Source organism: Tauraco erythrolophus, chromosome 5, assembly GCF_009769465.1.
Source record: "Tauraco erythrolophus isolate bTauEry1 chromosome 5, bTauEry1.pri, whole genome shotgun sequence".
Classification (NCBI taxonomy): Eukaryota; Metazoa; Chordata; class Aves; order Musophagiformes; family Musophagidae; genus Tauraco; species Tauraco erythrolophus.
In genome coordinates, this window is record NC_141469.1 from 53,874,188 (window position 1) to 53,946,276 (window position 72,089).

The window sequence follows — 72,089 nt, forward strand, 5'->3', positions numbered from 1 at the left end:
CTGTCAGGCGGTGACAGGGTGTAGGTTTAAGAAAGTTCATTTTCTAAGCTGAAAACCCATCTGTCACTGCAGTGAGGAAAGTAAAGCTCAGGAATGTCTGGATTTGAAGACGTGCTCTTACACCATATTAAGGTATCAGAGAGTAACTCTCAACTCTTACTCAATTGCAGCTGAAAGGCTGAGTTTAAACAGTTCCTAACTTCATAAATCCTTAACTTGATTTATTTCTAGCCTCTGGTCACACCTGAATTGTTTTAAAAAGTCAAATGCATACTGACATGAAAACTAAAAGGTAGAATTCAGGTTTTATTGTTGATAGATGAAAACAGTTTTTTGTGTTACTCAGTTTGTCCAAGAAGTGCTGTGTCACGGTTCCCAGGAAACTAACCTTGGAGAAAGATCCAAAGCACTATCTCTGTATCTGTTTTATTAATTTTCACCTACTTTATACATTCATTTATAAGCATCTTGTAAACACTTGTAAACAAGTGTTTAACTGTATTGCATACATGCTTTGTTTTTGTGAAAATTGAGCAGATACGTTGCCTCGTTAATGTAGTTAAATTTTTACTGTATGTAAATTTGAAATTCTAGCAAATGGCTGAGCATAATGGACAGAAGTACTGTTCTTTTATTTTATTTTATAACTGTGAAAACAAGTTACTTATCTGTATTTTACAGAGACCCTTCTACATATTAACTTGCCTTTGAGGCACTCGGTTACATTAGTCAGATTCACAGGCCTATATTTTTCCTTCTTCAGTTCCTCAAAATAAAGTACCTAGTATGACCAAAAGATTGAATGTCTCTAGCCTCAAAATCTGATGAGCTGACTTAGGCAGAAATGAAGAGCTTAAAAAGCAGTCCTCATTAATGTAATCTTTCTATCACATTCCTAATGGCCCCATAATTGTAATAGTGAAAATAATCACATATTTTGATGTTAATAAAAGGTGTGTTAATAAGCTTTTCAGTGGCAATCCTATTAAACTATCCCAATTTTACACGGTCGCACACTTTATATTCATCTACATGTACTGAATAAATTGCAGTCTCGACTGAATATGCTATAATCACTAGATCAGACATCTTTCGTTTAATACTGATCATTTATGCAGGATTATGAAAATAAATAAATAAAAAAACCTGAAATCCTACCAAATCATCCAGCTTTATTGGCTTGGTAGAAGATTCAGAAGGTTCCTTTCACTGGTGGTTTTTGCAAAAACTGCTGTTTATAAAAAATAGAACTATATGTCTGCTAAGTATCTACATCTGTAGTATTTGTTAATGAAAGGGCTTGGAAATAGAAGCTGATATCTGTGAGACTGAAGCATAGAAAAGGAGGCAGAACATGAGTTAAAAATCTACTTGATAAATACACGGAAAAAATCAATTGAAAAGATAAATACAAAGACCTTTGCTCAGGAAACCCAACATCCACAAATTGTTGGAATCTGGGGAAGTATCACTGCATATTGCTCCTGTTTTTTTGTGTTTTTTTTTTTTTCTCCATACATGCAGTGTTGGGCTATGCAGCAATTTGGAAACTAAAGGTATGAGAAAGAACACTTACAAGAGTAAAATACTGATGACAGAATGAAGACTGCTTAAGACTATGTATTATACTGCACATCGCTTATTAAAATTCCTCTTAAAAATTAAAGCAAGCAATCAAGCAAGGAACCTATTGTACTAAAAGAGCAAAGTAAAAGAAGCTCTTAGAAATAAAATGAATTTTCACAAAAATTAAAGCCATATCCTAGAAGAAGAAAAATATGAAATAACGTAAAAACTTTAATCCATTAATATATATTTATTTTGCTAAACATAAAAACCTAATGAAAAAGAGTAAAAGAGATTTCAAGGAACAAGTCGCTAATTGCACAGAAGTTACTGAGGAAAAACACTTTTTTCCAAATGCATCAGAAGCAGGAGTCCAACCAGAAATAAAGTTTAATATACAACTGCAATATACTGACTGATCTTGAGAGAGACAAGGCCATAGTATAAAAGTTAAATGAATTCTATTCACCAATATACAAAGAATGAGGAGGAGGAGGGGGGAGCAACTGTCTCACATTGAAGTGTTAGATGTCAGAATAATTCAACAGAATATGTTGTAGCAAAGCATCAGTATCATGCATTTGTTAACTAGAAGGACTACGGAAATTCAAATATTAAATTGCTGAAATATTGACTATGGTAAGTAATTTGTCAGTTAATTTAACCTCACTGAAGGGCGGCAAGAGGTATCCAGATATTTCTAGTCAAAATAGGTGCATGACTTCAAAAGTGAGACCATCAATAAATGCTATGAGAAAGTTAGGCTTATTAGATAGAGAAGTAACTACACTACACTGGAAAAGGTCAATGGGCTTTATGCAAAGGGAATGTGATTTGCAACATAGTTTTTGCTTAACAGATCTGCTGAAGTCCATTGACAGAGCCAGTGGTGTGAGTAAAAGATATGTTTAGAATAGTATGCTAAAATCTACAGCTGGCTGTGAAGACCTGAAGGAATATCTTGTGATATTAACTCTGTAAATGGGAATGAAATGGCAGATTAAATTCAATGTCAATGCATGCAAAATAATGCATTTGGTGGGAAAAACACAATAACCCTACTATAGATGCACAGTAATGAGATCTGAAAGATCTTGTAGTCATTATGAGTAGATTTCTGAAAGCATCAGCTGGATGTTCAGAGGCATTTAAAGTGGTAAATAGAACTTAGGAAATATTAGGAAAGTAATAAACAACAGAAATTGTCATTATGACACTATATAATGTCCAGTGAGTCTATGTCTTGACTAGTGGGTGTAATTCCGATCATCTCAGTTAAAAAGATGCAGCAGAACTAGGGCAAGTTCAGAGGTGGAAGATCAGTCAGATCAGAAATATGGAGATTAAAAATACTCTTTACTTTGGAAGAAAGATGACTGATAGGAGGAGTGTGTGATAGGATTATGTAAAATCTTGAACAGCACAGATAATACAACCAAGGAAAGTTTACCCTTTGTATCTCACAGCAAAATTGTTGGGGAACAGGCTTAAAACAAGTTAAAGAGAAGGTCTTATTCACCATAAATAAATACAATATAATCACAATTGCCAGGTAACGATAGAGCTCAAATGTATGTCTAAAAAAAGAACCAAGAAATTCATGTATGACAGGTTTATCAAGATTCAATAAAAGCCAAGGTCCAGAGGCAATCTCAAGATCAAGAAGTCCTTAAACTGCTGGTTACCAACAACTGAGTGACTGTACCAGGAGAGGTGCAACTTTTTATATTTACACTGTTTTTCTCTTTTCTTTTGAACCATCCACTACACATCACTTCTGAGACCTGGTGAGAGGTTTGCTTGGTTTGATACAAGAGGTCTTCTTATTGGCATTCATATTCTCTTTTTCTGACCTCTGTCCGAAACCATTGTTTTTTCTTGAGTCCCCTCCTAGACAAATGCTACCTGTCATATTAAAGATGTATCAATAGACAGGAATTTTCAAAAAGGATATAGTAGTTGAATCTTAAATTTTAAATCATGGGGAACCTTTGTAGTAATTAACCACAAAGGTTCTCCCTAACTTAAAATTTAAGAATCATCAGTGTCCTTTCTATAACCAGTCACAAGACTCTAAGATGCGAGTTTTCCTACTGTACAAAGTATCCAGTTTGGACTGCATTTCTTTAAAAATAAACATTTAAGGCAGAAAGCTTTGTAATTCATTTAAATAGGGCTTTTGTGAAGAATCTGAAAGAGAATTTGTTTTGACAGATAATTTACTGATCACATTATCTAAAGCCTATCCTATTCCTCACTGAGCTTTGTTTCAGATATGGTGGGAAATGAGCCACTGAAAAAGCACATTCTTCATTTGTCCTATAGAACTTATTAAATAAACAAGAATATATTGGCATAATATTGATTTTATTAACCTGGAAAGATTCCATCCACTAACAAAAACTTTTATTAGTGGTTATAAATCGGCATTGTATGTTAATGAGAGGAAGAATTTTTTGTACATTATGTTTTTCCCCAGACCTTTTGTATTGTGTTAGATCGAGTTACTAAATGGATGTCACACTCTGCCTCAGAGATAGGTTTATTTTAGTGATGAGTAGGGAACTTTGGAGTTGGATCACACCTTCCAAAGCACACATGTATGACTGCACAGTGGAAGAACAAGAGATTCTCATCAAATCTGTTCTTGCATCTCCATGTTTAGATTATCAGTAATTTCAAATAAACATATAAATATGACTAATGCACCTTAAAGGTCTAGTGCAAAAATTAGGGAACAATAAATTTAATTGGTGATGACAAGAAATTGCGAAAAGCAACTCGATCATTTGTTAAACTGGGTATGAGCAAAAAAAATGTATTTTAATCCCACCAAGCGTGTGATTGCATACTAAGGACAGAGGCGCAAAATAATTCTTAGCAGAGCAGTGACTGTATCCTAGGAATCAGTGAAAGAAAAGATTTTGGGATATAACAAGAAGGAAGGGGGGATCAGGTTACTTACACATGAACTAACCATTCACGCTCCCACTCCCCGAAAGGGTCAATGTGATCTTTGAATGTAGAAATAGAAGAGTTCCAAAACTAGAGATATTTTTATGCTAGTACAGCAATTCTTGGAACCATTCCATGGTGTATTAGTAACATCTTTAATGTTAAACAAAGGTCCACATTGGAGAGAATTACAGAGACTGCATGGTGCAGGATTGTGCTGTCTCAGTCAGAAACAAATTATGGACAGGAATAACTGTCTCTTTTGTTGAAATCATACTTTACATATATATAAACTGTCCTCTTATGGAGATCATATGTGTAGAACTTATCTAAACAGGTTAGGTTGAAATGGATGTTTATACAGAATTTAAAAAATACATTGTCTCTTCTTGCTTTTATAATATATATTTCCTGTATAGATTGCTTCTATCATGTTATGAAGTAGTAAAATACTACTGAAATATAAAAATAGATATTTCTGGGAATATGAATATTTTAAAAGTAAATTCAAGCTATTAAAAGGAAGTGTCAGGAATCCTTTATGAATTGAATAACATATGAAAACAATTTTTCCTAATTTTCACCGTTCTGCCATTACACTGCCTCATATGTCTACACATTTTATCTTCTCCACATCAGTCATCACTAAAAGTTACTGGTAGTAATGAAGTGAGTACACCACTGCAAATTTTGCTCTGGTGGAGTCCCATCAGCAACAGCTATTTATTCAGAAGTGTATGCTGTGACTACATCAGCTGTATCACATAGCTGTGTTTCCCTTATATTGCTTTCTGCTTGAACTCAACTACTTTTGAAACCAGCTTTCTTAGCATACCTGAAAACATTTCAATTTTATCTGGAACAAAACTAGCAATTCAACCAATTTGACTGCAGTCTTCTAAACCAGCCTCATCTCCCCTTTGCCTTCCAATAATGAAAGTTTCCACATGTAAAAACTCCAATTGTTGTGAGAAAAAATGAACTCTTTAAGTTATTGGTATCACTGTAGACTCTTGAGTCTACAAAATGACAATATAATGTACAGTGTCTGAATTTAGCAAGTGAATATCATAAATCATCGCTACTTAAAGTGTACCTGATCAGTGTGTTTGAGACGTTATTTGCTGAAGCTCTGAAGAGAGCTGAATCTGCAGAGCTAGATATTATACACAATAGAGAGATTCACAGTGTAATCGTCTGTAGTGCAGGAAAATATCTGTTCATTACTGGCTTTACGTATATGTTCACAGTCACAAGCTCAACTGCTATTATATGAAATATATTCTTAGTTTGATCAAAATGAAGAGACAAAAAAATTATAAAAGCACTTCAGCTCCTGTTTGTATTATCACGTTATTTACCAAAATAAAATAATGATCATTTTTGCTTGCTGCTCCCCACTAAGGCAGCAATTCTGAGTCAGCATCAATGAAGTCTTTATTTTCACCAGATCTTTCTCTGGAGCCACATAGAATTCTGAGTTTTACTCATGTTAGTGTTCTTTAGGTCTTTAGAAAAGCTGATCTATATCTACCCAACAAATATTTTGTTCTCATTTGTTCCCTTGTACTCATCATTGGATGCTCCATCCCTGGAGACATTCAAGGCCCGGTTGGATGAGGCCCTGAGCAACCTGATCTAGTTGGAGATACCCCTGTTCTTTGCAGGGGGGTTGGACTAGATGACCTTTGAAGGTCCTTTCCAGCCCTAACGATTCTATGATTCTATGATTCTATGATTTCATGGCTTCTACTAATTAAAATGAAATTCCTGAATAAATAACATATCCATAGCCTACAGGATTTTCTATGAATATAAATTTATCTTATTTTACTCAGTATGTTGAATATGTTTCCTTAAAATGTTTTTAAGTTCTAAGAACAAGCTAAGATCTCATTCTGAGACGTTCAGTGTTTACTAATTTATATTTGTACTTTAAAACTACAAGCATAGGAAAGTAGTTAAAGACAGACCCTTTGTGTCATGAAATTTTCAGGGCTGATTTTGAGGCTTTCCCTGATTAATTGAAAAAATGAAGCTAATGGCTTTGGGGTTCTTTTTGAATCTTCACAACAGATTAAATTCACTCAATATCAGAATAAATATATAAACATTAATGTAAACATTAATAATAATAATGACTATTGGATCATCACTCCCTTTACAACTCCATTGGCTGTTAAAGATAAGAAACCATAAAAAAACACTTTTAATTATAATTACAATGTCAGTAAGTAGTCAAAAAGCAAGAAGGTCGCTGAAGCTATAATGCTTCAATATAGATGTAGTAAGAAAATATTTGCTTTGTGTATGTTGATACAGCATTGTATATTTCTCCCATGTTAAATATGAAAGATTAGATTTCTGGGTTGCCTGGATAGACCATGATTTTACTCAGTGATGATGCAACATGTTCCAGAGTAGTATGAAAAAAAAATCAGGAAAGTATATGTTCCATTTTTGAAATATTGGTCACACAAGCATACCCCTACTTGCCTTCATTAGTTTCAGGCTTAAAGCCAACACAAGATTTACTTCCCTTTCAATGCTATTTTTATTTATTACTTTTTTCCAGCTTGTCTCTTTTTATTTACAGTCAGTAAAGCTTAGCCTCAAATGCTCTAAAAGTTCCCCGTACCTACACATCTAAATGGAGGTTTTGATTAAGCTATATGACAGATTCAACGCACGTTCCTGATGCAGTTTAAGTGACCTAATTCCAACCCACATTGCAACAGTTCAAGAAAATTATATTTTCAGAAAAAAGCAAATTGCCTTTCCAGTTCATTTTTGCTTGTGGATGTGCCATATAAATAGCTGTGTATCCACAAGTTAGGAGGTGGCTCAGCACCTGCCCTCTGCTTGGCATGATGATTTGCTAAAGGCCACAGGAAGAACCTGCCCACCAACTGGAAGACCTCCAAAACCAATTTCACAGGAAATTTGCCGGGCCTAATTCTCAGGATCCAATCACAAAACATATGCCTAAGTCTCGTGAATAGCCAGATTTGGCAGGTACTCTCAAGCACAAGCATAACAGGCACCAAATAGCACACAAAGTGGTGGTACAGTAGACTTCATTAAGGTGCACAGTAGGTTTTCTTTTTAGAAAATGGCAGCCAGATGGAGCACCACTGATACTACCACTGTGATAGCTAATTATATCACTCACTCAAGCCAGGGAGGCCACAATTCATTCCCTTCACCTGTCAGGAGGGATTAAAATTCACACCTAATACCTCTTCTGCAGGTGCTTCTTCATTAGTGTTTCATTTTGGATTGGTAGTGTGCTTTTGAAGAGCCTTTCCTCATGTCTCCATTTAGCACCTCGTGGTTAGCATTGTCTCCATTGAAAGTCCTGAAGTGTGTTTTCCCATGCCCTTTTCGGGTGGTGATAAATTAGAAAATATACTCCAGGAGCACCTTTGTACCCTCCAATTACTGATGGGCATCCAGTCCTGAGGGTCAGGCTAGAGCTACCCTGAAATAAAATTCTGAAAAGCCTGTGCTGTACATGTTAGTCCTCAGCACTCTGTGCTCTGTTTGCATCTACTGCTATTGGGCTGTTCTGCTTAGTGCAACCATAGCCTGAGAGGTCATCAGGCACCTCCTTGGGCATGGCCTGGAATTTTTTAATGTCACAGTGAAGAATTCAGAATTCATTTTACTGGAGACACACAAGTGTGTGCACACAAGAATATAAAGTAATGGTTAGTTTACTTCAAATAAAGCTATGATCTGAGTACCCATTCCTTTCTATGAGAACTGTCTCTCTCTTTTTATAACATCAATCTAATTGCAAAGAGTGCTGGTTTAACTTCTGAATACTTTCTGTTCCAGTAGAAACCGCCTTGCTGATGGACTTTCATGTAGACTGTCTGGGCTCCTTTTGTATCAGACAAACAGCATCTGCAGAATTAGTACTTCCAATTATGCCTCTTTAAGTCAGATGTAACCATTACCTGAGACAAAGAACAAAACAGTAATAAGGCTATTGCGACGGTCTGAGGAGTGATCATAAGAAGCGTTTACAGACTATTTTCAGGAGTGTGTAGAGGTAATACTTCACTTCCAATGCAGCAGGATAGTTTGTATTTCCTTGAAATCCTGAGTTTCGCTTTCGAAATGTAAAAAATAATTAGGAAAGCCAAAACATAAAATATGAATAAGATCATTCTTCGTATTGAGCTTTTAAGGAGGTGATAACTTCTCAGACCACTACCTACATCATTGGATTTATCTGCCCTGACCTATTTCAGTGAAAGATGCTCAAATAAAATACACAGTAAAAAGTAATTTAACAAAGGTTATAGATAATCATAAAGAGCAAATTGGAAAAAAAACAATGTGATGGATAAGAAGCAGGACAGACACGCACATTGTCAATCTGCTAAACTTATTTGCTGTTGTGTAAGCTCCCAGTGTCCAAGAAATATACCTACTCAGTGCTGGAAAAAGGAAAAACTTGACTTGCAACATCTTTCTACATTAAGAAAATACTACTACCCAGCATAGCTTTTTGATCAGTGAAAAATAGACTGAAAAATCACAGGCATAGGTATAAAAGCTCCTTTGCTATGTTTACTCTCTGCAGTACAAAGTTATTGCCTAGGATTAACTGATGATTAATTGATGAATCAATGTTTCATCTAGACTGTTCTTGCATCTTTATAGTGATAGGAATAATGAAGTTCTGATACAGCAATTGGAACATCTAATCACTGTGTATTCCATTGCATTGGGTCAAATATTACTTGCATAGTCATACAAATATGGTAAGTGGGATAGAGTAATGAGTATTAATAATTAAAATGTCATTTTAAGCCATTCTACTGACATTCCTGCAAGAGGAGGAGAAGGATCAGCTGAGCTTGATTTGAAAAAATCTAACCCAGTTGAAGTAGGAATGGCGGGAGCTCTGGAAACACTCTTCCTATTTGATGCCTTCCTTTCTGAAAGTAAATCGACATCGACTGATGTGATCTAAATCCCACTTGTACTTAGTCTTCATGGTTGACCAATCCAGCATACTGTAAACTTCCGTGCTACAGTCTGCTTGACAGAATAAAAGAGTCGCTTCTGGGATTGCTGTCTGACATGTGCAGAATCATTCTCAATACTGCAGTCTCTCAGGAAAAAGCTTTTATCCCGTCAGAGACTTCAGTCCCAGCCTTAAAAATAGATATCTATACATATGTATCTACATCTGCTTATCAGTAGAACAAGAACTCTTGTCTGCAGAATTTGCAAATAATCAAATTAAATACATTATGAAAACAAAATATTAAATTAGCTGAGTTTAATTTCTTAGTTATGTATATTAAATTATTAAATATTTAATCTTCTTCATAAAAGTCAGTGAGTGGCATAATGTCAATTTCTCCAGTGAAGTAAACAATTGAAAATATAAGACTTTCAGTTGAATTTAGGATTTCCAAAGAAAAGCTGGCTTTTAGATCATGGTGAAAAACCAGTGATTTATCAAACCATTCCATCTGAAATTGTACAGTTCAATGAAAATGTATATGTACTGTAGATTATAAATAATAAATTTTCTTGTTGCTGAACCCTCCCTTCCCACTGCGCCCCCAAACATCCACTAAGTTAAATACCAGTTTAAAAATGATGTAAAAAGGCAGTAACATTTTCATTGGCTATTTTATTATTATGTTAATTGGAGCATGTAAAGGAGAGAAGTCAGAAGACATTATCATTTTGTCTGTGCAACACCGGGGAACTCCAAGTGATGGAGACTTTCAAGACGTAGTTAATTATTGTATAATATCTTACATCCAGAAAAATCCTCCATTAACAGAGTATTAATGGAGTAAAGTGTAATATCTAATAATTAGAAAATAGAAGAACTAAGGTCAACTTATACATCTTAGTTGTACTATTTTTCTGCATATGCAACAATTGGATAATTACTCCATGTTCTTGAGGTGAGAGTGAATTTGAAACACAATGAGTGTTTAAAAAAAATTCAGATACCTCCCTCTTAATAAGCTGCAGTGCTTGACTTAGGTCTGTGGAGCTACTTAGAATGTAAGAGACGTTGGACTACATATAACTGATGAAAACCAATGGGGAGCCAAATTCAGACCATACAAACAGAAGTACACCCTCTAGACTACAAAGAGTGATCCAGACTACAAGCACTCAGAGGATGAGAACATACCTGATTGCGCATACCTAGTTGCAGTGCGAGATGCATTCCTCATGGTCTTCCTGAAAGCCATACTACCAACCAAACCAATGAATTTCAAACCCGATGAATTTCAGGCTGCCCAGGGAGGTGGTTGAGTCCCCATGCCTGGATGTGTTTAAGAATAGGGTGGGTGATCTACTTAGGGATATGGTTTAATGGGGATTAGGGACGGTTGGACTCGATGATCTCTAAGGTCTTTTCCAACCTAGAAATCTATGAATCTGTGAATGCGGACTCTTTCAGGTGATATGGGTCTGGTTTAAACTGCAGCTAAACTAAATGATTGTAACAGTCATTTCTGGTCCAGAAATCTGTAAATCTTTTGTCATGTCACACTTGAAAAGTGTAGGAATCTGTTCGTTTAGATTTCCTAGTTTGTCTAAAAAAATGATTTCTGAACACCTTCTAATGTTCTGAAATATGTTTTAAACCTCATAGCTGACAACGATATCTGTGTAATATTTTATGTTCTTTACCTCTCAGTGAGGGTACTTTCAAGGAACAGTGGGGTATTCTTTACCTTCCCCCCATTTCTTCCGTTTCTTTCCTTTTCCTTTTGTCTCTTTTCTCTCCTCTTCCTTTTTCTCACCTTCATTTGGAGAGGTGAAAGAAGGAGAGCTAAGCCAAGGAAGTGAGTTTTCACTTTGCTCTGAAGCCAGGGAGATTTGTGGTCATCCTAATCTCTACCGGTAATGAGTTCCCAAGCCCGGGTGCTGCTGCTGAGCAAGCCGTCTTCTGCTCTTATGGGCTTCGCTCTCGTGATTGACAGCTTCATCGCTCCTAAGGAACACAGCTGTCAGGGCATGGCTGTGTTGCAAAAAAAAAAAAAACCCACAACAACCCCAAAACCAACCAGAGGAATAAAAATGTGCTCTCCAGGATGTCTGGAGGTAATACTTTGGACAGCTCTAGGTTAACTTATATTCAAGTAGAACAAAAACCAGTGTGTATTCTTTTAGCACATTTGTCCTAAAATGCATATGATAGAAATAAATGGGAAGCTTTTTGTGTGACTGTTATTTTTTTTTAATCAGTGAAATACGCTGTTATGAGCTGGAAGAGATACATGCTTATATGGGCCAAATCCTTGACTAAGATTATTCTATTTTTACATCCTCATTTCCTGAGTGCAGCTGCACCTCCAAGCCAAAAGCGGGAAGCCTGTAAAAATAAGTCTAGAGCTCAGTTCTTAAATCCACGTTTAAGAATCTAATAAAGAGCCATTGAGGGGTTTGTTTTAAACTTTGAGTTGGTGGAAGTGTTATAATTTTGTGACTCAGAATATTTTTTCAGGCACCTAACCTTGGGCCTAATACCAAACACTGTGCATCCTTCCTCAAAACTTTTGTTTGTTTGTTTGTTTTAATATTTTTAGATGTTTTTTGGGGTCTTATAACTGTATCATAGAATTTGCTTCAATTTATCACTGAAAGGCTAGGTAAGATTTAATATTTTTTATATGTCTTTTGTTTATTGGCATGTTACAGCCAAACGAATTAGGGATTGGACTGAGCAACCCCCTGTTCCAAACTTTACTCCTGCAAATGGCTAAAGACAAAGCTTGATGTGCTTCATTTCTCCTATCTTCTATTATTTCAAACAAATCACCACTTAGTGTTTTCAAGGCCATTTGTCTTCGATTAAACATTTTTTGCTGTGTTTCGTAACAGAAATTTTTGATGCTCGATTCCCAGTGCTGCGTCCCTCACCATTTCAAACCATTATTTCAAGCCTTCGCATGGCAGCCGCGGGCCCCAGCTGCTTGGCTGTGGAAAACCTTTTCCCCAGCAGCAGCAGCAGCAGCAGCAGCAGCTGCTGGCTGCTTGGCAGGCTCGGCAGCCAGCTGCGGGGCCAGGGCTGCCAGCGCCGCCCAGGCCGCGATGCGGCTGCCATGCTGATGCGGGTTGCCGCCGCGCCGACGGGCTCGGGCACCTCTCTAACTCTTCAGCAGAAGGCTCTGTGTGCTTTTCCTCCGTTTCGGTTCGAGAGGCTTCAAAAAGCTGTATAGAAGATTTTTTTTTTAATTGATGCAACAAAAATGGGGTCACTGTCAGGTCGTGGTAATTTCCTTCCAGAGTCCCAGCCTTAAAGACTCGCCCTCCTTGAATGTTAAACTTTCTTCGCTCGGTAGGCAGGCAAGCAGGCTGTCTGCCAAGCCAGAAAACCTGTTGTTTTTGCTCGCCGTCACACATGACCCATATATTTGTGACTGGGTTTTCAATGATGCCCCGAGGAGCCGCGGTGCCTGCGATTCACGGCCACCTGGAGGAGTTCAGGTTAAGTTGGAAGAGCGTCTCTACCTCCAGTTGTGTTTTAACTGTTCAGAATGGCTTTCAGATTTCATTTGGCACCCCTGACAGAGAAATTAGGCTGGAAGCTTAGGTTTAAATATAAATAAAGGTGTACGTGTGCCCATGCCTCTGTGTGTGTGTGTGTGTGTATGTTTAAATCATGGTTTATTAAAGCAAAAAAGAATTGATATAAATAAAATATGACTTCTCAGTAAACCACGTCCACATTGCTTTATTACCTTTAATCACATAGTGCAAACACAGCTGGAATTCTTTCTTTATACCTCCACTTTCCTAATTTTAAAATAAACCTATTAATTTTATTATTATAAACAATGTTCATGAGATATGTAAAAGCTTTAACATTTTTAAAACTGCTGTATTTCTGTTTACTTAGTCATTTGCAAATTCAAGCAATTTTAGCAAGCACTAAAGCTCTGTTGTGTCTTTAGGTTCTTGAATATTCAGATTTCAGTATCAGATCTCTGGTTACCTAATAATTGTGATAAAGTCTGTAATGTTTTCTAGGATGATAAAAGATGTTTCAATAAAAAAATATTTCCTCAGCATTCCAGAGATATTGAGAGTAGTTGCTCACATCTAATAAAAAATCTCCTCCTATTTTCTCTGATATTTTGCCAATTAAATGCAGTGTCTGTTCCAATGGTATAAGACTGTGTATACAGTCCCAAAGTGCTTTTTAAAGAATATATTTACTTAGTAAATATTACTGAGCTCCGAGAGCAGTTTATAATTCAAATCATGGACTGGATACACATTGATTTTTAGTTTTCAAATAAGATTTTAAACATATACTGTTAATGATTTAGCTCTCTAGTCAACAAATGCTTTACACGTGAAAGTGCAAATGCCTCTGGCCAAGTGCCCTGGGAGACAGCTCAGAGGAGCTCTGCAATGATTGGCAAAAATCCATCTCAAGCCTGTATGCGTTTTTAAATAAACCTTTTAAATGATACGGCATAAAAAGTCTCTTTTTGGCTTACTTCCCTTTTCAAACATAGGGTGTTGATGGGAAGGGATATGAAAATTAATTCTGGTTCACACCTATAACCTGTCATTTTGCCATTCAGCAGGTTTGTACTGCAGTTGTAGTCTGGGGCAAACACTTGCACATTTGATGCCGATCCAGAGGTCCTTCTGTCAGCTGGTTCAGCCTCACCCATCCACACGTCCTTGCCGCCATCGCGCACCCCAAGGTACACGAGATCTTTTGTAAAGAAAACTATTGTGGAGCTATGATACTTGCAGGATTAAACTGAATCAGTCCCCAAGTTTGCAAAATCGAGTTCTGGCTCATATGAAAGTTAATAGTCTCATCTACCAGACTTTCTTACTTCTGGCTGCATTAGACGTATCTATTACAAAAACTAAATGTTCAAATTGAATGTCACTTTTAGGTGTTTTGTCCATAGCACTCAGTGACTGTAGCAGTGAAAAAGAGATCTTTCAAGGCTAGAAAGAGGTTATTTAACCTGAGATAGAAATTAAAAATATTGCTGATTTTCCTGTTTAAAAGAAATCTCTCTCTTGTAAATCAAAGCTTTTATGTAAAAAGTAAGATAAATAACTTTCGCTGTTACATTTTGTAAAGAATTAATCAACATGTTCTTCAAATCAAATATTAATATTTTATTTTCAATCCCTCTGGCCTAATCTAGCTTAATATTTTATTTAGTTTAAGGCTATATGGTCTGACAAATTTTCCTTTTGCCTATGAGGAGTAGAACTGCTTAAGCATGACTATTACTATTGTGCTCTTTGTCATATCACCTAACCTCAGACTTGACTGGAAAGTTAGAAATCATTGGGTATATTTGACTGAAAAAAAGACTGGAAAGAATATTTTTGAGATTCAGTTAATTGAAATGTTTTAAAGAATTTCTAAAAATTGGGTAATGAATGTTCAGTTTCAAAATTCTCCACAAGCAACTAAATTTACAATCTGGATTTATAAATTGCTGAACACCCTCTGAGTTCAGAAGAAAGATTATTAAAAAGATACTCTGGTAAATTAAAGCAGCCCTCCATCCCTTAATTAGGGATTCATTTCCTGCTGTATTTTCCATGAAAATTTTAACAGACATTATTGAAATCCTTATGATTAACAGGACAATTATAATCTCTCCTCCACGGAAACAGGTCTTTCTGCTGTTTATTCACCTAAAGTAATTTCTCTCAGGATCTTTCCTTCTTTAAATATCAACAATCACTCTGTGTATTTTTGTTGTTTTTCTCAAGATCTTTCTTTTAAATTCCCATATCCTGGGCTTTCTCTTCCTCTTTTCTTTCTGGACAGACTTCTGGGCTTTTTCTCCTCTCCTCTAGGCTTTTGGGTTTTTGATTAGTTTTGATCTTTTGGGCTTTTTTTTTTTAATTTCATACATTTTTTAAATATCTGGTTGGATTTTCTACTCCCCTCTTTTTGTTTTCCTACATTTTTCCTATTTACTGTTTTTCCATCTTTGTCTTTCCCCTCATTCTCTGCTGCTGTCCTTACTTGTTATTGTTTGACTTTATCTTGGTGAATTCTAAACACTTGCAATTTGCCATTAGCTGGAGCATCATGAGGAGAGAAGGACCCAAGAGTTGTATTTAAGTTTAGTTGAATCACTTCTGCCTAATGGTGGCAAATAGACAAGGGAAGGAGGGACTGTATCCACTTGCCTGACCTTGTCCCCTTCCTGCCCCTCAGAACAATGAACTGCATGTTTTAAGCAGATACCTCCATCCAGAGTCATAACTGAAGGAAGCCATAGCACAAAGTACATTCACACAAAGTTAAATATATGGTGCGCGAGTTAAAACATATGCTCCAGTGAAGGAGCCTCCAATCACTTCCCTCCACTCACTTGCTAATAGAGAGATTGTGCATCAGACAGCTGAAAAGATGAAGGGGCTGGAAAATTTCTTGAGGTCAGAACTTGCTACCAGTAGGAGCGATAATGGTTGGGACTGAGGAGAATAGGTGAGATTTTTTCCTTCTTTTAAGGGCTGTGGGGAGGGGAGGGGAAGGAAGCGTGTACAAAATGTTATTACCTAAGTGGAATGTTGTTACTTAAATGTAGCAGAATACTAGACTTAATTGCTCTTTGGAAAATTTCTAAGGGAGCTCAGACAACCACAGGCAGTTCTTTGGCTTACTAATTTTTCGTCTTCATGGGAAGACATTGTTAAAGTATGCAGGCAGGGGACCCTGGCCTGAGATTTACTGAACAGAAAATGAGAAACTACTGAGCAGAAATTGCTGGACAGAACAAATAACAAAGTGAGAAGGTGACAAAAGTTACAGGTAGTGCTGTGAGGAATAACCAGCTTTCACAGACTCTTAAGAGGGAGTTATGTGAGAAATGGCCAGTCTTCGCAGATAACTAAAGGGGAGCATTGAGAACATTTTGGCGAGTACAACCTTGTGTTGCCAGCAGTACCTAGTATCGGTAATACCAATCAGTATTATCAAGATAACCATATAAGTAATACTAGTAAGTCATACTATATAAGGCTGATACTACCCAGGAAACAGTGCCAGAAGTACCAAATTTTGGTACAAATGTAGCAAAGCCACTGGGGGAAAAAGCGATTATGGTTGGGCTTTTTACTTGGATGAAGATAAGAGTGGAGAAAGGGAGCAGATCAAGGTGTTTTGGGAAAGAACAAGCATTGGAAAATGGAGAGAAGGGAGGACAAAGGCGTCTGGTCTAGTGTAATTGATCATAATCATGCCTTTATAAACACTTGTTTGTGCCTAAGGCTGTAATACACTAAACACACGTGTGCACATTTATATCATATAAACATGAAGTTAACCCATCTCCTCTTTCCCTCAAAGCTTTGCAAGGTAGTATGGCAGCAGAGGAGGATGATTTAAAATCTACAAGGAGGAAGCGTGCTCCACAGTCTTGGGAAGTTAAAACCAGATTGTATTTTATAGGTTTGATAGAAAGCATATCTCCTGATACAACAGCGGCTGTAGGACAGACAGTGATTTATAAACAGGAAAATTAAAAACACAAGTTTGCTGACCTGTATGTGTTTAGCCTGCATTAACAGCTGATATTAGGCACCATGTCTTGGAGATAAGTTTCATATACCACTTCAACTTTTTATTTACTTAATTCATGTATTGTATAAGATGAATAACCTACCAGTGGTAAGGGCATTATTTTTTTTTCTCTTCACGTTAAGAATTGTTTCTTTTTCTTTCAAACACAAGTACCTTATAGGATGTTTTTAACTGCTATTTCTATTGTATGCATTTTCTGATATAGGCTTAAAATTGATATCTTTTAAAGGACTATCTAAATTTAAATCTATTGTCATGAGAAGTCTTAAAATAGAAAACATTTAAAAAGGGTTTTCAAAACATTGAGGACTTGTAATTATATACTTATAGTTATTGATATCAAGGAGAGGCAGGAGATTATTTTTGTATTTTTACTTTATGGTGATATTATTTTACTTCGACAAGTTGATTCATATAACCTTCAAGCCTCTAATGTTTGAAAGCAAGACTGTTTGCTGAAATATCGGGAAATTTTAATCAGATCTGAACACAGGTTAATCAAAATTCTCACTGTGTATCATGTATCCCTCAATTTCGGCTGTATTTGAGAATCTTGGATAATGAAATTACAGTTCCGTATTCTAATATATTCCACCTAGCATGCAGTGGAAAGGCTGAAGGACTAGTTACTACCTGTAAATTAGGGAATCTCTATAAACTGCATTATCAGATTAAGCTTGATACAACACTGCTGGGCTCTCTTTTATGTTTAATTCAGTGTTATAAATAATAAACTCCTCTTTACTCAGCAGGTTTGTTACTGCACTCTCAAATTCTGGTTAATTTGAGTTTCTTGAAAGATAGTCAAGTTCATTTTAAAGAAAGTAGGAAAAAAATCAGCTGCATAAATGCCTGTAGTTCTCACATATAGAAGTTTTCATAAACTAGAGCTTGTGACATCAAAGACGATGTTCTGCTTGTGCTCAGAATGATACTGGAGCAGAAAGTAAGATTTCCCAGGAAGATAAAGCTAATCTAAAATAGAACCAGCTATCAATAAGCGTTGATAAACTTCAATATTTTAATATATTATGAATCTAGTCAAGTTTAAGAGTTATTATTGCCTTTTATAATAAGTTAAGTACTTTCAAAGCTGCGATTAACAGCAGCTCTCTCTTGAGCAGAGCTCAGCTCTGTGACCAGAGTTATTTCAAAGCCATTGTATCACTCGCGTTTGACATAAGGCCTGCCTGAGGCCACAGTAAAGTCAGCAGTAATGAAAGCTTCTCTAGTCCTAATGTATGCAAACTCTGACCTGGATAATCCGTACAATTAAATTATCTGGTTTCCTAATTATTTCAACTATTCAGTTGGTTTGTAGAAGCCAGTTAGTTTCAATGCAACACCTCTGCACCATTCAGTGGATCCAGCACCATTGGTTCACTTAAGAACACATAGCTACTGTAAATTCCATCATGTCCATGACTATAGAAAATTTGAACCTTTTTTTTTCATATGGACATAAAAGTCAGAATGTAATCTGAAGAGTGCTTGTGTTCTCTAAGCTTCTAAGTAGACTTATATTAAAGCAGAGTCTTTTCCACAGGAGCCCTTATCAAATAAAAATAAATTTTCAAATGTCTTGAATCTCATCTCATTATTTTAAATGCTTCCTACATCTTTAATAGAATAAAATGTACAGTTAATACACTTCTAAAAGGTATCTGTGTATATCTGAATCTAAAGTAGAAGCAGACACTGGGAAAGCATATACAAACTTATTTGCTGAACAGCTCTATGTCTCTTATTAACCCAGTATTTCACCTTTATAAAATGCAGATACATACATGAACATGCACACATTCCTGCACATGCTTATACATATGTATATAAGAATACAGATCTTCCTGTTTTGCACTAGTTATTGGATGATTAAATGATTCATGGGATGATCCCACAGTAAAGCTTTTGAAACTTTTGACTGAATATGAGAGGGATCACAAACTTACAAAACCATCTTATGTTGTCATTGGAAATAGAGACTATTATTCCAGTTTCTTAAGAATACGGCATAAAGATAACACAGAGAGTCTGGTGTCCCCACCATAAGAGAGACATAGATCTGTTGGAGCGTGTTCAGAGGAGGGCCACAAAGATGATCCAGGGGCTGGAGCACCTCTGCTACAAGGACAGGTTGCGGGAGCTGGGATTGTTCAGCCTTGAAAAGAGAAGACTTCGCGGGGACCTAATAGCTGCCTTCCAATACCTTAAGGGAACCTACAGGAAGGCTGGGGAGGGACCTTTTACAAGAGTGTCCACTGATACGTCAAGGGGAAATGGGTTTAAGTCGAAGGAGAACAGATATAGATTAGATTTTAGGAAGAAATTCTTCAGTACGAGGGTGGTGAGACTTTGGAATAGATTGCCCAGAGAAGTTGTGGATGCCCCCTACTTGGAGGTGTTCAAGGCCAGGTTGGACGGAGCCTTGAGTAGCCTGGTCTAGTTGAGAGGCGTCCCTGCCCATGACAGGGAGGTTGGATTAGATGATCTCTAAGGTCCCTTCCAGCCTATGCCATTCTATGATTCTATGATTCTATGACTTACTATTCTAGAGAAGCATCATGCACAGAGCTTACCTAAGTTCTTTCTTTTGACCTTTTCTCTGTGAATTATACTAACAAAGGTTGTATTATTTAACTTTTCCATTACTCATTTTCTTAACACGAGTTGAAATAACATAATATGTAGTTGAAGAATCTGTATTTGTAATAGCTGTGTTAGTGCTTGACCTGGATGTCTTGGGCATAAAGCATGTAAAGCACCTTTCAGATTTGAGAGCTATGTTTCTCTCAACCACAAGTAGAAATACAGCCAGTGATCTCATTCAATTTCTGTGTGATATTCTTTTCACAGTGAAGAACCATTACAAAATGTAGCACATTATTTACGACTGGCAGTGTCTGGATAGAAAAGGCTCAGGGCTGGGATCAGAACAAATGATGAAGGTCAGGATTGAAATACATTCATTTTTAAGGATGCAATAGAAAGCTTGAACTTCATATACTAAGGAGTATGGGTCACTGACTTTGCCCATTCCGAACACAGATATCCAGTATATGTCAATGAGATCGCAGTGCAAGGAATGAAAATAGAATCTGCTTTATACCCAAGGATAGTGCTCCTTCATTTGCAAGAATGTTGAATTAATTCCATCACTGAAAACACATAGAATAAACAAGCATCCTTTATTTATCTATCACATTTTCTCTCGGAGCTATTCATATCAGCATCACCTAGGATACCCTGGAAAGATGCATCTGCTCATAGTTCTAACTCAGCTCAGGTGGGAAAACTTGCAGAAGTTTGAAGGCAGGGATTGTCTTCTCTTCCATGCTAATAGCAAATGGGACTTTTTTTGGTTTTGGTTTTTGTAGGTTTTACGATCATTTGCATTTTTCACTCATCATTTAACTGGAGCATCAGATTTAAAGGAAGCAAGTTACAGCACATACTGAAGTAGTCCTCTATCAGTACAGTCACCAGCGACTCCTCCATTAGGAAATCATGCATTTCAGAGAACTTAGGCAAATTCTGTGAGCTTCAATATACAGCATATACTCAAAGTTGACTGTCATTCAAACTTTTTTTTTTTTTTTTGAGAAAGATATAATGTTAAATGGTAGGGGAGGCCTCTGAAGTCTTTATCTTAGCACGGAAATAGTGTATATTACTTTAAGACTCATGTTTTATTGCTTGCTTCAGTGAAGTGAACTTTTGCAGGCAAATTATCGTAAACAGCAAAATACTTCTTCTTGTCCTACTTTCCCTAATTAGAGCAACAGGCAACATGGTTTTATGGAGCTGAGTTTGAGCTGAAATTCAAGGTGTTGAGACCTTTATTTGCCATTTGTGACCATCAGGGTTCAAAGGCGTGTATCACTATGTAAACAGTCAATATTTCTAAGAAACTATAACTTTCTTCAGTTTACATAAAAAAGGAAATATCCCAATATTTTTCACATGAGGAACAGAAATAATCTTTGCTTTTGTTCTTTTTGTGTGTGTGTGCTTGTATTTTAAATGAACAGCCTAGAATATATTAAATTTAGAACTCTGATTTCCTCCTGCTTTTTTAAACAACAGAATGACATGATAATATAAAGTCCATTAGAAAACTAGAAATAATTAAAGAAATGTGATGAAATCATATTTGAACCAGTCAAACTGAAATTTTAGTTCTGCAGTAATTCATCCAAAGAAACACAGTCAACACCAGAGATCTAAAGATGTGGCAAATACTATTTTTGTCGCATTTTTTCTTCCAAATACTCCTTTACTTTGATATGTGCCATATGCTAATACTATGCCTATAGGTTCTATTTTTTCTAAAGGTTTCAGGACCTTTTCTGTCTTATAACCCACATTTTGATATAAGCAATGTATTTATTTTGGTGCTTAATATCTTGTTGCTGATTGAGCCAAAGAATAACCTGTGTTTTAAAATGGATTTAATGGAATATAACCATAACATTTCTAACTTCTGTTGCTTTCAATAACAGGTTGTGCTTACATATCAATTCAAAAATAATATATCCTAGTGTTCATTGAACCTTGATTGCTCTTTAAATAATATCCTCCTTGTATTCCAAATAATGTTAAATCCTGACTAGGATCACTTGCTCTGAAGTGACTAAATAGAGCCTTTAGAATCATAGAATTATAGAATGGTTAGGGTTGGAAGGGACCTCAAAGATCATCTAGTTCCAACCCCCCTGCCATGGGCAGGGATACCCTCCACTTTCATTCACTCTGCTAAGTGGTGAAGATCTGTTGGACATCCATGGAAATAATCCTGAGAGGGACAGTTTTTTTTTCTCTTGGTAGTGAGATTATTGGTGAAGGAGGTGTTGTTTCTATTTTTCCTGTGTCTTCATTAAGCATTTTACTATTACATTCCCACGCAAATGCAGACTAAAATATATCAAAATGCTAAGAGCGTGGACAGAAAATAAATAAACTAAAATAATGCAATGTAATAGCAAATTACAAATGTTATAAACACAATCAAAATGTCTCCTATTCTTCTCATTTCTCCATTACAAGCTTGGAATTTTTATCTGTGCAATAACTAAAGTCCTGAAAATATATATATATGCAACTTTACTGAGATAAGTAAACCAATCCATTATGACGGAACTGACAAAAAGCACAGAATTACTTGTATGGATAAAATGGTACATATGGGGATGTTCAGTCTTCTCACCCCTGTAAGAGACTGGATTTTCAGAGTTTCACTGAGTTTAGAGATTTCATCAGAATCTAAAGCAACAGTTCTGGCTGTAACCGTAACAAACTGCTGGTTGATGATGAAACACAAAGATAGGGAAGAAAAAGACGGAAAACTTTCAAGAGGAATTTCTTGTCATAAAGATATCAAAAGAGAAAAAGTAGAGCTGCATCAGAAATAGGATTCATGCCCCATAAGGTGTTCTTAGTCTTCGGAAAGACTTTATTTATCTTGAAATATGACAATGCTGACATGCAAACAAAATTATGCCAGAAGGAGTTTACTGGAGATAGTGAAATGTTTTGTTTCTAAAAATTGATTCAAATAAAACATTTTCAAAATGTCACTGTGTTTACATGTCATAATGCCATTTTGTTTTGAATTTTCACATAGAATATGAAAATGTTTAGCTGAAAAGTGCATTCTTAACATAAAATATTTAAAAGAAAGTACATAGTTTTGTCAGAAAAAATGATGAGGACAAAAAATTTCAAATAATTATAGAGAATTATCCTCACCCTGGAAATATCCAAGAGCATTGTGGCGTTCTGTGGGAGATGTAACTGCTCTAAATGCTTCACAGTCATCGTGGAGAGCCAGGTAAATGATACATTGCATTGACACAGGCTCTGACAATCGAATTGTGTGAATTGTACGTACTGGAGGTTTATGCATGTGAATAACAGTGGTCTTCATGTCATGCTATTCCACAATGCATACTTAGACCAAGTTTTTTGAAAAAACTTTTCCCAGAAATATATTTTATATGCCAACGCTGATAGCCAGAACCCTGATGTTCTCCTGACTGAATCTGTATTATGTGGTCAGTGGATGCCATCTGGTTTGAGTTTCTAACCATTGGTATTACACAGAGAGTAAATATATGGGCATCATTCATGTGAAAGACAAAGAAAACAAATTTCTCAAGAATTGACACCTATTGTTAAACACGAAGAAATTGCTGTGAACTAGCTATCTGACACACAGGGAGTATCTAACCCTGTCTACCAGTAATAACCTTGTCATATGAGTAGATCTTTATGCATTCATCCCAAAACAGACGCACCTCACTCTGTGAACCCAAGAGGAAAAGAAAGCAGGCTTCCTAGGAGGAAATGATTATTTATGTTTTTTTCTCTCTTCACCTCCTTTCTCTGCCTGTTAAAATTGTTGAATTATTACTGATGTGTAATTGGATAATGTAATCAATTCCCCAGCTATTTAATGAGCTATTTAATTAAAGTGACATTTGGCCGTTGGGATTAGGTGTTTGCTAATATCTTAGAATCCAGGTATGGATTGTATGCTGTTATTTATTTAAATTATTATAATATAAAATAAGTACTCATTTTACCAAATATACCAAAAAAGCAGTATCTTACCTACACAGCTTCTGTTACGAGAAGAGAAATAAAGAATAATAACAATAAAACCCAAGTATTTTATTCTGCTTTCTAGTTCAAAAATGGAGCTCACACTACTGTTCTCTCACTGCGTTTGGTGGTATTGTTGGTTGCTAATAGCTTATTTAATCTATCAACTATCAAACTTCACTGAAGATGATAGCATGCTAGATCAACCCTCTTTAGGGTTAAATGAAGGCATAATTAATTGTCTTCCTATTTGGAGACAGCTGAAAGAATAGAAGCATCTGACAGACATTGGTCTTCATAAACAGGCTTGAACAGGAACTCTGGAAAAGTAAAGCTATTTCTGGAACAGGTAATAAAATGCTATGGCAAAGAAATTGTCGAGCTGTATGGAAAGTCTCAAGGGTAAAGGATTGAAAGGATAGAAAAAGCGAGTTCAGGTGAAGGAGGAAACAGTGAGGAAAGCTTCTTTTTGTCAGATATCTGGCTAGAAAGACAACATGAACTTCTGAAGAATGAAAACTGCCTTTTGTTGTTTATTCTGTCTCTGTCCAGGGACATAGGAAATTTTTTTTTAAAAGGAAAAAAAGATGTAGTCACCCAAAATATGTTCCTGACTGGATAAATCAGTTTTTCCTCTGACTTGAAACAGATCTTAAGCATTAGCTAACCAATTGGACTACAAGCATCTATTTTACACTTGCTGAGGAAGAGTGGTCTCTCGCCTTATACCGTGTACTGTAGCATGACAGATAGGTGACAGACGATTACCTTGTAGTTTTCTAGCACTTGGCAGTACTCTTAAGTGACTCTGGGAAAAGGAATATCATTTCAAATAAACCTGAATTTTGGAGGTGTCAGTATCCATTATTTTACACACACTCTAGATTTCTACTTGAAGCTGGGTTTCACTGCCAGAGATACCATCATGTGTGTCCAGTAAAACCTCAAAGGTAAGCAACTTAAGAAATACTTTGTAGTAAGAATGACGGGGAAATGGATGGGATCTTTACATCAGTGGGACCTGAGACAGAAATTCTCCATGGGAAATTCCTAAAACACTGACTTTGCCTCTTCCTTATTGTTTTCACTAAAGGAATAAAGAGCATTTGTGGGATGTTGCTTCTGACTGAAAAGATATATTGTAAACTCTCAGTGGCTCAGTGCGTGTGCTGAGACTACTGGTAGATAAAGGCTACCACTGATGAAAATTAGTAGTGTTGTGATCGAGTGCTTATATATCAACTAAATTTGGCTATATTCATGTATTGTAGCTACATCACAGCCAGTGGCCACCACAAACTTGATTTCTCTCTGACATGATCTACAGACAGATAAAATAAATGGATCAGAGTAAAGTATGTTGGAAAGCCAAAAACTCCATAAGTGTGAAGATGTTCCAAAGAACACTCATGCTGTCGTGAATATGCTTCACAGACATTTGTTTCCCTAGGAGCATGATCAGTGCTGTAATGTAGCAGATATAAATCTTCAACTACCATTGACCAGCAGAAAACATATGCTTATGCAAAACCATAAAAAGCTATTTGTTCAAGATGCTCGTTTGTGTCAGCTTTGACAGCCTCTCAGTATAGAACTGAATTTCTCGGTATTATGAAACAAGTACTGGCTCAGGAGTCCCACAGCACCTCCAGCTAGAGCTGTTCTGCTCCTCTGCCATGTGCCTTACTCAAAGTGCAGGGGATGTGCTACCTCTTTGATAATCTTGGAGTGCATATTTCACCCGTCATGGGAAACCAAGCTACCGGTTATACCAAGACAGACAATCCATGTCTACCATTCCATTAAGAGGATTGATTCTTCCTGTCCTTGGTGTCTTCTTCAACCATGAAATTATTGGCTTTGCTGGATCCTGCCTTTCTACTTCACCCTTTTCTGCTTTTACATGTGGTCTCTAATGGATCTCTTGCTTACTCTAAAAAAGAAAAAGTGAAAAGAGGAATTTAAATTTTATTTTTAAAATTTTCAGATTTTTCAAAGCTTTTGTAGAGTGGGAGAAACACTATCTACACTGAGTCTACTCTTCAGTTCAAGATTGGTTAAATGAACAAACATTAAGTGTAAGTGTTTGTGGAACCAAATCCAAGTATAATATGCCAGGAGACAGGTCACACAAAAAAAAACAAGCACAAGAATCCTTAAAGTATGTGCTGTTTAACACATTTTAAAATGAGATAACACAAAAGTCTAGGTGACATTCCAGATTTAACTTTAATTTGATTCAATTCTTGTTTCAATAAGTGGATTGCATAGTTTTATGTGTCACATTGGAAGAGAGAAGTGTGTCAAGCTATAGATAAAAGCTTGCAGGAAGAAATTTTCAAAAAAGATGAGAATTTCTGAAAGTGGTATGTATGCTTATATTTCCAAGGTTTAATGTGTTGTCTGAAACACAGGGACCACAGAGTAGGACCAGACTTCTAAGATTAGTTTCTCACCAACTATGGTTTTAGTATTTACTTTAATGTAATTTTAGATTTCTGTAGCAAAGGCAGCGGTGCTTCATGAGGCTCCATCTAATATAGACTATTATTTCTAAGAAGTTTTGTTTGTCTTTAATAATGTGTAAATTAGATTATTTTTAAATCAATAAGATGGGTATAAGCTAGATTGTAATACCTTTATTGCATTTCTGAATAAATGTTTTCTGTATTTTCATTACAAAAATCTATGTGATTTACAAGAAACCTTTTTCTTTTCACAAAGAGAAAGCATAATCCATCAGGTTCTTGCTCAGGTCAGTTCTTAGTAGTCCCAATTAAATAACACAGCACTATTCCTATGAGTAAAGTTTTGTCCTGTTGTCATAAGGCTGAATCTATCGTTATATAAATATATTGGAAAAGAGGGTTGTTTCCCTCCTAAGTCTGATTATGCTATATACTCTGCCTTTTGCTGTTTAAAAATATCTTCTGTCAATAGATGTTGTGATTGATTTTATACACATAGCTACATATATTAATTTACATACTTCTTGCAGCCACCTTCTAGCTAGCTCCAGTGTCTCAGGCATTGGGCATAAGCTGTAAGGAATATAAACTAGATCATAGAAAAGCTGTGAAAAATAAATGCAGGGGTGAACAGAAAAACATTCTGCCTCAAAAAATTACCTTGACTTTTTTTTCCTATTGAAGTCAACCTTTAAATGATTGGACCTGTTAATAATGTTTAAGTGAACTGCTGAAATACAAGAACTGAGAATGCTTAATTATTTTTATATGTGAATGGATATTTTTAAAAAAATATACCATTTCCTACTAAGTATCTTGGCTGCTTATTTATTGATATTGTTCTTGGAAGAAAATGGAAATTATCTTTTGGGTTTTTTTACAGTCAAAGGAAATCAATTTTGATTTTCTATGAGATATTTTAACATTCCGTATGTAAAATTTCAAATAATACTCTTAAGATGTGTTTTGTCAGCCTATGAAAAAGGATTATCAGACAGTTATCCACCACAGAAGATTCAGTGACCCAGAAGACTCTCTGTCTTGTGCATCTTGATAACCATTTCAGCGCACAGAAATTCTGTTTTCATATACTTAAAACCTTACCATTTGAAGAAGTAAGTATTCTTCATTGTACTTATTAGTGTATTTTTTCTCATTTTTTCAGTATGCAAACATTGAACTCCATCCTGCTGTTTTTATTCTGAGAAATAGTTTCTGTGGAATCAAGCACACAAAAGGATCCCAGCCTAGCAATATGCCCTCAAGTGCCTAGTTTCATTTTTTGACAAGTTCTATTGATTTCAGTAAATGATTTGAATATATAAAATTACTCTCAAGCTCAAGTACCTGTAGAAACTGTAATCTAAGGAAAGCAGTACAGCTTAAGAACATTTCCTGCATTGTCCCTGCAATTAAATTCGATACATAATTTATCATATTCTACCAGTACACTCTGTCTAGTTGTGATGGTTTGGTGTAAAGGGTTCTGGTGGCAGGAGAGGGGATTTGCTCCCTGTGACTTTCCTGGTTTTGAAAACGGGTCAGACCCCATTCTGGCCACCAGATCGGACTCCCATCCCCCTTGGAGTTAGGCCAATCGGCGCCTCTGCGAATTGCCCTATTTAAGTTGAGACAAAGGAACCGGAAAAGGTGTTTTGCCTGGGGAGTGAGGAGAGAAGGCATTGCCTCCGATCCCCAGCTCCCGGCCGGGCAGCTGCCCCCGCCAGGCCAGCGCCACCTGCTGAGGATGGCGGTGGCAGAGACGCTTGAGGAACTTGGGGAGAGCCCCACTCCTGGGGTGCCCACCGGTCTGAGTTCACCCAGAGAGCACAGAGATCTGAGAGAAACGGCCACACAGACACCAGGTCAGTGAAGATGGAACGGGACGAGGTGTGTCCGAGCTGAGTTTCCCCTGCAACTGGTGGCGAGACAGCAGGCGGACACCCTGCAGCCAGGACGGACTCGGTGGAGCAGAGGCCCGTTCACAGCACATGGAGAAGCCCACGTCAGAGAAGAGATGTCTGAGCCTGAGGACGGTCGTGGAGCACGGGACACACGACAAGGTAGAGAGGCATCTAGAGTCCGTGGGACGACCTACGCCGGAGTGAGTGGCAACAGTTCCCTAAGAATCTGAGACTGTGGTAAAGCCCTCACTGGAGCAATCCGATGGGGAAGGATTGCATCCTGCGGGTAGGACTCACACTAGAGAAGTCTATGGATTTTTTCCTTGTGAGTAGAGGATCCACTGGAGCAAGGGAAAAGGGTGTAAGGACTCCTCCTCCTTTAAGAAAAGGCGCGGCAGTAACAACATGGGATGAACTGACCTGCACTCCCCCATTCCCTGTCCCCCTGCACTGCTGGGGGAAGAGGTAGAGCCGGGAAGAAAAGGAAAGGGGGGAAGGTGTTGTTTTTTAAGATCTGGCTTTGTTTCTTTTTATCCTCTCAAGTAACTAGTTTTGTTTCCCTTTGGCCTTTCAAGTAATTGTTAGTAAATAGTTTTACTTTATTCCCAAGCCGAGCCTGTTTTGCCTGGGACCATGGTTGGTGGGTGCTCCCTCTGTTCTTGTCTCAACCCTCAGTTCTTTTATTATATTTTTTTTTCTCCTATCCACTTCACTGAGGAAGGAGTGAGAGAGCGACTGTGTGGAGTTTAGTTGCCGGATCGGCCTAAACCATGACACTAGTCTAATCTATTAGTTTCTTTAACACATCTAGCATCAATAAACATAAAAGTATATAGCTTAAATATAGAGTATATTATAGTATCATAGTATAACTCAAGTGTGAGGGGCCTTGTGAGGGTTTCTAGTCCAACCTCCTGCTAAGGAAGCAGGGCTAACTGTGAGATTAGACCAAGTTCCTCAGGGCTTTACCCAGTCAGATCTTGAAAATCTGCAAAAATGGAGCCTGTCCAACCTCTCCGCGTGACCTGACAGACTTTCTTCATGGGCAAAACATTTGTTTTTACAGACAGTCTGAACCTCTTATTTCAATTTATACCCATAGTCTCATCATGCACCACCATGAAGACCCTGCTTCCGTCTTCTAAATGCCCTCTCTGAAGGTGCTGGGAGGATGCTGTTAGGTCCCACACAGTAAAATTCAAAGAGTTAGTTTGCTCAGAGGGTTAGTGATCCAGTCTTTACCAGCTTGGTCACTCTCACCTGGACTTGCATTTCTGCTGTATTGGAGGGCCCAAAGCTGGGGGCAATGTTCTGGATGTGAGCCAAGTGCTGCCTAGAGAGGGATAATTCCTTCCTTTGACCGACCAGCCATGCTTCTGCTAATGCAGCCCAGAAGGCTGGTGGCCCTCTCTGCTGCTCGGGTGCTGCTGGCTCATGTTCAGCTCACTGCTCATCAGCATCCCCATGGCCTCTTCCACAGAGCTGCTCCAGCCCAGCAGTCCCCAAGCTGTATCATTGCAAGAGGTTGCTTATTTATGGGTGCAGAACTTTGCATTTTTCTTCACTGAATTTCCTAAGGGTCCTGTTGACCCGTTCCTCCAGTCTGTCTGGGTCCCTCTGGATGGCAGTTCTACATGTGAGCCTGTCAGCTGGTGTTCCCATTGTGGTGTCATCTGTGTATCTTGTGTGTGCACATATTTTCATGTAGATGTGTATATACATGAATAAATATATATACTTGCATATATTATAATTTGTCCACCAGTCTATCAGGCATAATAGAATCATAGAATGGCATAGGATGGAAGGGACCTTAGAGATCATCCAATTCAACCTCCCTGTCATGGGCAGGGACGCCTCTCAACTAGACCAGGCTACTCAAGGCTCCGTCCAACCTGGCCTTGAACACCTCCAGGGAGGGGGCATCCACAACTTATGGGCAATTATTTCAAAGTCTCACCACCCTCGTACTGAAGAATTTCTTCCTAAGATCTAATCTAAATCTGTTCTCCTTCAACTTAAACCCATTTCCCCTTGTCCTATCAGTACACACTCTTGTAAAAAGTCCCTCCCCAGCCTTCCTGTAGGTTCCCTTCAGGTATTGGAAGGCAGCTATTAGGTCCTCCGAAGTCTTCTCTTTTCAAGGCTGAACAATCCCAGCTCCCGCAACCTGTCCTTGTAGCAGAGGTGCTCCAGCCCCTGGATCATCTTTGTGTCCCTCCTCTGAACATGCTCCAACAAATCTATGTCTCTCTTATGGTGGGAACACCAGAACTGGATGCAGTATTCGAGTATAATACTCTGTACATAGTATTTAAAAAATAATTGTTCATGTTAGTAACAGAATTCTAACTACATTTTAGTCATGTGTCACCTTGTGCTCTCTGATTTTGCCATGAATGCTATTTTGACTTTGACTTCAGTCAGATTAAGGTAGCCTCTGAGTTTTGAGCTTTAACAGTAACTTAAATGCATTTTCAAAACTATTTGGATACCAAGTATACTAACCTTTTTTTTTCCCCCAGGTCTGGTTAAGATGTACTTAAACTTTTGTTGGAGTGTAGGGGTGTTAAATTAAACTAGAACTCAAAGTAAGTTTGAATCACCATTTCAAAATTCACATGCAAGTTCATCTTATTAATAGTCTTCTCTAAATGTTTCTTTTTTTCCTCCGTATCTTGTATGGAATTTTACTTTGAAAAATGGTGGTTTTGTCAGTGTTCATGGACTGATAATTAGCTCATCATTAAAGAGGGAGAAATTTAAAGCTATGAAACAACAAGGTACAGTCAAGTTTATCGGAGGTAAGTAGGAGGTCATTTATCTGCAGGAGTCTTGATAAGTCAATTCCAAATTTTCTGAGATTTCGTATAGCCCTCTAAGTTTTAACCCATGAGCAATCACTAGAGTTCAGTGGACTACCAGTGTTTCACTAGAAGAAACCTTTACAGCACATTCCCAACTTGAATTTCTGTGGACGATCCTGAAACATGTACTGCTTTGTAGAAGGCAAACCACAGGTGCAGGTTTTCACTCTTCTTAGAAGATCTCTAGCTGTACAGTGAATGAAATCTGAATTTAAACAGCTGCCAGCAGACTTCAGCTTCCCATGCTAAAATGGAAATGGTTAAAAATGCATCCTGATTTAAAGAAACACTTCTTTGCAATCTGTCCCCAAACGCTTTAGAAATTTCCAAGAGCGCTAATAAGTTCAATATATACAAGGATTTAAAGTAATCCTATAGGTTTCTTCAAATAAATGGCTAAAATTACACTTATCTATTTTTTAACTGTTACAAGCATATTTTTAATATTTGATCACATTTTGAAGTCTCCTTGCCCTCTCTTTTCCACAACGATTTTAAGAAAGAAAAAGATTTCCAGTTAAATGCTGTGAAGTTGGAATTCTAGCTAACTGCTGCAAAGTTGTCTGAAGGTTTCTTATCATCATCAGATGACCTGGATTTCCAGTGAGTCTGCACAACATTTTCTCCATCAAGGAACTGCTTGTTTCCTTTTCTTGATATCCTTGAACAACTCTGAGTAGAAGACAAAATGGTATATTTATCTTCCTCATTCTCTTTCCCCTTAGCTAAATCGTCAAATCACGGCTCATGTCCTTTAGACGGTGGTTTTTGACTTTGTACAACTCAGAGGAAAGGAAAGAGTGGAAGGGGATGAGGATTTTTCTGAGTTCGAAGGTGGGGTCAGTATAATGAAAACAGACATTCAGTCAGATACAGAGTTAAGAAGAAAGGTTATAAATATGGTCTTTATATATTTAGACCACTATGTAGAACTAATAAACAAGCAAAGCCATGTTTAGAGATTTGCCTGCTAACAGAGATGGGTCTGCCAACCTATACAAGCAAATAAGTAGTCAGCTATTTATCAAAGGGATGTTCCACAAGCTGTAGAGATCACAGTCTATTTACTGGCGAGCTCCTGATCATTTTAAAAATTAATATGATGAAGTCATGCATTTCAGACTCTGAAGAGTATGGATAACATACAGCACATGTTATGATCATGTTTTGGAGACCAGCAAATCAGTTTTGAATACAGATCAGAAGACTCTGTGTGTGTGTATGCAAACTGTACATTTTATGTTCTGGTGGAAACTTATATTTAATATAAAGAGCAACAAGGTACCATAGATTTTATGAAAAATGCTGGTTGATCTACTAATGGCTCCTCTTTAAAGAAGATTGAAAATCTAAATGGTAGGCTTTTTTTTTTTTTCAGTTTCTTGATATTGCTTTATTATTGAGCAAAAAGGATATACAATATTCCATCTTTGAAGAATATAAGAACCATGAGCATCAGCATGTTAAGTGCAGGTATATATAAATTCCAGAAAACAACCAATTCTGGCCTGTATTTCAGTTAAGAGTTAAGCATTGCTGAAGATGACAGAACTACACAATTAAATTTCTTATGTTTTTGGTCTTTCGATACTGCATTTTAAATGCACATCCAGTGGCTTTATTTTTTACCACATCTCTCTACTTATATTCCAAACTCTTCATTATTTAACATAATTTTGTTCTTTTAATAACTTTTCTTCATTTTCCCATGTTCTTTCTGGATTTTTCCTTAAGGTTTTTATATCAAACTGGAGTTTCTGGAAGACTTGATTAGCTTTAGCCCTTTCCAGATCTTTTACTTTGTGTTTCAGGTCTTTCTTCATGACTTCACTCTTTGTGCCTAATCAGTCTATCAGACTGTCATAGATATTTTTAGACAGCTGGTATCTAGGCACCTATTACTATTAAAGATATTAGAAAGTGCTCTAAAATAATGCTATAAAAAGAAAGATTCATCAGGAGGAGTCGTGCTGCAGAGGTACAAGAAGTGCTGAAAAAGGGCTGGTCATTCCAGCTCGCATGCACTGCAAACCTGCAGGACAAACAGCCTCACCATTAAATGAAGCAAGAAGTAGTGAGCAGGCATAATTCTGTTTTCTATATGATGCCACTTCTGTACAAACAGTGATAACAGGTATTTTACATCAGTGGGTCCACACAGGCACACATAGATAACAGCCTGAGCCGATATTGGGAAGGTGTATGGAGAATCTAATCATCCTACAGAACAGAGTTATGAAGTTGATCAGTGAGGATGAGACACAGTCTCATTTTCTCACCTGTGCCATGTTTGGTCTAGTACAAATCTTTTGCCACATTCTGCTCATGAGTAATACAGTAACACCCACTCCAGTATGGAGAAAGCTGACTACAGCCTGAGGATTCACAATTACATAGACACAGTTCTGCCATAGCTCCAGAAGAGTAACAGATGATATTGCACTACCTGGAGAAGCTCTCATTCCGATATCATCATTATTATCACCAGCTTTTCCATGCAAAGTGGTAAAAAGCATTTATAAGTTGTCGTCAAAGAAAATGCCTGCCTCACACAAAATCAATCCTGATCCTTCCTTTCCTTTTGCTACCAGCACTCCAGCAGCAAAACCTCCTAGTAGTCTTTCCAACTTAGCAGACGTTAGGAAGGATAGGATTTCTTTCATTTTTTTGCTACTTTTAAGTACTTCACAAGAACAGTGCTAGCCATCCTCCTACTGCTTTAGTCTCTCAGGTGTACGAAGAGCTCTCAGAAGCTTCTGTGATGGTGCTGGACAGGTTTCTTTTCTAAACCTGAGGCAACTACTGCTTCTCATCTCCACTTTTCCATCTTTAAAAGAGATGAGATGGCAAAAGGCATCATGGGCTTGAGCTGATATCAGTGAGTAATTATTGCTTGATAAAATAGCACTCAACGGCCTGCCAGTGCTGGTTGGAGGTCAAGAAAGAGATAATCGCACAGCCCTTTTTTGGCCAGGAAAGCCCTGCTGCTGTTGCTTCCTATATGTTTTTTCATCAGAGATGCAGCCAAAGAGTTGCCATCCAAGTGTAAAATTAAGACCCACAAACCCTCAGTCACAGGGTTAGTGTAAGTTCAAGAGGCTCTAAAGCACCTCAAAACACCATCGATTCGTCCAGTGAAAAATCACAAGGAAGATAACATGTGATAGGAATAAGTTCCCAACAGCATGTCAAATTATATTTTGGCCACAGACATACACACACAAAAAAACGATTCAAACAATTTAAAGCAAAATTGCCAGTTCCTTCAAAGTTTCAGAAGTTTCACTACCGCATAGCTTGTTATACTCTCACACTGAAACAGAGAAAAAAAGCTTTCTGTCATTTTTCTGCTCTTATTTGATTTTCCAGCTTTGAATGAAGTTTTCATTGAACAGAATTAGTTGGAAACTGAACCAAAGAATATATCCTTCCTGTACCTGCAGAAGAAGAAACATCTGTCAAAAAATGGATTACTACTCCAATAAAATAATTCCAAACATTAAGTTAATAACTTCTACTTTATTGTCATTTGCATCTAGAGCAAATACTTGCTCATTGTTCTTTTTTAATTTAAAGGACAGTTAAATTAATCTAAGTTCATGCTATTTAGAATTTTACCTGCCTCTCAATTTTTTTTTTAATATCTGTTGGGTTTTACCTGTTTATATATTCATTAAAACTTCCTTGTTCCCATTCTACATATTGGTATTTTTTGCTGTTTTTTGATTGGTAGTTTGATTTCTATTCTGTTTTAGGGTTGTACTTCCATATTGCTGTTTCCCAGTTTGTTGCACTCTGGAACACTACCAAAGTTAATCTTGAAAATTATGAACTAAATTTACCTTTTTAAATATAATAGGGCCATGGACCATTGTCAAGTCTTGTGTGCAAGTGGTTTTGAATGGCTGAATTAATAATATACTAAACTTTTCTCTGTCTTTCGGTAGGCCCCATCTGGTGTCCACAGAGGCAGATGTGGCAGACTTACTGTCTGTAGAGTCTGGTGTGGATATTTTCAGTCCAGAGTGCCTGATATGAATATGATAGCTGTGTGGCAGCACCACAAAGTGATGTTTACCTATCCCATAGCATTTTCTACAGTATAGTGGGAGGCTATATGGGAGACTTGAGGCTGCAGAGTCTGCTAGGATAGTACAGAAGACTAGCTAGTTTAAAGGAAAACAAAGCTTGTTCTGCCTTGCCCATAATTTCTTTTGGAAATAAGAATCATAGAGTGGTTTGGGTTGGAAGAGACCTAGTTCCAAAACCCCTGCCATGGGCAGAGATACCTTCCCTACATCAGGTTGCTCAAAGCCTCATCCAACCTGGCCTTGAACACTTCCAGGGGTGAGGCATCCACAACTTCTCTGGGTAACTCATTCCAGTGCCTCACCATCCTCAGATTGAAGAATTTCTTCGTTAGATCTAATCTAAATCTACTTTTTCAGTTTAAAGCCATTGCCCCTTGTCCTATCACTACATGCCCTTCTGAAAAGTCCCTCTCTAGCTTTCTTGTAAGCTCCCTTTAGGTACTAGAAGGCTGCTAGAAGGTCTCCCCTGAGCCTTCTTTTCTCCAAGCTGAACAGCCCCAACTCTCTCAGCCTGTCTTCATAGCAGAGGTGCTCCAGCCCTTTCGTGGCCCACCAACAGAACACGTCCATGTCCTTCCCATGAGACTCTACTAGGCAGATCCCTGAAGAGGCCAAAGCCTGCTCTCCTGAAGGCCAGGGTAGTGAGCTTACTGTGCACCCTCCTTGCCACCCTAAGTGTCTTGAGCTTCACCATTTCACGGTCACTACAGCCAAGGCTGCACTTGAGCTTCACATTCCCTACCAGCTCCTCCTTGGTGAGAATAAGGTCCAGCGTAGCACCTCTCCTCTATCTGGTTGCTCCACCATTTGGAGAAGGAAGTTATCATCAATGCATTCCAGGAACTTCCTGGATTGCTTATGCCCTGCTTTGTTGTCCCTCCAACAGATATTGGGGTGGTTGAAGTATTGGACCCTCTGTACCCCTCAGAAGGGAGTCATCTACAACTATAACCTGTTTTTTCTTCCTCATGAAGATGATTGTAGCATGGAGGGCAGGTCTTTCTGACTCTGGCAACACCACTGGTGTAGATGAACCATCATCCATTGACTGACCTTCCACATCCAGAGCCTCATACCTGTTATATAAAGGCACCTGGGAAGGAGAGGTGGGCAAGGAAGGGGTTCATCTGCCATCCCGAGCATGGACGTGCCTCCATTCACTCCTTTCCTTTAAGCTACTGCCTTCAGTCTGGTGGGAGGAAGGATACAGGATCCTTTGATCTTTTTTTTTTTTTTTTTTTTTTTCTGGTAGCTGTTCCTGTTTCTGTCTCAGGGAGGGCAGAGATTGGCAAATTATTGTCTTGGAGTCAGGAAGTATGTTAACAACTAAAAAGAGTGAACAGCCAGTGGTCCCATGCTTTGGCTTGCTCTCTAACTTTGCTTCATTTAGCGGTATTAAATGTAACTCTCTTGAAACAAGGGCACACTCTGAAATAGGGCTCTTTAATAACAGTGTGATGTGCAATCATGGCAGGAAATATTCTCAGTGATTTTCTGATTTCTGACCTCCTTGCATAGGTAGGTTTGGATAGGCACAGACTAGCATGTTCCTAGTATTGACATAATCTGTTTGAGCTGGCAACCTTGGACTAGCTGTTGCTGTGAGTCTGTATTGGTGCTCACAGCCCTTTGAATTCTCCTGTCTTGAACATGCATCTGCCCCATTCAGTAGGCAGAATATCTGCTTTCCTCCTGGTTTTGGTAGATACTTTCTGGATTTGAGATAGGCTATTAACATTAATGACTGATGTCGCACCGATGCAGAAAGCATTACTTCTCACCATGTCTGGCATAGGGCATGTAATATTTCAAGTGTCTAGCACTCAACTTGAGAACTGACTGGCTGGGAGTCAGACTGAAGTGCTCAAAGCGTGCACAAAGATCATACAACACTCTCCATGTTCAGATGTGGGATTTGGGCACTCCATGCCTTGTCAAACATCTCATGGAAATTCTGATCTACTAGTGCTTGTTCTCTAGAGTTCATTTAATTAACCCTGTCACCCACTGTGATTTCACAGTCCAAAACAATCCACATATTGTTGCTGCTGTTTTTAAGCTGCTACAAAAATCAGTCTGTCTATCACCTGGCAATTCCGTACTTGCCTAAAGATAAAGGCAAATGTGGCAAATAATCCATATAATCACTTGTTTTTGTAGATGAGGTTATACTAAACATGCCTAAGACATGCCTAAACTGTCAATGCTACAGGTCACTCTCATCCCGTGGAAGTTAAGTTACACAAACTGCCCTTTTCTGCTTATATCATAGCCTTCTGCTTGTAAAAATAAAAACACTCTAGTTTTTGCTTCTTGATCCTTTCTGGTTTGTATTAAAGCATATACATTTTGGAGATCTAAAGCAAAAAAACTGTTTCTATCCAAAACGGTTGCTAAAAGTGTTCTGCTCTCAGTGAAGTAATGTACTGCATGAATTTATTTTACTTAGATTTCTAAATCAGGTAAATCAGTCAGCGTACAGGAAGGTCTAAAATAAAATGGGTAGAGAAGCAAATGATAATGGCAAGAGGAATTCCTTTTTTGGAGGTGTAGAAGGCAGAAAAGTTCAGTCTGCATAAAAGCTTTGGAAGACTACATTCAAGTGAATGGTTATGAAACCCAACATGCTTCTGTAGGAAAGGGATAAATACAACTTTACAATATTGGGAAATCTTAATATGTCAGAGGGGAAAGCACACATTTTCCCTTATGTGCATATTACATAGTAATAACCTCTATAAAATGTATATAAGCCCCTTTGGTAATTACTACTGAAAAGGAGAGGAAGAGGTACCTGCTAGTAGCAACCAGGAAAGCTCTCTGATGTCATGAAAACCTAGATAAGTTATTTAGGAATCTCTATTAGATATAAACAACATGATTTGTAAAACTGTTATAAAAGGCTGTAGCTGCAATGAAACAGTTTATTTCGCCCATTCACCAGGAAAGTCTGATCAGCGTATATTAGTTTCCCTTTGTGCTGTTTCAATTACACTTCATTTTGTTTCCTCTTTTCTTGGCAAACTGTGCTTTCAAATTAGGGCTACATTAGCATGCTCTTCATCTAACTGGTGGTAATCAAATATGTTTTAAAAGCAGATTCCTCCCTTTAAGCTTCTGTTTTCTGTCTAGTAGGTTTTTTGTGACCGATGACTACTTTGCTTAATCACATCCTTATTTATATTTCCACCTTTCTTCCTCACAAAGAACTGAGAAGGTTTAGACAGAAGATACACAAGGCCGTTGGTGGGCATGTCTGAAATACCAGGGTGTCAAAGATTGTTTGCAAAAATGAGGCAGGCTGGTGGAAGCAGGAGGGAGAAGAATCAAACTAGGTCCTGAAGGCCTGACCTGAATTCACAGGGTGCATCCTGGGGCACAGGAGCAAAAAAAAAAAAAGTGAGCTCTTCATAATAACTCAGGTGGTTCTCCAGGTGGTTCAAGAAGTGTGTCTCTTGTACAGCCTTATAAAAACATGTTTGCTCTAGATACCTTACATCATGGCATTAAGGCAGTCAGAAGCACTGAATTTCAAATCTGCTGAGTAAGTTTGTGACAGTTTTTCTCATTATAAAGGAAATGAAGTTTGAGACTGTCAGAAGACTTGAGTTCCCTGTTTGATCCAGATGCTTTTTAGCTGAGCTTCTGAGGTCGAAGGTTTTTATGAAGATAGAATTGAATGCAATCTTAATGTTTAGAGTCTTCCAAGATATGTGCTAGATGTTTGGTCAGTAAATTTTTTTGCATCATTTCATCTTTCATACACACACCATAGCAGTTTCTTATTTTGAATGCTCATTTTAATCCATTTGTATAATTCTGGGATTGCTGGAATATTTCTGTCTTTGTAATGTTAAAAGCTGGATATTAAAGCAAGGCAGATATCAACCTACATTGTAATTATTTTGTTATGGCTATATATTTCTGCTTAGCCTTTTAAGAAACATATTCATAACTATCTTGTATTGCTGTTAATGTAGTTCCATTAAGTTTTGCATTTACTTACTTTCAAAAGCTCCCTTTTGCTCATTTATGACACCTATTGGGCCAGCTGTTACAAATTTGCATTTAAGAACAAAAGACTGCAGTTTGGTGGTACGTATCATCCCACAGAGAAATCTGGACATGTGCATTCATGCGTGAATGCATGCACATGCTTATTGCCTTGATTAAATACCTTACTCACTAATGTCACAGGAACTTCAACTTCAGAACCTGATATGTTGAGTTGTTCAATACTGATAATGTGTATTCAGATTTGCTACCACAAAATAATTCATAAAGCTGAGTCAAGAGTTCATGTTCTGAGTTTAATTTAGAATAGGTCAAAATATGAATTGTTACATTTCCATTTCATCTCTGATGTACTTAATGCACCCATTTTTCAAGCAAAAAGTTACATACATTTCGTTGATGCTTCTGAATATATGATTCTTTTCAAGAGGCCTATGAACTCTCAGAAATTGCTGGAAAACAGGTATAGAGCAACTTCAAAAAAAGGTCAAAAAATGAATTAATTGCTGTCTATTGTCTCTGTGCAAGTCCTGGCAGGTTTGAGATGAGCTGTAGTTTAAGGTTTTGTTGATTATGTCTCTCCTGGAAAACATCATGATTAATGATCATGATGCTAAAGTAAATCTTTTTTAAAGGTCATAGTTAAACAATTAACAGAAACAATGGCCAAGAGTAATAATGAAAAACATGAAAAAAAATCCTTATGACTGAACATTCTCGTGAATTAAATATAAAGAAAAACAGGTCATTAGTAAATAATTAGTTTTAGATTCTGTCCTTATTCATAAACACAAAACTATTGTCCTGGCTGTAACAGTCCCCTGCCAAGACATTGCTTTGGAATTGTTGCTACTTCTAATACCCACCCCTCCATTCCCCCAAAGTTTTAGTAATTTGGAAGAGCAACTAAAATTAGACAGAGCCATACATGAATTACACTGCATACCAACAGTCTCACCATTTCAACGCATTCAGTGCATTTCAATGTGTTGCTGTGTGATACCAGCTGTCCCAGGGAAATTTCTGCGTAAATTCACTATTCATAGATATACTTTCAGTATTTATGTTACAATAGTGTCTAGTTGCCCTCTCTGAGACTAGAGTGCTATAAATTCCTCTAATTAAATGAGAAATAGCTTCTGCTCTTGGAAGGTTACTACTATCTAAATAGAATAGATGGGCAAACAGCAGAAGAAAGGATGTATTGTTAATCACATATTAAAGATGAGAAGCTAAAGCACAGACTCAGGAGATACATGAATAATATTTTCTGGGGAAGAACTGAAGGGAAAAAATCCGCATTTGCACTGACCGAAAACAAACTTCTTTTTTGGTCAAAAAATTAGAAGTATTTATTTTATATCGAGAAGTGTCTTTCAACCAACAAGGAAAAAAAATCTTTTTTTGATAAAAAACGTGGAAAGAAAGAATTAAATTTGCAGGCTATCACTCCATTTCTAAGGAAGATGTGCTCCCTTCTACCCTTCATCTTAGTTATAGATGCTCTCCTAGAATGAATTTTCTCTTTATCTTAGATCCATCTTACCAGTCAAGTTCCCAATCACAGTACTCTTGTGTATGTTGAGGGAAAACAAGATAACTTTCTTTTTTTTTTTTATGTTGACTTCAGTTCTACTTTATTTAAACATCTAAAATATAGAACTCTGCTGTTTGTAGTCATTATTGGAGTTATCTCTCTTTTTCAATGTGTATCTTAGTATTCCATGTAAGATGGAATGGATTCAGTGGAAAGCAGTTGAAAGCAATGTACGCAAGATGTTATGCAGTACCTTAAAGGATAAAAAACCAAATGTTCAAAGTTCCCCAGGATGAGGAGAGAATTGAGAGAGATTTCCAGGAAATTATGTGTTATATAAATGATGGAGTTTACATTCTAATGATTTAGAGAAAGTAGACCTCACTTTCTCTTTTTGTCATCAAAAAAGTTTCAGAATTGCCGGCCTAAGTTCTTCTGATGTTTCTGAAAATTTTGAACTATTTAACCTCCTCCAAATGACAGCTTTTGGTTAAAAGCATTCGAAAGTTTTGGTGAGAAATGAGGTGATTTTCTCAAGTCACATGTGGAGTTACTGGTAGGGATAGAATATGAAGCATGTGTTTCTGTGCTCTAGTCCATATCAATTGACCATTGATTATTGAATTCAAGGTTCAGAAAATGTGGCTTATAACTTAAAAAAAATAATAATTACAATTTCATGAATCTTCTCTTAATTCAGGTTTCTCACAGATGTCAGCTATCATTTTATTATCTAACTTTCTGTTCCATTTGGATTTTTCATGTCGTATCAAAGACAGTCATGTCTGACTCCAGAACCAAAACACAGCATGACTAAGAAAAGAGTAAGAATCCTTTTTAACTTCAAAGTCTTGAATGGCATGAAAATTTGTTTCCAAGGAAACTGCGAATTTTACTTTGGCAGAGGCTATACCACAAAGAAGGTGTAAAAGCCATCTCGTAAATAGTGTCTACAGATGTAAAAGCCATGTACAGGATTCTTTGGTTTAGTAGTCCCATCCTTCCCAACATGGAACAGAAGTGAGGCTAATTTCTTTCTTCCCATATACATGAACCAAAACAGACAACAATTCTCCAGTGTCAAAAGGTAAGAAAATCAGAATCTAAGTATTACTGCTTTCCATGAAAGATATAACTAAACCTGAAACTATTTCCAGAAATCACAGTAAGGCCCATTCTCCTCTATGGAAATAATGAAAATCTAGAATATCTCCATCTTTTCAGCTAGAATCACATTCTTGCCTTTATTCATAGATTTTGACATGCTGAAAAGAGCGATCACCAGTAAGAACACATGTCTGTCTACTAAAGGTTAGTGTTATACTGATTCGCATTAGCTGAAAAGTTGATACCTAGATTATGGTGTCTCCAGTATTATTCAAAATACACCTACTTTATAGCATATCACTAAATGGCACTAAAACCAAGTGCCTAATTGTAAAGAAATAAAATGTTTATGTTCTCTATGATTTTTCTTACCAAAAAAAAGTCCCAATAGAAGATCTCTGCTGAGAATACATTTTTGCATACAAAACCTCTCTCTTCTATAAATTGCTGTAAATTCCTCTTCTTCCCCAAATTATTCCCAAAACCAATTCATTTAGCATGACGTTACAGCAGTAATTAACAAAATGATGAGTCAGTGCTTTCATTTGTCTGCAGCATGGTGAGATTATACAGTACACTTTTATCTTCTTGCTATTTTTCCCTAATTTCTATTGTGTCCTTCAGTTTACTAATACCTTGGATTAGGTGAACCAAACTCTCGGAGAGTGGAAATACTCCCTATCTTAAAGAAGCAGCAACGCAGATTTACACCTTTTCTGGAATCAGTTATAAAATCCCAATCAGATAAGATTTCTCTGAATACTGAAATATTCTTGGATTCCTCTAGAGTTAAAGAAAGTGTCCTGTATATTACACACAAAAATTAAAACTATTGCACAAATCATATTATTTCTGAAGAGTCAACTACTCTTAATATGAACTCCATGTTCCCCTAGTAATAGCTCCAGCACTATCAGCTCGTTATACCCTTTTCATTCTGCTAACTTCTTGCCACAGTTGCATGTAAACCTTATTTCAATTGTGCACTGATGTTAACTATTCCTCTGATTAACTCAGAACAGAGAATGACTCTCCATAACAGGTTTAACCTTGTGCACAAGCAGTAACTAATGAGTGAACATCTTCAGAAACTCTTGTCTTTACAGCTAAAAGTCTGCCCTCTAAGTCACTGATGTTTTAGTGATAGATACCAAGCCCACTTATCATTCAAGTCAAGAACCCTCATCATTAGTAGCACTGGGAATAAACATTCATCATGTAGGCTTTATTGTCTGCAAGGGCTGCTTCTATGTGCTTAGTTTTTAAAGCTCTCTTTAAAACAATTTGGCTTGCATTGCAAAGTGAGTGAGTAAAAACATTACCTTTCTTATAAGATGGCAAGTGCTATATTTTGCAATCTGGCATCTAGATCATACCTCTCATAGGCTTCACTGACAAAGATATAAATATTCTCCTGAAAGCAATGAGTGCCCGAGACAGAGAGAGCAGAAGTCACTACATAGCAAAGAGCATTTACAATTTGGGTTGTTTGGTTGGTTATGTCTGGAATACATGTAGTTACCTGAATATCTTATGGAAAGATCTAAATCTTCGTCCTATGCCCTTCTCACTGGAAGACCCTCAGACAATAAAAAGCAATTTCTTATAAAGAGTTAAAAATTTGTTTTGTTCTATACATTAAATGATTCTTTTTGATAAGGATGAAATTACAGCTTTACCCCTAAGTAGCCTGATTAAATGACCTAGATTTAAATCACTATCCCAAAAATTGTTGATTAACATCATGAACACTAGTCTCCTATTAGCTGGTGCTTGTCTGTCCCAGAATGACACTCCTTTTTATGAAATTCCTGAAAAAACATCCCATATGAAATACCATCTTCAATAGATGAAACCACATTTGAAATGGAAATAGCAACCCTAAGCCATTGCTGCCTTCTGTGCTCCATTTGGAGCTGCCAATAGGTTCCATCACATTGGACAGTTACTGGAACTTCTCCTTTTTCTCTACAAAAAGTTTCCAACTCAGACTGTTACATAACTGTGTAAACAAAGAAGGAAAACATAGCCTCAAGGCCTTAAAAATTTAAAATCCTATTTTGAGAGGAACAGCTTTAACCCAATGCTCCATTAAGGTCATTATGAAACAGCATATAGATAACTGGGATACACCACATACTCTAAAAAAAAGTCATTATGTGGGAGATTATTAATTCCAGAAGACTAATAATTTGGTAATCTCCTTGTTCCTTTCTCAAATAGCTCAGTGCATCTCTCCAGCTTGGCACTGAAGAACAAGGACAATGTTTTAAAAAGTGTGTGCAAGGGCCTGGCTGACTTCTTGGCTGAATCAGCAGCACAGGTGGGACCTAATTCCAGGCAAGGCAGTGGCCTCGTATAACACAGAAGCCACAACATAATTTTATGTGAATAAAAATTCAAATGAGGCACTCCTGTAAGCACTGTTCTTTGCTACAATTTTAAATGCTTTTTAAAAAATATTCTGCCATTCATATTAATTTTATTGACATTTGCTGTAACTATAAATGAAACAGTTAAAGAGCTGGAGGCATTCTTCTGAAGTTACTGTCAGCTGTGAAGAATATGGTAAAGCTTGTGAAATTATTCCCTTTAGTGATCTCAAGACTTGTTTCGGAGAGAATGAAGTGTATCTTGTCCTGTACAAAGTGGGGAATAATTTCTGAGGAAAATGCTTTGAGAGGAGATATTTATAATGATAGTTGGAATATGACTCAATAATTTCCTAATTGTGTGGAAGTAAAACACGAAAGTAAACAAGAAGAGCAGATATAAATTGTTATCAATCTATGCTGCGGATTTCATTTAAAACAAAAGCCAGATCTTCACTTGAATGAAATGTCCATTCTGCTGCAGCTAGGAGGAAGGTAGCTGTCCTGGGTTTGGATGGAATAGAGTTAACTTTTTCACAGGAAGATGAAAGAGGAGGAAATTCGAAGGCAGCTGACCCAGCTTGGCCAGGGAACTATTCGACATGCTCAGAGTATGTATCGGGGGGCTAGCCGGGGGACCGGTATTCACTTCATGAGTTGGGAGCTGGCTGAGCCGTCGCAGCACTTTTGTATTGTTCTTGTACTAGTATTATTGTAATTATTATCCCTTATCATTTTCCTTGTATTGTCCTATCAAACTGTCCTTATCCCAACCTGTCAGTTTTGCCTTTCTCTCCTGATATTCTCCTCCCCAACCCACCGAGGGGTAGGAGTGAGCAAGCGGCGGCATGGTAGCTTAGCTGCTGGCTGGGCTAACACACGACAGTTGCCCATTTATAGTCACACTATTCCAGAGTTTGCTAAGGACAATTTAAGTGACAAAACTTCAACAGCTCAGAGTTATTCTATTTTATTTTAAGCTGCAAATACTTCAGTTTTTCTCAAAGCAGTCACCTTAGTGCCACCGTGTCTGTTCTTGCCTCATGTACACGTCAGCACAACGCTGCCCGCTCCCCAGCCAGGGAGACGGTGTGTGTTCTTCGCTGGTCCTGTCACACTCCCTCATTCCTTCTCCCATTGGCTGGATCTGATGGTGGAGAGCGACTCTGAACTATCTGAATATTTAAAAGTGGTTTTATGGGCCAGCCAGGTCATAGACCACTGCTGTTAGCGAAGAAGCTGCAGCATTGCATACACAGCAGTGTATATCCCTCACAACCTGTGACCACGAGGAAAAGGAGTTCTCTAATCACAAGATCCACCAATAATGTAAGTCAAAGATGTCAAAATGTATGAAGCTTCTAAGATATTGTTTTCCATATATTAATACTACAGGGCAGTAGACTTTTCTATTCGGGCCCTTTTAAAATTTTTAGTTGTGCTGTAATAGTTATTGCTTCTATCTTCTCCTTAACAAAGGAACCTTTCTGAGAAATGGAATCCCTAGGGTTTTCTGGGAAAGTTTCCACCTTTCATTTAAGAAGTCAGAAACCAAACAGCACAATGTTTGCAAGCCAAGAGGAAGAAGCATGTGCTAGTATTATCCCTCCAACCTTCTACCTTACTGCTGCAACAGATTCAGAGAATAAAGCACCTAAAGTATGCCGAGAAGTGATCCTTAAAATAAAAGAGCTGAGGTTTATTCTCTGGAAATTTTAACAGTTAACATTTCACCTGTTTGGCAATGCCATTATTGAACTGGCATCATGCCCTCACAGAAAGAATATTCAAAAGTTCCTGTGCAGAAGCATGACTAGCAGAAATAATATTTTTTTATATATATACACCCATGCATATGTATGTGGTTTCTATTCTGATGAATATTGGCAAGATATTAAGTATAGAAATATTTTAAGGATTTGTTTGCGGGTGTTTTGGGTTTTTTTGCTATGTAGAGAGCATTTACTCTAGCATTACTTTAGTAACTTTGTATAAGACTTTCATCATTTAAAGCAGAATTCTATATGAATGTAATCAACGTGCATCCTTTTTCATAAAACGTAGTGGTTTTTTTGGGGGGAGGGAACTGTTGTTTTTTGTTTGATGGTGTATATTCACATACAGAGAGACTGAAAAGCAGATCAAAAGTTTACTTATGTCTGTATGTCCATCTTTATTTAATAGTAGAATGGGAATGATACAGCTAATTGCTACCCTTTTCCTGTCTCCACAAAAGGAGTTTGACATTTTCTAATGAGGAAACATAAGTAGGATATTAAACCTATGTAGCTGTGGTGCTGTACCTGACTGGATTTAATGCATCTTCTTTGTCCCATTATCTTTCTGACGTGGCATGGTCCAGAACGTTGTATTCTTTCACATAGATGCAGAAAACTGTATTTTCAGTACTGAAGATCCATATCCTCCAATTCATTCTATATATATATATATTTTGACATTTGTTTACACTGTATCTCTGATTTTCATAGCTGGTGTTGAGTTTTTCTTCCAGGGTCTATACATTGAAAAATTAAATGTCATTCAGTTTATCTCGTCATATCATCTGCTAATGCCCTGGTTTCATTGTACATTCATTGACACTGCTGATTTCATCCAGCATCAGCTTTCCTGCTGGAGAATTTTCCTGTTGTACAGTTTGTTTCAGAGTTATTACTATATATTTTTCCTATATGAAAAACCCATGTAAAAACAACGCATGAGGGAGGAGAGAGGGATGACTTACTGAAAGGTTTTAGTTGTACATGTCTGAGATTTATATTCAACAGAACAGTGCCCTTACCATAAGGTACATCTGCATTGCCCTTGAGTAAATCACCTGCTGTGTATCGGTAGACTTGGAATGCTTACTATGTTGTTACTAATTTAATTAATGAAAGAGTCAAGCACATTTTTGGATCAAGCCTTGGGGTATTTGTGATTTTTCAGTGCGAAATAGACCTTCTGTGTGATCTGTGGTCATTATTCTTACCCCTTGCCCTCAGTGTAGCCTTTGCCCTCCGTGACCAAGCAATCTTCTTGTGGCAGATGTAGAGTTTTCAGAGCAGTAATTGTTTGTATGCCCTTATGGATATTACATTGAATTATGCATCAGTCTCTAATTTAAACTTAACCTACTGATACTTTTCCCCTCTTGCAATCTCTATAAAAACTTGATCTGCATGTGGCGGAGCTGTTGTAGCTGAAATTGCTGTTGCAACTGAGCTAGCACTGGTGTTTGCTTCCACATAAATATGTTATCTATTGAAGCTTTCCATTGAGATGATGTAATTTTTTTGTGACGAGGTAATTTTTTTGTTGTTTTCACATCTCCTTTAAAATATTTTGACTTCTTAAAAATTTGGATGTTCATCTACTTTACCTGTTTTCCCACGGTTTCAAAACACCACTTCATTTTCCTTTCCCTTTCAGACATGCAAACTGGCTGTTGGTTTATACCGTTGCTTTTGTGGTAGACTAAAAGCTACTTAAAATTCTGCATGTAAATCTTGTCCCTATTTAATTATAAACAGAACTTGAGGACTTTTTCAACTGTTTTAGAAATATGTACTACTCCCTGTAAATAAAACAGCAATAATTCTTTGACTCGGGAGATTTTATTTCAAATATAATCCCGGCTCAAGTAATTTTATACATATCACAAACATAGGTAACAATTTCTTACTTTCTCATTAAACTCAGATGCTCTGACGTCTTCCATTTAGTTGCAAAAATGTGTGTCACATGCACTTCTATCTTTCATGACAACACTGATTTTTATCTCTTCATCTGGCACATCATACTAAATGTCTTTATCTTTTTCTCCAGTAACATTAGGCAGTAACAAAATGCATCTCTGTATGCTTTCATAACTCAATCTATATGCAAAAGGAGTAGTTTCTACTTTCTTAGAAGGTGTGTTCCTCCGCGGTTCCTTCCTAGCAGTCACGTTTTAGTTGACTTGGGTTACTTCGGCATTTTTAAAAGTGTGTGTCATGCTTTGGTATTTTTATTTCGATGCTGCAATGATTTAGGAACTGTATCTATTAATTCATCTTGAGATTATGATCTCTTTTTTCTTTACAAGAAAAAAGCCATATATTGATATTTCCTTTCCTCTTGTTTTTCATTTTCCATTTGGACCAAAATTATTAAGATGTTCCAACAAAGTATAACAGTGGGTCAATGACCTAAACATAAGATAAGCTAGACAGTAACTTCCATTAATAGTGCTGGGAGAAAGCTGATAAAATCACCTTAGAAAAGAATTTTTCTGGTAAATGTCTGTTGTTCCCTGCAGCAGGCTTGTTAATGAACTACACCACAGCTGGAATACAAAGTATAAGGCTAACCTATGCCATTTGCTATTTTTGGCTGCTTAAATCTAGATAAGATCTATCTGATTGAAATGTACCCCTTCTGAAAGTAGGGTTCTTTACCCTGCAAAGGAAAAATACCTGATTATGCCTGTGTTTTCCTCTGCTTTAACTTTTAAGCACAGCTAACAGATTAAGTAGCCACAGAAGTCTACCTGCCTCAGTGTTTTGTTTGTGCATAACAGAATAGATAAATTTATAATAAAGGCAGAAGCTTTTGGTATGATGTAAAATGCACTGGGATGGGACTTGTGAAACATTACTGGATTTCAGGCTGAAATTGTTAGGAAGGATTGTGCTGAAAAAAAATCTCTATACTCCCCACTGGCCTGAGTGTTGTCTTACCCCCCATCAGAGCTCCAAAACAAAACAGTTAGCAACTGAGCACTCCACTGAGTCTTCTGACAATAATTTCATGCAAAGAAACGTAATCTTAAGAAAGAACTCTCTTCAATTTTTTTACCATGATATCTGTCTATAGAATGTGATATTGCCTTATCTTTTAACTTTGTAGTGACAAATATGAAAATCTGTTTGCATTTTCACTACAAGAACAGAAATGATGAATATTTAAAACAGATTGAGTCTACAGGGCATAAATTACCATTTGGCTAAACTGTACATAAATGCATTTTGGTTTTTTTTTTAATTACTGCTTGTTTAAAATAATTAATTTAAAATAATTATATGCATTGCTTGCATTCCCTTAGTCTTAATACTTATGCTATGCTCTTGCTTCATTACATAAACCATTTCTAGATACTCATGGTTTTAATGTTGTTAAAATAGTTGCTTGGAGATCACACTTGATATTAAGCATAACTCTATTAACATTTAACAAGAATCAAATTCTAAACATCTCAGGAACAAAACTATTTCACAAGTCTGTTTATGGGCAAAATTTTACACACTAAATGCTTTCCTTGAGCGCTGGTTACAGCTAGGAAATTTTTCTCTTCTGATATGTAATAAATTAACTTGCACCTTTTTTTAAAAGAAGAGCATATAGAAGTCCTGTACAGTGAAGATCACTCTATTATAAATATTCTGTGTTAATAAATCTACAGAGGAACTTTGTGTGTAAAGGAATCAAGAATTTTTTAGGAGAAATATTAAAATACTTAGTTAGATATTAAAACAATATTTTGTTTATAACAAAGGAATTTTGAAGTTACACACACAATTTTGGCCTTATATACTCATCTTGTGTATGGCATATGACTGTACTTTATACATTGATTCTTCAGTAGCGCAAATGGAAAATTTTAAACAATACAGGCATCACACACAGGCACTGAGCAAGATGATAGAGAACAAGGTAATTGCTGTTGCATTTTTACATTACAGAGAATCAGGTATGACAAAGTAAAAGAGTTGACTCAAAACCAGGAATATATTTTTTAATGTTATTTGTTAATGTCTGCTAAAGAAGAAAACGGATGAGTGTGTGTGTTGCAAAAAAGTGAACACATAATGAGCTATAGTATTCAAGACTTTCATAGTTCAATTAGAACTCAAATAAGAACATACTGGCCTGGGTGGCGAAGTAGGTCAATAACGTTCTGTCTTGTCTCAGAAATGGTGTGACCAGCAGGACTAAGGAAGTGATTGTCCCTCTCTACTTGGCACTGGTGAGGCCACACCTTGAATACTGTGTTCAGTTTTGGGCCTGTCATGACAAGAGAGACATTGAGGTGGTGGAACACATCCAAAGAAGGGAAACAAGGCTGATGAAGGGTCTGGAGCACAAGTCTTATGATGATCAGCTGAGGGAACCGGGGTTGTTTAACCTGGAGAAAAGGAGGCTACAGGGGAGACCCTATCACTCTCTACAGCTACCTGAAAGGAAATTGTAGCAAGGTGAGTATCAGTCTCTTTTGTCAAGTAACAAGTGATAAGTCAAGAGGAAATGGCTTCAAGTTGCACCAAGGGAGGTTTAGATTGGAGATTAGGAAAAATTTCTTCACCCTAAGGGTTTGTGAAGTGTTGGAATAGGCTGCCCAGGGAAGTGGTTGAGACACCATCCCTGGAGGTATTTAAAACACGTATAGATGTGGTGCCTAGGGACATGGTTTAGTGGTGGACTTGGCAGTGTTAGGTTAACGGTTGGACTTGATGATCTTCAAAGTCTTTTCCAACCTAAATGATTCTATGATTCTATGATTCTACATATTTCAAATAAGAACTTTTGACCTGTGATATTTAACAATATGAATCTGGTAAACATACTTTCAGGAAGCTTGAAAAACATATCTTTATTTGGAAACTAGAATAAAAATTATCTTCCTGCCTTGTTGCTTAGTGGAAATAAAGTTAACCGTTCAAACAAAAATGTTTTTTTAAGGGTGATTTGTGAAGTAATGCATAGTAGTTTTTCAAGTCTTCACTAGTGTACAAAAAGAAATGCTCATGAAATTGAGGTTGATCCTTTTGAACATAACAAAGTACTTTTTACATTTTAAAAGTGTGAGCTTGCAGTTCTTTCCCATGCAAACTGTAACTTTGAAAATGCAGACTAGCCTAAGTTGAAAGCATAGCCTGAAAGCAAATCATTACCTTTCCATAAAATTAAAAAGATTTTCCTGCTCTCCCACTAATAGCCTTATCCTTCAGGAATGACATTTAAGAGCTATGAAGGCCCTATTTATGTTTTTGTATTCAAAAACTTATTTCAATTTTCTTTAGTTCCATGAAGGTATAGAGATTTCACAGAAACGAAAATTGAATCTGCTAAACCTTTATTATCTGCTTTGCTTTTTTCTTTTTTCTTTTTTCTTTTCTTTCTTTTCTAGGGGGTGGAGTCTTGTAAAGGGGCCTAGTAGGTTGTTGTGAGATGCTTCACTCTTCCAGGAAAAAAGAGCTAAGGAGTAGCTGATACTAAACCCTTAGTACCACAAATTCCAACCATCTTAAAGCTTCTCTGAGAGATTGAGCTTCCAGGACCATATAAATTTAAATTAGAATTTTACATTACGTAACAAGGTTCTACAGTGAATAAGGAGGTGAACTAAAAGATGTGATCCTGCTTGCTCTAAAAAAAGACAAAACAAATTAGTCTTACTCACAAATCCACTATTCAAATCTATTAATTTTCAGTACTTGGCTTAATATTTTTACATGGCTGAGATTGTCGGGGGAGATCCTGGCTACTACAATAGAAAGCACCTGTGCCTTGTTAGGACAGGTGCTGTGAGTCACGTTGGTCAACCGGAAACCACGTGACTCATGGAGGTTTAAAGGTGGGGCACTCCCAGGAGGGAGTGGGGCATTTCCCTCCTGGAGTTTGGAGTGGCAGGAGCCCCCTAGAGAGTGAGAGTTGGAGCTCTCTGTTGAACTAAGATAGCGGTGAGTTTAGAAGAGCCTTCTGATTGTGGAATACATTGTGGTCGCAACAGCCGTTTGGTTGCGACCCATTGGAAGAAGACACAGGCAGTCCGTGACATCTGGTGACCCCGATGTGATTTGGTGAAACGTGAACCGTCTGGACTGCAGGGTGAACTGTGGTGGAGATAAAACCTAGTGAAGCTTGAGAGCGGCAGGAGCTGTGGATTGACCAGTTTTGACCTAGACACCTGGAACAAGGTGAGCCGCTGGGAATGGGCATGAGACAGAACTTTGTAAAGGAAGGCCAGACTTTTGCATTTCTTGAATCTGCGATAATGGCTGCGGGGGCCAATATAAGAAGCAAGGATCTATATAATTTACTCAACTGGGCGGCGGAGCGTGAAGACCTAGTGAGTCTCAGTGCCTCCTTTAACCTAGAGCTTTGGAAAAAAATGGGGGATAAGTTGCTTTGTGAAGTAGTCTTTGAGAATGAGGACTTAACCAAAACTGACCTATTGCGTACATGGGGGGCCTTGGATAATATAATTCAAGCAACAGATTATGTATCAATGGGCAAAGGTTTTGAAGAAGATGATGAACTGTCTGAGGGAGGATTGGCCTCAGACGGCATGGACAGTGAATCAGGTCTATCTTCACTGTTCAAGGATATCAAGAAAGTTGTGGGGACTGTGCAGGTTCTCTGCCCCACCCTGCAGGAGGTGTTAAAACGTCCCCCACCCTTTGCCCCAACAGCTCCCCCTTCCCCTGTTATTATGCCTACGGCTCCACCATTTGAGCAATTGGCCCCACCCTTGGCAACTTCATATCCCACAGTATCTGGTTATCTGGCCCAGGTACGTTTGGAGCAGCCAATAATACTACAGCAAGTTATGACACTGTTACAAGGAGTATCTCAGCAGTTGGCAGCTGTAGTGGAGATACTGCATCAGGCTATGACCCCCCCTGTAGCAAAAGAAATTTCAGGAGAAACCTCCAAGACAAGTGCTAAGGAATTACCACCGGTTTCTCCACCAAGGGAAAAATCACTAGAATCTATCTGTTTATTAAATCCAAACCCCTTGGGAACCCCTACAGCAATAGTTCAACGCCGTGACCCGGTCCGTTTTTGGAACGAAATAAAAATGAAAGCAATAGAGGCTGGGGATTGGGACTTGGCTCAAGTCTTGGGGCTGCCAGTCAATAACGAAAAATCATCCATGATGGAAATAGGGGAAAGGCCAAATGTATTCCCTGTGGAATTGACCCTCCCGGGTTCTAACCAGCCCAATCAATACCTGGGCTGGTCATGGAAAGTCGTACGAGACATACAAAAAGCGGTAGCACAGTATGGGCCAAACTCCCCAGCAGTAACACAATTATTACGATTACTAAACTTGGAAATATTGGTGCCGTATGACTTTCAACATCTAGCTCAGATTATGTTCCAGCCGGTACAACGCTCCATTTTTATGAGCACATGGAGGCAGTTGGCTGACCGTCAGGCACTACAAAATATACAGTTACCCCAAGGTGACCCATGTTATGCCGTAGGTGCAGATGTCCTGATGGGAACGGGTCAGGTATTTAGTAATCCGGCGGTACAGGCCCAATGGTATCCCCAAATTCTTGGGCAAATCAAACAAATAGGAATGCAGGCCCTCATGCGGACCATAGAAATGGCGAAACCCCAAGCGAGGTATTCTACAATTAAACAAGGAATCAAGGAGCCTTTCTTACAATTTGTAGAAAGATTGCAAGGGGCTATAGAAAAACAAGTTTATGACGGCAATCTACGGGCCCTGTTGACAAAACAACTCGCAAGGGATAACGCCAACACTGACTGCCGAAGAGCTATTGAAGTACTCCCAGGGGACCCCTCCCTAGAGGAGATGGTCATTGCATGTGCTAAGGTCGGGTCCGTGGAACATGAAATGACCGCGCTAGCAACCACCTTGATGGCCTCAGATAATAAACTGAAGTGTTATAAGTGCGGGAGAATAGGTCATCTCGCAAAAAACTGCAAATCCAATGGCCGGCCGAGGAGCAGCAGAAAGAGAAAGTATGCACAGATGTCTTATACTCCAGGCAAGCCCTTTGCGGGAACACTGCAACAACCGCAAACTAATCCGGAAAAGACCCCTGAAGGAATGTTGCGGCAGCCGCAGATTAAGCAGCCAGAACAACCAGGGTGGATGTATCCAACCTCATCAGAACAGTGGATATATCCACCACCGACATGGTATGACAGGAAAACATAAGAACGACTCCCCCACGGTTTTGTTCCAAGGCATCTGACAAATGGCGATGAAAAATGGAACTGGAACATTGGAAAGCCCTAAAGGCTACCAGGTGTTTGTTTCTTTTTTTTCAAAAAAAGAAAGGGGGAATTGTCGGGGGAGTTCCTGGCTACTACAATAGAAAGCACCTGTGCCTTGTTAGGACAGGTGCTGTGAGTCACGTTGGTCAACCGGAAACCACGTGACTCATGGAGGTTTAAAGGTGGGGCACTCCCAGGAGGGAGTGGGGCATTTCCCTCCTGGAGTTTGGAGTGGCAGGAGCCCCCTAGAGAGTGAGAGTTGGAGCTCTCTGTTGAACTAAGATAGCAGTGAGTTTAGAAGAGCCTTCTGATTGTGGAATACATTGTGGTCGCAACAGCCGTTTGGTTGCGACCCATTGGAAGAAGACACAGGCAGTCCGCGACAGAGATATACAATGTTTTTTTAAATTTTTTTATTGGCTTCTCACTGCTTAGTTTGATGTAAAGAGAAGTATTCAGGACATAGAGTAGTTAACTGTTAAATTGGGGCATTAGGTATATAACTCTGCATTCAAGATTGTAATAATGTCAGGAATTGCTTCCTGTTTGAAGATGAATGCAAAAGTGGCAGTTTGATGTGTTGCAAGTTTCAGTACTATAATTGCATTGCTGAGATGGAAAAGACATCTTAGTTGAGCTAGAAATGAGTGGTATAGTGAGTAACAGTAACAGAATGTCTCATACCAGCCTTCTTGGTGGTCCAGCTTTCACCTGCATTCTGCTGGTCTTTGAAATGTTGGCTAAAAGCTTTCTTTCCTTTTAATAGGATAAGATCAGGAAAGGATAGAGTAGAGATTGCATGTCTTCTTGAACTCAGTAGTCACGAAATGAGTAGTTTCTCAAGAAGACAAACAGAAGAAGGACTGGAGAAGTAGAAGATTATGTAAAAAGAGCTCAACGGAAAGGCTAAAATAAAAAATTAAGAAGAGATAGAAAAAAAGCAAAATGTTTATCTGATGAAAAGGAGTGAAAGCCCATCATATGAAAAATATCTGTCATGGTTTGATGTGGAGGGGGGGGGGTGGTGCTGGTGGCAGGAGAGGGGTTTTGCTCCCTGCGACCTCCCCGGTTTTGGAACCGGGTTAGGCTTAGTTCTGGCCACCAGATCAGACTGCCATCCCCCTCGGGGTTGAGCCAATAGGGCACCTCTGCGAATTGCCCTATTTAAGTCAGGACAAAGGAACTGGAAAAGGTGCTTTGCCCAGGATCGAGGAGAGAAGGGAGGAGGGCACTGCCCCCGCTCCCTGGCTCCCGGCCGGGCAGCTGCCTGCGTCGGGCCGGCGCCGCCCACGGAGGATGGCGGCGGCAGAGCCGGCTGGGAACTCGGGGGCACCCCACTCCCGGGGTGCCCACTGGGCTGAGTTTACCTGGAGAGGACTGAGATCTGAGAGAAACAGCCGCATCGACAGCAGGTCAGTGAGGATGGAGCGGGAGGAGGTGTGCCGGAGCCGAGTTTCCCCTGCGGCTGATGGTGAGATAGCAGGCGGCCCCCCTGCAACCAGGACGGCCTCGGTGGAGCAGAGACCCACTTGCAGCCCGTGGGGAGAAGATGCCTGAGCCTGAGGATGGTCGTGTTGGGGTGCACGGCAAGGCAGAGAGGCATCTGGAGTCTTCGTGACGACCCACGCTGGAGCGAGTGGCTACAGCTCCCTAAGTACCCGAGACTGTGGTAAAGCCCACACCGGAGCAATCTGTGGGGAAGGATTGTTTCCAGTGGGCTGGACTCACGTTGGAGAAGTTTGTGGATTTTTCCTCGTGGGTAGGGGATCCATTGGAGCAGGGGAAAAGGGTGTAAGGACTCCTTCTCCTTTAAGAAAGAAGCAGCAGTAACAGCACGGAATGAACTGACCTGCACTCCCCCAGTCCCTGCCCCCTGTGCTGCTGGGGGGAGGAGGTAGAGCCAGGAGGAAAAGGAAAGCGGGGGGGGCAGGTGTCGGTTTTAAGATCTGGTTTTGTTTCTTTCTGTCCTCTCAAGTAATCGGTTTTTGTTTCCCTTTGTCCTTCTAAGTAATCATTAATAAACTGTTTTGCTTTGAGAAAAGCTCTGCCTGTTTTGCCCAGGACCATGGTTGGTGGGTGCTCCCTCTGTTCTTGTCTCAACCCTCAGTCCCTTTGTTGTTTTTTTTCTCTCCTCTCTACTTTACTGGAGAAGGAGAGACTGTGTGAGTTTTAGTTGCTGGATCAGCCTAAAATCACGACAATATCATATGATCAGTCTTATGGAAGAGACGATCCAATGACTAGGGATTCAAAAAGAGATATTAGTAAGTTTCAGACATGGCAAAGGAGAAGAACAAGAAAGGGATGCAGTTCAGATTCTACATTACAAGATTCGTAGGCATCTACTGAACACATCCAATGGAATATATTTCAAGATCCTTTATCAATAACAACTGATAATCTAAGAAGATACAGAGGACAGAAAGATGTGGGAGTGTGGGAGTTAGTATTTGGGTGTAGCACAGACAGAGAAGGAACCTTGATTGGAGCATGGGAGAATTCACTGCTCATCCGTTATGCTGGAGTAAATTAAATTACATGAACAAAATGCATATGCCCAGTGATAGCAGATATCCAAAATGTGACAACTTAAGTGATATTCAGTCATATTTTCACAGGTCCTGTAAAAGCTGATTAGAGAGCGACAAGCACAAGAATTAGTATTATAAGGAATATATGACTACTAGGACTGTTGATGGAACAAAGGAAAGTTTTTTGATGGATTGATTCTACCTGAGATATTAGTCATTTAGGATTGAAGCTGGCATGAAATAACACCTTTTACTACAGTATATAGACAATGGGATGAGGTAAATTAATGATTTCCACTCTTGGTTATAATCAAGACAAGGGAAATAAGGAAAATCAGGGTACACTGAGAAATTCAAGAAAGAAAATGGAAATGATATGCAAGGCCTCTTACAGTAATGTGGATATCAAAGACATGATGAAAAGACATTGCAAATAAGATTTTAAAACCCAGGAATTTTTATGTGTATATGTATGTATATATATGTTTATAAAAAGGTAAAATTGATGGTATCCTATTGCATGGTAACAATATAAAAGATTCTAGAAGGGTAACATAGAATCATAGAGGCATAGAACAGTTCAGGTTGGAAGACACCTTGAAAGATCATCTCGTCCAACCTTTCATGGGAAAGGGAGGCTAGATGAGACTATCTAACTCCCTGTCCAATCACCCGTTGAAAACAGTGATGGGAACTCTACCACATCTCTGGGGAAGTTGTTTCAGTGATTAATTGTTCTCATTGTAAAAAATTTATTTTATAAAGATGAAATCTCTCCCAGTGCAACTTATACCTCTTGTCCCTTGTTGTCTCCATGTGGTTCCTTGTGAAGAGAGAGCCTCTGTCCTCTTTGTAGCTGCTGATTTAGTACTGGAATACTGCGATAAGGTCCTCCCGAGCCTTCTCTTAACATGGACAATTTAAAGTCTGTTTGGCTAAAGACAATTTGGACATCAATAACGAAAGTGTCTATGATGATATTGGTAGAAATTGCAGGAGGTTTTGTTACCATTGTGTTTGTATGTAGATGAAAGTTTTGTAATCAAGTAGCCACTGATGGCAATTGTCAATATGAATAGAAGGCAACAGTTTCATGTTTGCACAAAACTCCCTCACAGCTTATTCATTCAAATTAACAAGAATAGACTGCTAATTTCAGGATACTGAAGTATTTAGCATTAAAAATGAAATTTTGAAAGGAAATATTTTTAATTATTTATGAGAATACCTGACTGAAAGTAGCAAATATAGTCCTTACATGTGGTGGAGGGTGTGGGAAAGAAGGTAACATGGAAAATCATAGTTTTAACAGTCAGATGCTGTATGCAGTGGTACTGAACAAAATTTCAACATGGAAGTAAAAATAAAAAACCTATAATCTAGGTTTATCAAAGATATTAGAGACAATAATCTTTGGCTTTGAAAGAACAATTAATTTTTCAAGTCAATGAGAGACTTTTCTCTCTCTTTAATAACCACTTAGTAAAGGTTTTGATGTGGTATCACACAGAAGACTACTAGTTCAAAGGAGGAAAACAGGATTAATGCAGAACTATAGAGAAGAAAAGCAACTAAGTAAAGGTGATACAATAGACTGTATTGAAAAGACAATTATTAGTCTGTAAAGGTCCACCTTTCACTGAGCATCTTGGCACAGAAGGAAAGACCGAGGATGAATCTGTTGATTACATGAAGCCACATGGCCACTGTGTAGGTGAATTCCAAGACGTTGTACAGAAAAAAACAGATGATCCTGAGGTTTGGCAAAATATAAATCAAACAAATTTTAACAAGCTAAATGCCCAGGAACTAATCTGAATTTACGCCATAAGCTTCAGCGTGGAGTAAACTCTCAGCTGGAGATTTTATAGCATATTTTTCATTTCAGTGTATATATGTGTGTATTAAATATATGTATACATGTACACACGAGTATGTGAATTACCATTATGCAGCTGTGAAAGGCCTGAAAAACATTAAGGACAGCTGTAGATGTGCAACTGATCATATGCTGAAGTCCACCGAAGAACTAGTGAGGATCGATGTAAGACAGATGTAATATCAGACAGGGAGGATGAGCACATCAGGAAATGGCCCAATATAGCATGCAAAGATTTAAACGTTTGGCATCTGACCTTGAAAACATGCTTAGTGTTTGGCTAATCTAAATACCTATTAAAATGCATGATAGATGCATGACAGAAGACAGTATCAAATAGAAAAACATATGGATATAAAGGATAGTCATCACTTTCAGTCCTTGGTTGCCAGCTGCTGAAACCTCCTGTGTGCTGTTTAATCAGTGCTACACAATGTTAAAGCTCGTTATCTGCCGGACTGTGAGATAAACGACACTGAGTGACTGCTTTGGTATTTGACCAAGCTTTGTGGCTGGACAAGGTTAAATGAGTGTCACCTCTGGACCGATGTTAGAAAAAGCAGTTAATTGTGATCACTGAAGAAGGAGTCTTTGCAGTGCCAGTAATGGCCAGTGAGCCAAAATGGGCAGTGGTCATTGAAAGACAGATCCTGAAAGAAGCCATCAGCAAAAATATCTGGTTTTACTCATGATGGAGAAGTATTAATATAATTTCATAAATTAATATAATTAATTATATTAATTTAATTATTAATATAACTTAATAGTTTAATGATGTTTGTCATCTAAACTTCCCTATACAGTTCCAAGACATCCATTTGCAAGAGGTAATCACAGCTGATACTGGTACAGAGATGGGTAATAGGAGAACCAGAGAACCAGTGATCTTCTGTGAGAGTAAACAGAGAGACCGTGGCCAGCAGGTCGAGAGAGGTGATTCTGCCCCTCTGCTCTCGTGAGACCTCACCTGCAGTACTGCATTCAGCTCTGGGGCCCCCAACATAAGAAGGACATGGACCTGTTGGAGCAGGTCCAGAGGAGGGCCACGAAGATGATCTGAGGGCTGGAGCACCTCTCCTATGAAGACAGGATGAGAGAGTTGAGGTTGTTCAGCCTGGAGAAGAGAAGGCTCTGGGGTGATCTTATCGCAGCCTTCCAGTACTTAAAGGAGGCCAAAAAGAAAGCTGGAGAGGGACTTTTTACAAGGTTATGTAGTGATAGGACAAGGAGCAATGGCATTAAACTGAAAGAGGGTAGATTTAGATTAAAGGAAGAAATTCTTCCCTCTGAGGGTGGTGAGGCACTGGAATAGGTTGCCCAGAGAAGTTGTGGCTGCCTCATACCTGGAAATGTTCAAGGCCAGGTTGGATAGGGCTTTGAGTAACCTGATCTAGTGGAAGGTGTCCCTGCCCATGGCAGGGGGTATTGGAATTAGATTATCTTTAAGTTCCCTTCCAACTCTAACTATTCTATGATTCTGTGATCATTCTATGATTTAATCTAGCAAAATGAAAGTTTGAAGGTGAAGACTGAATGTCCCAAAGACTACATATCAGCTTTTTAAAATTCAAATGAGCAAATTCAAAACAAGAAAAAGCAGATGTAAGTGTTGCAAGAAATAACTTTGGTTGGAAATTAAGGGGAAAAAAACGCTTCCTACTTTCAGTGCAGTGACCTTCCAAAACAGATCTAAGTAAGAGTGAAGTGAAGACAAGCCACTTAACAAGCTTTGAGGTAGACCTTAATAAACACAAGCATAAGACTATGTGTCATGATGTTAGCAAGATAATGCAGAAAGTTCTTTTTTTCTGTGCTCTGTGTTTCTGTGCAAGGACCATTTTGTATTTTTTTTCGTATAATCTTATTCTTTACAAGTAAATAATTTAGTTCATTCATACCATACCTAAAATATTTACCTTTTGTTCACACAGTAAACCAAATCCTAGCCTTTTTGCATTTATTTCTGTGATATACCTGTTGTCTCTTTCCAACTGCTACAAATCAAAATCCACCATTCAATGACGTCACTGGTAAAAGAAAAAAGGCAATAAATAAAAAATGGAGCAAGCTCTAGGAAATTTTCAGCTTAGGATGTACTACTACATGGAAAACCTGAAGCTACTGAAACACTCCTCTGTACTTTACAATAACACCTGAGGATAACCAAAAGCGAGAGGCCTAGTGCAAATTTTATCTGAAGACTAAGCAGCAGAACATTGGAGGCTGTATACAAAACTATTATGATTTCTGTGATGTTGCCAGATGAGTTTTCCCGTGCTGTATTTATCGCAGTCTTTCACTGCATGTGGAGACAACTAATACACATTTATTGGCGTATCTATCTAAAAAGTTTCCTATTGCATTGCTTGCCTACCGGACATGTCTAGTGACAGCACATGATGATATTAAGATTAACAACCTCCTGAATAATGCCAGAGAGCACATTTACAATCAAATGATCTTTATCAATGAGGCATGTGGAGAACATTTTGTACATGAGTTCAGCAGTTCAAGGAGTGTTGCCATTACTGACATAAAACCACCCGTTATTCACCTCAGGAGCTCTGTTGTAGTGTACCAGAAAGCTTAATCTTATATAAATGGTATTTCTCATATTTTAAAATAGATCTTTGTAATATGGTTTAGAATTTGCACATTGACAGCCAACCTTGACCACCCTGTGAAACAGAGTGCAATACAATGCAATCTCCACTCGGTGACTGCAGGTGGAGAACTACAGATAAAGGTCGGTGGACATTTTACCCATTATTCAGATGAAGACGTGGATGTAGAAATGAACAACTGCTGTGTTGCTTTGGAAAATTAAAATATCCATTAACACAGTATAATACAGTGGAGGCTTTGCTACTTCTGCTGTTTCTGACTTTATCTTTGGAGACAAGTATTTCTTACTGTCTTTAGGCACAATTTGTGAAACAGTTTGCTTTGAAAAGCAGCCTAATTGACTCTTTTCATAGACAAAGAAGGTTCTGTTTAATTTTTTTGAAATATGCATTATTTCTTTTTAAATTTATTCTCGTAAGCAAGGTTTTGAAACAATTAATGATTACTTTTTCATTATTAATTGGATAATCAGTTCAGCTTTAACCTTACACTGCTCTCCCTGAACACCAAGAAAAATGTTTTTGAGTCATGATGGTACACAGTTTTGTAATATTTCATAGCAGACTCTGGCAGATTTTAATATAACAATTATTTAACAACAAGAAATAACTTTAAGAGTGCAGATGCTATGCAATCTGTTATAGCTGCATTCATGATCTCAATTGCTGCAACTGGTCCTTTTCTATATGTGTGTAAGAAAGTTATTATGGGGCTTGCGAATAAAAGAATTGCCTGTATATACATAAACAATTAGGTACTAGATCAAAGTACAAGTGTATAGCAGTGAAGAATATAGATCATTGTTGCTGAGGTTTACAAAAAATGCAGCTTTCATGCCTTCTCCGTGCCTGCAGATCTTCTCAAGGATCTCCAATGAAACTCTTTGCCTGAAATCCCTGCCGTGAACTCCACCACTCCCAGGGGTTTAGTTGTGTGGGTATGAAAGACCCAGGGTCCAGCCCTGATGTGTCTTACCTATGTTACCTTGACTCAGGCTGCAGAGAAAGAGCTATGAAACAGTCTGTAGAGACAGAATAAGGTAAAAGTTACAGAAGTAGGATTACTGAGACAGTATCATTAATAAATCAAGAGGAAAAACAACAGCAAGGAATGGTATAAAGCCTGAAAGGAAAACAGGGAGGCTGGTTAGTTTTGTTGAAGGTCATTTGGTCTACTTGTCAGTACCATCAGTTGATGGGAGACAGCAACTCAGCAACATCCAGGACCAGTCCCACGTGGCTACAGAGGCCAACCCCTCTCCCCTGGAGGCCACTCTTCTGGCATCCGTATGTTGTGCTATATGGCCTTTGTGTCTGTACCAGGGAGGTGAGCATGACGATGCTTGGCCAAACAGCTCCCTAAAACTCCTTTATATAAAACTCTTTTGAGTATTCTCCACTTGCAGTCAGTTTTACACCTGGTTAAAGATGTCTGGACAAAGAGTCCCAAACAAGAGGCTGTAACATCAGGATGAATCCCTTGTGCTTCATCATGGAGGCTAGGTGGCAATGCCTGGTAAGACTCAACTCCTTAGAGTACGTGGCTTTCTATTTGTCGAGCAGTGTCTTAGTCAAAGAAAATTGATAGACCTTTTCTCAGCATGCCTTACTGAAGTGCAGACTCAAAGGGCAACAGGTACTCTTATATTCATCACCTAGTTGCTGCCACTCTGCAGTTTTTCCATTAACCACCCGCACTCTAAGGACTTTTCTGCCTAAGCTCAGCTATAAGAGCACTGCAAACCTTATGTTTCAAATGTCATGAACAATGGCTTTCAGCACTGAGCAAGCAGAACTATTTCTCAACTAGAAGTAGAGGATGACTGTAGAAAAATGGGACTTCAGTTAATACATTGACAAAAAGTGCTGGGACTGTCTACGGAAGCTTTAAATGAAGCAAAAGGAAAGATGTATATACAGTTTTTCGAGCAATGGCAGTTAAGAGCTGGATATATTTCTGAACGATAAAGAAATGGGGAGAGGTAAAGAAATGATTGTAGCAGGATAAACTGGTAACTGAATGTTGGCATTACACCTAAGGTTTAGGAGCCTGGACTAAAATGTGGATGAAACTTTGACTTGTTTATTATAGACAAACTGCTGTAGCCTACTCTAAAGCAGTTTAGATTTGACACAGTTTAATGTATAATGCACTTCTGTGAATTGATGTTGACCTTACCCTTGGCATTTGGCTTTAGCATTCTGTTTCTTTCCCTTGTTTCATTAATGATGAAACTTCTCTCCCTTTGTAATTATCATTGGTAATTGATTGCACATCCAGAAGAATACTTTTTTTTTTTTTTGACACTGTATGGGGCTGGAAGTTTTATTTTTTGTCCATTTGGTTCATGTAATTACAACATATATATCTGTCTCATTAACATAACAGACAATTTGCTTCATTGTCACATTTGAAAATGTCAATTTCCAATTCAATCTTAAGATCCTTATAATATAACAATTTATCTTTATGAACAGATATAATTAATCTAAAGTGTCATAGTAGGTAATATCCTCCTCCACCGGTGTGTCTTGTCTTTGGTGGCATGATATATTCTCTGCTGCCTTGTTTACCCATGTAATATAGATTATCTTAAAGAAAAAGAATAAAAATACATTTAGCTAACAGTGTCAGCTAATTTCAATACTTATTTTTGAAAAGGAACCTTTGTCTATTCTTTCTCATGCATCCGAAGACAAACATGTACCATTCAAAAATTGTAATGGCATATATCACATTGGGTCAACGTTGGATTTGGAAAGTGCAGACAATAATAGAGCATGGTTGAAAGTGTCATCATCCAGTCAAAACAAGTTTTGGTTTGAAAATAAAGTATGTCCCATGATTTTCAATACTCAGTTATATGCTTGAAAAGATGTTTGTTTATTCCTTAGCTTTCATACAGGCCAAATAAACAGAGTATTGGAGATCTTTATCTAGAATGTACCAATGTTAACAAATTTTTGTCAACAATGAATAATTATTAATTTTCTGATATAACTTGTCACTTAGAAACTCAATATGGGTTTGTCTAGATAATGTAACTCAGACAAGTGGCTACAGCTACAGATATACAGATATCACTAAAAAATTCCAGATTATGGCATTCAGCCAGGTTAATGATTAGGATGTAGCTACTGCACAACTTTTTGTGTCCTGCTTGAGATGCTGTTCCTCATCTGTAGCCACACTTTATTCTGCTGACATACCACAGCCCATAAGGAAGAAGCGAGATGGGAGAGCCATTCCTAGCCAGAACTTCATCCTTGCCATTTGGAAAAAGCACATGGAAATGGGTTGACTGCTAGCAGAGAGCTATTTTGTACACCACCTGCCTCCTTTCCCTTTCAAGACCTCTGAAGAGGATCTTAGTGTTTTGGTGAAGGCTTTCCTGTAGACTGCCAGAGTAGCATTTTAAAGAGTCAGAGCTGATCTGTCCTTCACTACAGTGTGCTGATCTTATCTCTTCCCCGTAGCAAGGAAAAAATTTGATCCTTTCAGCATGGAAATCTGAATACAGGCGCAGCACAAGAAGTCCATATTCTGTTCCTGTTATAGAAAAGAATACACTTTTTTTCTTAATATGGTTGCTGTCAAGGATCAGAGCATCATATCTTTGCGATCACAAGTCAAACTTTTTTTTTTTCTGTTTCACTGTCCTGTGGGGTATTCGCTATCACAATGCTAAATATATATATATATATATATATAGTCTGGTATATTGTTTTTCTGAGTTAATGATTTTTTTTTCAGAAATATAGCTATAATAAAAATGCATGAAAATATAAAAATACATTAGTGGTTTCCTTATTCTTTTAAATATGCTATTGATTTTAAAGTATTTTTCCTTATTTATAAGGCCTCTGGCAATATTGGGCCCTAGTTCTTAAATTTTTCTTTTCTTCCTTTTCCTACTGGTATAATTTTTAGGTCAGAATATTCTGATTCATTATTTTGTCCTAAACATAATTTAAAGGCTGTGGGTGTCTGAGCTTTTAGTGTGTATTTCCACAATGAAATGAAATTCTTATTTATATTTGGAAAGCTGTTGTGATTCGGCTTTTTAAAGCAGAATTTGAAAGATTTATTTTCTGTGTTGCTTTGACTTGCCTGGAATGCAAAAATCCCTGGGACTCTGAGAATGGAACTTTATAAATGAAATTTACTATTATTGCTGTTTTCTCCACTGCAAAAGCTACAGTTAGTGACAACTGCATTGTAGTCTTACAGCTCCCTGTCCATTATTACAAGGTTCCAAACTTCTTCTTTTGAGCTCAGATATCTTATGCTTAGCATAAGCTAAAATATTTTGGTTGACTGGTTGGCTGAAGGTGCTTCAGCTTCTTAGTTAGCAAAACATGTTTTACAACAAGAACCTGTATACAAATAAAACAGCATCTATTTAAAAACAGGATGTATTTTAAACTTCACTTTTCTTAGAACACAAATAACTTGAAGTTGAAATAGGAAGGTCAAATATTTAGCAGCTGTAAATACTGTAGTTGCATTCATTTAAATAAAGCTGCCTGTTCATAAATGCTAGTCCTCAAATATCCTTCTCCTACCTGGTATATCTCAATGAGGAATTGTCATTCATAACGGGCTCATCTCAAGTGGTGAGTGGGAGTCAGTGTGTATGCGTGATTGTGAGTGCTAGCAGTTACTTGGAAACTTAAGTCATAGGGAATGTTAAACTTTTGAAAAGTTTGCTAAAAGTCTAATTTCAGTTAAAGTAAAACTTCAAATTAGAAGTTTTAGAATGGTGGTTTGTACTCACTTCACTTTTATTTAACATTTGACAGCAAGAAATTCAAATGTTTCATTGTAATATAAACTCTATACAAAATCCTTCACTGCATTAATACATAACCTCTAGGCTTATGGATTACTTCTTAACAAAATAGCATTATTTGTTGTGGCTGAGATTATCTGGGAGATTGTCTGTGTTAACTTTGTAAATCTTATAAAGAACCGTAGGATCATAGAACCATAGAATAGTTTGGGTTGGAAGGGACCTTCAAGATCATCTAGTTCCAAACCCCCTGCTGTAGGCAGGGACACCTTCCACTAGATCAGGTTGCTCAAAGCCTCATGCATCCTGGCCTTGAACACCTCCAGGGTTGGGGCATCCACAACTTCTTTGGGCAATCTGTTCCTCCTCCCTCAGTGTAAAAAATTTCTTCCTTATATCTAATAGAAATCTACCATCTTTCGGTTTACTGTGTTCCAACTGTATATTACTTTAGGCTGCCTGAATAGTTAAAAGGCATTTCTGACGATTATGTTAATAAAACTGAAAGACAGGGTAAGCAGCAGACACAAGTCAGCCTTAGGTGCCCTATTTCATACCATTTAAGAACAGATGGAACAACTTTGCAGGGAGAAATTGGTTAACTGCCTATATTCAAAGTAGGACCCTTGATCTAATATGGGAAAGTTTTCCTTCTTGATAAAAAAATTCTTTAAAAATAGTCCAGTTGACCTAAAATTACTCAATAGTTTCTTCTGTAAAAAAGTAGATTAATAGAACTTGGAAGAAACTGCTACAGATTCCGTTTCTTTCTCTTCCCACCTAGTGGTTAGGGCATTCATCGCAGTTGATGGAGGTGCAAAATCAATTTTCTCCCCTGCTTGAAAGGGAATAATCCCGTATTATAACAACTCCTTCCCAAAACGCTATGATGTATTTTGAGGTGGGTTACACTCCGTATCTTCCCTTGACTGTGATCTTGTAAGTACTGGATATGTATCAAGAAGGTTGGCTCTAGAAGCTGATGGCTTTAAGGATGTTTCTGTCATTCCCTCAGGTTTGACAGACAGTCTTCTGAGCCTAGTGGCCTGCATTAACCACAGATACTGAGCGAATGCTGCCTTTTGAATATCTTCCAGACTGGTGATTTGATCTGAGACATGAAAATCTTATTCAGAACATGAATTTCAATTAAACATGTCCCACAATTAAGATATTGTGCTGCCGTCTTTCTCAACTGTTGAATATTTAAGTAGAAGAGCATCACCAGATGAAACTGAAACTAGCTTACCCCAGAGTATTTTATTATACAGTACTTAGCACGCTCTGGAGGTAGATGAAATCTGACAAGTCAGAGGACAACTCTGAATTTGGGTCAGACACCATGGGGGGTAGGTATGGGAAAGATATACAAATCACAGGGTCTGAAGTATGTGAAAGAAGTGTTGTCATCAGCATCACCATAAATACCCTTCAGTTCTGTGAATGGTACTTAATCAGGCTCTTTTTTTCAGTAAATATTTTCAAAATAGAAATAAAATGATTATGTTTCATATCACAAAAATCTCATCTGCAGCTATTATTGAAGCTTTTGCTTCTTACTTCTGAATTCGTATGTATATAAGTATATCTAGTTTTGTGTGTGTGAGATATGTATATATGCATATGCATATATATGTACATAAACATCAATATGTATAAGCTTAAATGAATTTTCTCTTTTTTTAGGACCATGGTAGATGGCATTTGCTTTTCCTCTTTGCTATGCTTTGCTATGTCAGATTGCTTTAAGTAAGGAATGCTTGGATTAGGTGTAAATCTCTGAAATGAAAGGGATTTTGCATGTTGTTATTCACTTGTCCCATTCCTCACCCTGGCATGCAGCGGGTGCTAGCTGAGTGTGCCAGGAAGGGAAGCTTCCCTGGGGCAGGATGGGTCTCATGGGACACTAGGCATCACAAATACTGGGAAAGCTATTAGAGGTGTAAAGGACAACACAAAGGCAACTCCAGGACATGATGGGGGAAAAAAAAGTGATATTCCAGGAAGCAGACAATGTGGTGCGGAGCCGAGTGTGGATTGTGTGGCTACAGCACTGGAAGCCCCTGAAGGGCTGCCAGGTTGATGGAAAGCCTGGAAGAAATGGTCTGCCCCTCAGGAAGCATGTTTGTGATGCTTTTCATTCAGTCTCACTTAACTCCTCACAAGATTTTCTGTTTTGAAAGATATTTTTAACACTGTTTCAGTTTTTGCTCAAGTAAAACCAGAATTCTGAGCTCAAAAATCCTGGTAGCTTTTTGGAGGGGGCAGGCTGCCTGAATAGATCCAGCGAAAGCAGTGGCAAGTTAATGTGTCACCATAAGGGCAAGATAGAATGTACTTATTATCTGCTGCATCCCAATTTTATTAGTCTTAAGGCTGTATCAAAGGACACACAAGAAACCAGGCACAATCCAAACTCCTTTACTTTTTCTAAAGAGGAAGAAGATGGTGGGCTTAAAGGGCCCAAGAAAAGCGAAGTGTATAAGCACTTTTGGATGGGTCTGTCAGAGTGGGAGCTGGCTAGGCTGATAGCAGCATAAAAAAGTCTAAACAATACAGTTGCATCAGCAATCAGCCCTCTTTATTCTAAATGTTTCATATCTTTGAGGAATGAACAGAACGTGTTGCATTTGCAAAAGCTCTGTTAGTTGCTTCAGTCTATTCTTGCCACAGGCTCCCAGATGGAAGCCCTTGAAGGGAAACCTTAAACCTTCCATATTAATTCAAACTGGTACCCAAAGGTAACTCAGGCCATGATCTGATCCATATTACTGTAGTGTGCTCTGCTGAAGGTCACTGAGTGAGTGCACTCAGTGAGACTCTGCAAAGAAGGGGCCCTGAAAGGTGTCTCTTAGCTTGGTAACCATGACAATAGCTTTCCCAAATACTTCCTGCTAAAGAAGAGACCAAAATGTCACATCTGCTTGGTGTTTTTTTCCAGTGTATTCGTGGCTATCACCAGTACTTTCAGAAATGAAGAAACTGAGGAGGAGCCTGGTCCTGATGAGAAGTTCAGTTTCTTGTACACTGGGCAGGTGACATGGGGCCAAAGGGGAAAGAGAAGGCTGTGTAGTGGGAAAGGGGAGACGTAGCCTGAATTTTCACCTAAAGAAAATCACAAAAATAGATCACAAACAGCCAAACTGGACATAAACAAGTCTCACGGACCTACAAAGACATGCAAGCTTGTGGGAAGAAGGCTCACTTGAATTATTACTTTAAATAGCAACCAGAGGTGTTATTCAGAACCTGTGAGTAAAGTCAGTCCCCAAGGGTTGGTTAGCATCTGTCTAGCACAGCATCTGAAGTGTTCTAATTACAAACCAGAAAGCTTGTTCCTCCTGGGGGATAAAGGGGCAGAATAGATGCAGGATGCTCATGGAAATAGGATTGAAAATCAACAGTGACCCTAGGAGATGGGTAAGTGCATCCTGGTCTTTGGTCTCAAGAGGAAAGCTCAGGGGCCACCCCACACCCTTCAGGTTGTGAATAGACTGTAGGGATCCCCTGACACCCCTCCTCCTTCCCTCCCAGGAGATGCTGCCTCAGCAGCTCTGAGGCTCATAACCCCGTGGCTGTGCAGGATGAGCAAGGAGTTGGAGCCATGCAGCACCATACGATGTGCGATGGAAAGCCTTCTTCAGTCAGGTACTAAAGGAGGCATCCTCAGCATAACATCTAGGCATCACACTGGAGTTTCGGGCTCCCAGCCTGCAGTGCCAAAATGCTGCCTGTAGCTGTGGATGTGGTATCGGCTGATCCACAGGGGAAGGTGTATCATCTTTTAATCACCAATATTTTAATTAACAACCAGTACAATATCAGCCCTCATAAACATTTCTCCCAGACACGTGCCGCCACCTGTTTTAACAGCTGCAGAAAAAGACAATCCTTTTCCACACTTACCTGCAAATATCTAATGTATCCACCTTCCGTAGCTGTTTTAAGCAAATTCTGTAGAGTATTCATGTATAAATATATATGTAGCATATAATTCAGAAGCCTTGCCTTCCTTTAAAAATATTATCAGACACAGAAGGGAAATACCACATCAGTTATCATAATTATATTACATATCTTTATATTCCAATAAAGATTCTAAGATTTTTTGTCGATGAAAAAATACACAGTAAAAAGAAAATCTGACTGCTAATGGTACAATAGACTGGATGATAGGTACGAAAGAGGGTTCTTGATGGGGACAGGAGGTAATAAGACATGAGCAACACTTCCACGATATTTGAGAGAAGAGTGGATGATGTTCCTTTCACGTGGTATGTTTTTTTCCATTTGAACACATGCTGTTGTCATTTGGCAAAGTATCCCTTTATAAGGTAAATTCTAAACCATAGGATTACTCCTTTTGATTTATGCTCTTATTGTTTTCTGCATAAATAAAGCTATGGCCTCTTCCTTCCAGTTAATGTGCCACTAGCTTAATTAATTGTGAAAGTGGCAGTGGGTGCAGGAGAGGGCTGATATTAATAAGCTGTACTAATGACATTAGGGACTGACTGAAATTAGTTATTAAAAATAAGAGTAGAGCTTGTTATATGCTTTGGAATAACTGCAATAAGTAAATCCAGTAAATCGAGACTAAACCCAGAATTTTATGATATAAGCCTATCTGCATATAGCTACTGTACAAGAGGAGCAGTGAACCTGAGCTCTGTGTTCATTTGCATACTTTAAAAAGTTCATATAAGTAAAACTCCTGTCTATAAATGACTTTTCTATTTTGAAAGCTAACATTTCACTTATAGCTAAGAGAGGCCTCGCAGTAAAGATTTTGTAGTTTGATAGATCTAAACTTCAGGGATTACTTCGTCTGTGGATAATTCTATTTCCTCCTCTATTTTTATACTACTAGTACCCAAGTGTCCTAGTTAGATGGCCATTGTGCTAGGTTCCATACATTCATACATGTTCGAAGCATGTACATTTTCTATCATCAACAGCAAAATGTTGCAGAGAAGATGAGAAGAAAATAATGTACCAACAGCAAAGATATACATGAAACTCAGGGACAGCTAGTGGCAGAGGGAAAAAAAAGAATCAACAAACAGCTGATAATTCACAGTATTCCAACTAACCTTGAGAGGGAGCTGCCCTGACATCTTCAAATTAAGGAAACTGGGGACACTACTACTACACCACATCTAAATAGATGTCCAAATCTATCGTGGTTATGTCTTGTATTTATTTCAGTTTTAATATCCTGTGAAGTCGGAAAAATAGGCTATTACCTTGTTACCATCCATTTTGAGCTGCTGCTGTTCTGCATGAATTTATTTCTTGCATTTCTTTCTGACTTTCTTCACTACTCTGTCCATTTGAGATCAAAAGGTATTTTTTTTAAACTTTAGTTATAAAGATTTCCTTCAAGCTTTTTAGCTTTGAACCAGAGTGGCCTTCCTCTTCTTCCTATTCGTTACTCTCAGATAGATGCTTATTTTGGTCACATTTCTTCCAACAAGTATTAACCTTGTTTGTAAAGCTCCAGGAAATATTTGTTCAAGCTGAGCATGAACAGGCTTTCAAGAGTTTGCAGACAATCTAGGAAGGAGACTAACTTCATCATCACCCTGAACACAGTAGAAAAGGACTGATGATTAACATAATTAGACATTTTTCACTGCTGTGACTTCAGAGTATTTGCAGTGTAAGCAAGAGCAGTATTTGACCGAGTCTTTCTACCTGCTGGGTGCAGACATGTTCTCAGTACATGTGTGTAGTACAGCGCTCATAGCTGATAGAAGTGTCCCTTTTACTCTTTGACAGGAAACAATTTTCATGGACATCAGGAAAGAAGGTTGTGGAGTGAGAAAGGAAGATGTAGATGCTAAGGAGTGGCTTTTGCATAGATGAAATTACTTATCATTTCAACTTGTTACACAGAAAAAGGAAAGAGAGCTGAGTTCCAAGGGGGAGGCAAGGACGAGATATCCAATTGCCTGGTCTTGGCACTGGAGAAGAAACTTTGGAGGCTTTAGCCTTGCTTAGACTGAATAAGCCTCAGTGAATCTGAATGAATCAAAGTTTGTTTAGACAGAGTTAATATAGCACATGTATAGTCTTTGGGTAGTTACAGCATAAAATATTTATTATAAAGTTAGATTGTATATAGACAAAACATAACCTTTTCTGTAACTCAACAATAAGATTAATTTTTTCCATTGGTAATTAG